General features: G+C 54.0%; 3 protein-coding genes across 5 annotated transcripts; 1 reads left to right on the top strand and 2 right to left on the bottom strand.

Moving 5' to 3' along the window:
- Nucleotides 1–5,089: 5,089 nt before the first annotated feature.
- TMEM270 (transmembrane protein 270) lies at nt 5,090–25,772 on the bottom strand (the record flags this gene model as incomplete). Its single annotated transcript, XM_082429164.1, has 5 exons — nt 5,090–8,955; nt 8,986–11,334; nt 23,533–24,599; nt 24,743–25,191; nt 25,730–25,772. 3 exons carry the CDS (start codon nt 25,770–25,772, stop codon nt 24,318–24,320), a joined length of 774 nt encoding a protein of 257 aa, XP_082285290.1. The 3' UTR covers nt 5,090–8,955; nt 8,986–11,334; nt 23,533–24,317.
- An 18,708-nt stretch (nt 25,773–44,480) lies between these two features.
- On the top strand, nt 44,481–48,734 carry METTL27 (methyltransferase like 27). Of its 3 annotated transcripts, none has more exons than XM_082432442.1 (6): nt 44,489–44,584; nt 44,898–45,024; nt 45,577–45,705; nt 45,919–46,054; nt 46,427–46,519; nt 48,323–48,734. In XM_082432442.1, the coding sequence occupies exons 2-6, from the start codon at nt 44,902–44,904 to the stop codon at nt 48,583–48,585; spliced, it is 744 nt and encodes a 247-aa protein (XP_082288568.1). In that variant the 5' UTR covers nt 44,489–44,584; nt 44,898–44,901; the 3' UTR covers nt 48,586–48,734. The 3 variants fall into 3 exon arrangements, with proteins under 3 accessions (XP_082288567.1, XP_082288568.1, XP_082288566.1); XM_082432440.1 differs by having other exon boundaries at nt 44,571–44,656; XM_082432441.1 differs by lacking the exon at nt 45,577–45,705 and having other exon boundaries at nt 44,481–44,584.
- Nucleotides 48,735–49,590: 856 nt separating this feature from the next.
- Nucleotides 49,591–51,323, bottom strand: CLDN4 (claudin 4). Its single transcript, XM_082429928.1, has one exon. The coding sequence runs from the start codon at nt 51,057–51,059 to the stop codon at nt 50,430–50,432; it is 630 nt and encodes a 209-aa protein (XP_082286054.1). The 5' UTR covers nt 51,060–51,323; the 3' UTR covers nt 49,591–50,429.
- Nucleotides 51,324–69,685: the final 18,362 nt, after the last annotated feature.

A 69,685-nucleotide genomic window follows, 5' to 3' on the forward strand; every position in this document is an offset into this window, starting at 1 on the left:
AGTTTCTTGGTACCTGCCCCTTACAGCCTCTCCCCCCTCCCAGAAGGTCCTAGGACCTCCCCCAGTGGTAATGCAAACCCCCGCCCCAAATCCAATCATATACTCCCCCCCTCGGAAGGCTACTCTTGTGTCCCTCAAATCATATCTCATCTCTGGGCAAGGGGAAAGCAGAGAATAAGACATTTTCCAAAGAATTCCATTTTAAACCATTGATCGAGCCCCTCCTGGGCCAGACCTGTGCTGGGTTCTGGGGATTCTGAGAAAACTCACAGAGTCCCTGCCCTTACGAAGTGTCCGGTCAAGCAGGGGAGACCCATGGCCATGGAGAAGCAGCAGAGTGCCTGAGAACAGTCCAGCAGAGCTTGCGTGGCAGCACGCAGGGCAGGGAGGCTGTGAGGTGGGGGCCGTGGAGAGCCAGGCCTGGTCCTGGAGAGATGCTGAGTATGAGGGAAGCCAGGAGGAGCCGGGGGCGGGGGGACTCCAGCCCACTGGTTCAGGCCCTGAGATTAATGAGCAAAGAGGCCCCTGGTCTCCATGGAGCAGCAGGGTGGGGGCCAAATTGGAGCAGACAGAGGGGTCAGGACAAGGAGAGGAAGTGGAGGTGACGAGAGCCCAGCTGCGGGGGTGGGAGAGGGACGTGACTGGCAGAGGGGAGTCCTGAGCGGGAGGTGCTGGGAAGGTGGGGAACACCAGGCAAAGGCCCTCCAGGACGCAGGGCTCAGAGCCCTCCTGGCGCAGCTAGAGCCACGTTGGGACTGTCCCTTCCCCCTCTCCAGGCCTCAGTGGTCTCATGAATCCAAAGGGGACAAAGAATGCTGGCTCCTGCAGGCCGCTGCCTCCTGGAGACCCACCAGCGACTCCTCAAATCATCACAGCACTCAAACCTGAGCACGAGGGCTTCCCTGGTGGTGCAGTGGTTAGGAATCCGCCTGCCAGTTCAGGGGACACGGGTTCGAGCCCTGGGCCGGGAAGATCCCACATGCCGCGGAGCAACTAAGCCCGTGCGCCACAACTACTGAGCCTGTACGCCGCAACTACTGAAGCCCACGCTCCTAGAGCCCCTGTTTCCCAACAAGAGAAGCCACCGTGATGAGAAGCCCGCGCACCGCAACGAAGAGTAGCCCCCGCTCATTGCAACTAGAGAAAGTCCGCACGCAGCAATGAAGACCCAACACAGCCAAAAATAAATAAATAAATAATTTTATTTATTTAAAAAAAAAAAAACTGAGCATGATTGTGGCTCAGTGAACTCAGCCTTTTCCAAAGTGTCTCGTGGCTTCATTGTTCAGCAAACATTGGCCGATGGCCGCTCTCTTCCAGGCCCATGCCAGGCTCTGTGGTATGGAAGAAAACCAAGTTTGGTCCTGGCTGAGGGAGAGGGACAGACGGAGTGTCCCGGTTGCCATGGTTGCCATCTGGGAGGAGGGATTCCCTCCACCTGGGAGGTGGGGATGCCGTGTTAAAGAGGCAAGTCTGGCATAAGGGGCAAGAGTTTGCCAGGCAGGCCTGGGTAAAGAACTGTCAAGGGCATGGAGCTGGGGAGCGGGGGGCGGTTGGGGGGTCCACAGAGGGCCCCACAGAGGGCGTGAGGCAGGCCTGAGGAGAGGGCAGAGGTGGGCAAGGTCAGAACGTCAGCACCCAGGCTTTGTCCCTGGAGGTCATGGGGGGTTATCAAAGGTTTGAAGGAGGGACGATCAATGTTGTAGAAAGATCATTCTGATGGTCTATGTGCAGGCCAGGATAAAGGCCAAATTTGGTGGCCATGAATAAGAGGGACACAAGGGGAGCTTAGTAGGTGATATCTATAGGATTTGGTAACAGCATGTAGGGAATCTAGGTGGGAGAGGAAGATGTGTCTAGGAAGTCAGGAGGATGGACCTGCCTCAGGTGGAGATGGGGACAGCAGAGGAACAGCTGATCTGATAGCGTCGCTGAGCCTCTCTTGAATCTGACAGCTTTGCAGCATCTGGGACAACTCAGTAGAGAAGACCCACAAGGGCTATCAGCACAGAGCTGGCAATGAAGGGTGAAGGGTCTTAAACAGAAGGCCAAAGAGCTCAAAATTCTCTCATAGATCAGATGGGGAGCCACCAGATGTTTTAAGCAGGGAAGTGACAGCATCAGATTTAGAAGAATCACTTGGGCAGTGGGGAGGAGGCTGGCGTGGGCAAAGAGAGATCAGAGGCAGGGAGACCTAGGATGAGGATGAAATGTCCCCCTAGAGGCCAGGGCCCCAGCAGTGGGTCCTAGAGCAGGCACTGGGAAGCCACTGACCTAGGCTTAAGGGTCACAGGTTGATCTCACTGTTTACATAAGTTCTTTTTTTTTTAATATTTATTTATTTATTTGGCTGTGCCGGGTCTTAGTTGCAGCATGTGGGATCTTCATGGCCGCGTGCAGGATCTTCGCTGTGGCATGAGGGATCTTTAGTTGCGGCATGCGAACTCTTAGTTGTGGCATGTGGGATCTAGTTCCCTGATCAGAGATCGAACCCAGGCCCCCTGCATTGGGAGCACAGAGTCTTAGCCACTGGACCACCAGGGAAGTCCCCATAAGTTCTTGACAAGTTGGGTGGTAAATGATGCTTAAGCTGATGCTATAAGTCAAATCCTATTTTAAACGACTCAATTCAAAAATGAAATTAGAAAAATAATTTCATTCACAATAGCACGAAAGAGAATAAAATGCTTAAATATATTTAACAAAAGCAGCACAAGACTTGCACACCCAAAACTACACAACATCATGGAAAGAAATTAAATATCTAAATAAATGAGCAGATATCCCATGTCTATGGATTGGAAGACTTAATATTGTTAAGATGACAATGTTTCCAAAAATAGATTCAGTGCAGTCCCTATCAAAATCCCAATGGTGTTTTTTGCAGAAATGGAAAAACTCATCTTAAATTCAAATGGAAATGCAATGAATCTCAAATAGTCAAAACAATCTTGAAAAAGAACAAAGTCAGAGGACTCGCAATTCCTGATTTCAAAACTGACTACAAAGCTATAGTAATTGAGACCTTGTAGTACTGCCATAAAGACAGACATAGAGACCAGTAGAATAGAATTGAGAAATAAACCATTATGTTTACAGTTAATTGACTTTTTAAATTATTTATTTATTTATTTATTTGGCTGCGCCGGGTTTTAGTTGCAGCACATGGGATCTTCGTTGCCTCGTGCAAGATCATTGTTGAGGCATGCGGGGTCTTTAGTTGCGGCATGCATGTGGGATCTAGTTGCCTGCCCAGGGATCAAACCCGACCCCCTGCACTGGGAGTGTGGAGTCTTAGCCACTGGACCACCAGGGAAGTCCCTACAGTTAATTGATTTTTGACATGGGTGCCAAGACCATTCAATGAGGAAAGAATAGTCTTTTCAACAAATGGTGCTGGAACAACTGGATAGCCACAGCAAAAGAATAAAGTTGGACCCCCTACCTCACACCGTATACAAAAATTAACTCAAAATAGATTGAAGACCTAAATGTAAAAGCTAAAACTATCAAACTCTTAGAAGAAAACATAGAAATAAATCTTCATGACCTTGAATTTGGCAATGGTTTCTTGGATATGAAACGAAAAGCACAAGGAAAAAATAGATAAATTGGACTTCATCATAATTAATAACTTTTGTGCTTCAGAGAATACTATCAAGAAAGTGAAAAGACAACTCATAGAATGGGAGAAAATATTTGCAAATCATATTTCAAATGACAAGAGAATATGTTGTATAAGAGACTCCTCCCTGGTGGGGGTGTGGAGGGGGAAACCCCTTCTCCAAAGGTGAGAAGTGCAGGCAACCTGCCCCGCCCTTCAGGGAGTGAGTTTGCCCAGTGGGGATCTGCCCACATAGACAATTAGAGAAATGAGAATTAGGGGAGGGTGGGAAGAAGCAGGGACCCTTGCCCTCAAGGCAGCCACAGTTCTCTGGGGACTTGCTCACAAATTCCCCGAATTCCCCCATATTAATTTTAGAACAGTCCTCGAAGAAACCCGAGGAGGCCGGGGGACGGCCCGGCGCCAGTGTGGGCAGCTTTCAGAAAAGGGACAGCGTGAGGGAGAGGCTGTCTGGCGTGGCCTCCTCCCCCAGCCAGGCCTCGTCCATGGGAAGGTCACGAGAGGCACTAACCGAGGCCAAGCCCTGTGCAGGGCGCGGGCCCAGGCAACAGGCCAGAAGGTCCCGGGGGCCCGAGGCCTCGGTTCCCACTGACATCAGTGCAAGGTGTCAGGGGGCCTGAATCATTGGCGCCGGGGCCAGCGCCGGCCCCCCGCCCCCCGGGGAGGTAGAGCATAGCAGAGGTATGAGGCAGCCCGGCTAGGCAAGCGGCCCCTGGCTGGGCTGGACACGGTGACTGTTTTATAGAATTAGTGAGTGGGACCCGCCGCAGGAGGAGGTGGAGATGTCATCGTCCTGGATTCCAACAGGCTGCCTCTCCACCCCCGCCCCTTCTGATTCACAAAATTCATTCCAACAGCGAAGAGAGAGAGGAGCCTATCGACAGGGCCAGGGGGATCATAAACACGGGGAATATTAATAGCTCCAGCCAGGCTGCTGGGGGGCTAGGGGGCCTGCCAGAGGCGCTGACTTATTTAGTCTCCTCATTAACGATGTGGAAAGAAGAGCGCTTACCCGAGCCTGGGGCGGGTGCTGACCTACATCAGGGCAGGGATTGCCCAAGCTGAGGACAGACCAAAGGGTCCCTCCAGGGATCTGTGCCCCCAGAGAGGATTCCCTTTTGTACTGCCAGGATGCCCAGGCCGCACGACCCAGCCAGGTGTGAGCTACGTACACCAGGAGTGTCCCGTAGCTAGGCGAGGATGACTCAGTCTCCTTCCTGACCTGGGGGCTCAGGAATGACTCGTGTGTGTGCGTGTGCGTGTGTGTGCACACGCACACACACACATTTGCACATTTCTGACCACAGGATCGGTCACACCGTACCTCTCTCCAGCCAGGTGGGCCCAAGTCGGGGTACGGAGCGTCCAGCCACCCAGAGGCAAGTGCTGTCCAGGAGAGGATGGACTCTTTCCTGAACTAGACCCCTGACCTCCCTAGCCCTTCCCCCCCAACCTCTTCCTGCAATGAATCAAGTCTAGGGATACTAAAAACTAGGAACTCAAAAAGACTCCATGCATGTGCAAACACACGCACGCACACACACACAAACACACACACATATACACGTGTCTTTTCACTCTGTGCACAGACTGTCCCTCTAAGGAGACCAGAAGTCCGAGCAGTGAGCTCACTCTGCCCCTCCCAAGTCCCTTAGGTCCTGAGAGCATCATTTCAAACAGACCCCCAGTATCAGGGGGTCACGGGCAAAGGAGTTTGTGAATAAGAGCAGCTGGAAAGGGTTTGTAGAGAGCCTGTTCAAGGCATGCCCAGGGCCCACGGCAGATGGCCTGGGAGAACCGCCCCCGCCCACCTTCCAGGAAGCCCCCCAGCTCCCAGCTGCACGGCTGCTGGCTGCCAGTGCTGGGACAGACACAGACGGAGTGGGAATGGCAGCAGCTGGGGCTGGGAGCCTGCCGAGTCCCAAGCTGCAACGAGGGAGAAACCTGTCCAGCAATGAGATCAAGGAGATGGCACCAATGTCTCCCCAGGGAGCCTGGCTCCGCGTCCCAGGACATTCCAAACTCTGCGAACAAAACATGGGGTGGGAGGCCAGCCAGGCTGGGCCAGTGCCAGGTGGCCCCCCCATTCCCTCCCATCGCGGGGGGGGGGGGCTGCCCAGCAGTGGGACCAGCTGGGAACAGAGCATGCACTGCCGGGAATGCTGCCCGCACAAGTCGCCTGGGGACGCAGCGTCCGGTCACCTGCCACGTTCCCTCGGCAGGGTGCCACGTGGGGATCGTCCGTCCAGCCTCTCTGAGCCGGGCCCTGGGAGGAGCCCTGTGGGCCACGGAGCCGGTGCATCCACCTGCACGGTGCTGTTCAACTCAGCAAACACCTTCAAAGCCGCGGTCGCGCTTAATTACCCTTGAAGGAAGCCAAGCCTGGCAGGTTTCCCCGTTTCTTCGGGAATGAAGGCCCAGAGTGGAATTTGCTTGAGACCACACAGTTATTGAGAGGTTGATGCAGATTCTCACCCAGGACTGCTGCCTCCCACTCCGAGTTCTTCCGGCTACACTTTGTCCTGACGGCAGGAAGCCACCAAGACCCTGGGCTCTGCGTGCCTGACCGACCCCCAGTTCCAAAGCAGAGCCTCGGAAATCAGCAAGTTCAATGCCTTCGTTCTATAAAAAAGGTAAATTGGGGTTTAAAAAAAAAAGACAAGGGCTTGCCCATGGTCAGAGGGCAACAGAGGTGAAGGTGAGATTCTGATGAGGATGCTCTCGGGTACCACGCCAGGCAGCTGATGCCAAGGCATCTGGTCAGCAGCCTGTGTCCATGGCTTGGAAGGTTGGGGAGTTGGGGGAAGGCCTCCTGGAAGAGGTGTTTTCCCCAACAGTCCAGTCCTCTGTGAAGCCCATTCAGGGGAGCCCAGGTAGAGACAACAACAGATCGACAAAAGGAAAATTGCAAAGATGAATCAGAGGGTGAGCTATACCGCCCGTGTGACCTTGGGATGGTCGCTTCCCCTCTCCAGGCCTCAGTGGTCTCATGAATACAAGGGGGCAAAGGATGCTGGCTCCTGCCAGATCACACAGTGACTCAGCAGCTCAGACACTCATGGCACAGCGCTCTGAGGACAAGCCCAGGGCTCCCAGATACCGACCACACTTAGGGGCCCTCAAGTTCTAGTGGGGCACCTGGGGAGGCAGAGGTGCAGGTTTTCCCTGCCTTAGCTGAGATGTGAGGCCTGAGGAGGGACCAGATAAAGCCTCAGCGATATGAACAGTCCTGGCAGGAGCCAGAGGAGCGATGAATGGACAGGGAATAGAAAGTATGGGTGTGGGTGGCTGACGTCAGCAGCTTGGACCATATTCCATAAATGACAGGAAACCAAGGGGATTAAGTAAGGCAAGGTCATGGTCAGGTTGACCATGGTGTGGGGGACCCTGGCCCACAGGAGTCATCGTACAGCCTGGCAGTGGCCATGAGGCTGCAGCAGAAATCGAGAAGGCTTGGAGCAAGAATCAGAGATTGAGGATTTTTCCTCTCCACATGCATCCTGGACTGTGGGCCCCTTGATGCCAAGAGAGGGGCTCTAGTGCCCAGGGCAGGCATCAGGAAGCAGGACTGGCCTGATGACCGTGTGCTGACCCTGAAAGAGCCTGGCCATCACAGCCCGCTGCCTGGAGGGGCCACCCCTGGGCTGGACTAGGTCACGCTGACCGAGGGTACAATGGCCATCTGGCTCCCTGGGCTCCTCCCAGCAGCCCCTGCTCGCAGCACAGAATGGTTCCCAGAAATCGGTGGTTCAAATGTCCACATCGAAGCGGGGCAAAGCATGAGCAAAGGCAGATTCGAGGAGGAATTTATCCATCCTGAGCCAGCAAAGGCTCACTGAGCACCTTCTGTGTCCAGGCTCAGGGCTGGTGTGGCGGAGGTCTCAGCGGGGAGGGGCACCCAGAGATCCATGAACAAGGTAGCCCCCAGGGGGACTGGGCAATGGGCCTCAGCATGGGAAGTTTCCAGAAGATCAGGGCCTTAGCCATGGAGAGGAGCTGGGAGGAAGGAGAAGGGGCAGGAGGGTCGGGGGCAGGAGCTGCTAGGGACAGCGGGAGAGCGTGGGATGCTGGGGTGTGCAAGTGAGCTGGAACAAGGGAGAGGGGTCGGGGGGGAACCTCAGAGAGGGGAAGGGGCTCACCGGTCCAGCCCAACTCTGGTCTAGGACCAGGACCCTGGAGCCCATCTTCCCCCAAACTACGCATCTTGCCAGGTTTCGGTGGAGACACAGAAGCAGGGTTATGGGCCGTTTTCACCTTTTAAAAACCACAGACATCCACACTGGGCACCGGAGTCAAATTTCTGGGAGAGAGAGAGGCCCTGTGGACGCTTCGCCTGACGTCAGTTAGGGCTTCTCTTTGTGTCTGCGGCTTTGACAGGAGGAGGCCAGATTAGGGGGCCGTGCTAAGAGAGCGAGAGAAGGAGCAGAGGCCAAGGGCAGCCTCGGTCTTCTGACCTGCCCTCCTGCGTGCAGAGGGCTTGTTGGGGTGTTCTGGGGCCCTGCTGATGAGCAGGGCAGGTGTCACTTCCTGGGCAGGTGTCAGGGCATCTGGAGTCCAGTGCCAGGATTGGGACCTCTTACTGACCCCAGTACTGAGCCCTAACATTTAAGCCACGTTTGTCATGTGGGAGGCTCCACGCCACAGAAGGAGGCCCTTTGCTTACGGAGGTGGCACCATCGGCCACTAAGGGACAATAGATGCCTCCTTGGCTGCAGACCTTCCCCCAGTGGGCTCCCAGGAAGGTTTGTCCTGCCTGCCCCTCCTCCCTCCCCTGCCCAGGACAGCCCCTCCCTCCAGGCCAGAGCTCTAGAAGTGGCCCCCACCCGCCGTCCCCCCTCCAATCCTCTTGCAGATCCACGTTTCTGCAGGCTGTGTCCCTGGGCCCAGCCCAGGCATCAGGACACATTTTGCTGAAGAAAGAGCTAAAGCGGACACCCTCTCCAGCCGCCAAGCCCAGCCCCAGGCCTCATTCTGCCTCTGGCCCTGTTATGAGGCTTCAGGAGTCAGGGAACAGCTTGAGGGGTTGGGGGGGGGGGGTCACTGGGGGCAGGGAGACAGTGGGGAGGGGCCAGGGATCACCTTTAACACACACGTGCCTCAGTCAGCTCCACACACTGAGGACCTCGTCTGATGCCAGTCCGAGCCTTGACCCCAAACCCGGAGTGCCCAACACCCACCATAGGCGAAGCCCCACCATGACCCCAGACTGAGCCTGACACCAAATTGAACCGCAGCTCCACTCTCAGACTGAACTCCAACCTGAAATATAGGCTGACACCTGAGCCCAGCCCAGGCTGAACTCTGATGTTAATCCCAATCCCAAATTAAACCTTGATCCTGACCCCGACCCCAAATTGAACCTTGAACCTGACCCCAAGGCAGAGACCTGGCCCGGCATAAACAGCTCAAGAAAGACTCCAGGGAGACCAGGACATGAGCCCCCAACCTCTCTGCTGCCAGGCTGGACAGCAGGTCCCTCTGAATGTCGGGGCCATGCAGGTATGGGGAAGAGAGAGGCAGTATAGGACTTTCAGGAATGGTGGCCTGACCCAGGGGGAGGTCCTGTTCCAGAAGGGACCATTCCCCTATGGCATTGAGCCTTCCTCCAAGGGGGACAGATCATGCCCAGCGCCAACTGGACCAGGGCCACACTCTACAGAGGGGGCTGTGCATGGGGCCCGCAATGTCTGGTCCTCACCTAACAGCAGGAAACACAAGGTTGGGGAGGAAGCGGTCCAAGTTCCCAGGGCTGGCTGGGTACTAGGGAACCTCTTCCTCCTCCCGGATGCCCTCTGGTCTCTGAGTGAGGGGCCAGGACCCCAGGGAGGCCTGCCTGAGCCTCCGTCCGCATCGCCACAGTCCCTGGCCTCTCTTCTAGCCTCACTGTGAGAACGTGTGCTTGCAGCCGCCGGGAAAAGATCAGCACGAAGGAATGTGCTGTCCAGGGTCCAGCGGACAGGATGGGCCTGCCAGAGAGAGAGTGAGAGAGGAGAGGTCGGGGAGATGGGAGCCGGGAAGGAAAACAAAGATGTGCCAGGCAGCAGGCCAGGCAGCACTGGCCCAGCCATTGTTCCCAGACATACGGGTCAGGTGCATTGGGCCTGAGGCCGAATCCCAGCCTCCGCTCTGCGTGGCCCCAGACTTCCTAGGCCTGCCTGCCTCCCTCCTGCCCCAGACCTTGACCTCCAGGGCTGGTCCAGCCAAGGAAACAGACAGACTTGTCCTCTGCGTCCCCAACCAGCCTTCTGGGTCCCTGTCTGTCTTTCGATTCGTCTCTCCTCTCCCCGTTCAGGTCGAGGTCCTTCCACAGCCTCACTCCATCCAGACCTCTCTTGTGGAAGCTTCTGGTTTCAATGGCCTGGTAAGATAGTCCATAGGTGGGCTTTTATTACTGATAATAGCTTTGACCTCTCCCCTCTTTGTGGTCCCCAGACTCGTAGCATCAACATCACCTGGAAACTTGTTAGAAATGCAAATGATCGGCCCCACCACAGACCTACTAAATCAATGGTCTGTGTTTTAATAAGCCCTGCAGGGCCCTGTGCTGCCCATTCAAGTTTGAGCACCACTGACTTAGAGTGTGATCTTGCCTGAGTCCACAAACGCTGATAGAAATAATAAGTAATTGAATGAATGAACAAGTGAGTGAATGAGTTTCAAGAGGCCTGGTCTTATCCCCAGGCTTGAGTTGAATGGTTCCTTCTTGCCTGGCTGGCGTCCAAGAAAGCTGCAGACGGGAAGAGTTCTGGGCTGAGCAGCTGCACTCCCTCTGAGGTGGCGTGAACTCTCGGACAACATCACCTGCAAAAAGCCCATCCAGTGGGCCTGGGGCCCAGGCAGATGGGAAAAGGAGCCAGAGTTGATGGGAGGAAGGGGGTCCAGCAGGTCAGTGGGATTTAGTGTCAGGAATCTGGGACCTGGGAACCAAGCAGGAGGGCACAGTTGGGGACATCCAGTAGCAGGCAAGAAGGTCCCCAGCACACAGCTGGGGTTCAGGACTCTTATGCTGGGGAAGAATTGATGAGAGAGGCCCTGGGAGCAAAGTTGAGCCTCCGTTATTAGAACCAGGACATAAGATTGGACATTGAACTTGGCTCCTTCAGAAATGTCCTAGCTGAGGTCAGGCCCGGCCCCAGAGTTTGGGGCAGAACTGAGCCTGCCAGTGGGGTCCAGGGACTCCAGCTGTCAGGAGGGGACAGGGAGCTACATGGTAAGAACCCAGCATGTCCTGAGTCCTGGTAACTCATCCCAAAATCTGCTCTTGGAATCAGATCTCTCCCGAAGCTGGGATCGCCCTTTCCAGAACTTCACACCAACTTGATGAGTGAAATGCAACTTCACAACTGCCTGGGTCTTGCCCAATCTTGGTCACAGATGACTGAATCATGACTCATATTTTCAAAATAAATTAGAGAAACGAACAAGGTCTGTCCTTACCTCCTTGTTCTGTCCACCTGCCAGCTCTTCTCCATTCAATGCCAAGGAAAAGAAGGCAAATCCTGTGGCCAGATCTCCACACTTGCTTGACACCAGGGAACCTCCATTGGCCAACTTCCTCCCATGTCAAAAGGATAATTTCCCACTCGACATGATAAAAGAAGCATCTTTACCCACAGCCACCATCTCTGCTGGGTGACTTGACATTTCAAGTCCAAGAATTCCTGAGGTGTCCTCAAAACCTGCATGGCCCAAAGTATGTCCCACTTTTCCTAGGAAAGATTTCAGGAGGAAAAATGGCACCAGTATCAAATAAGTATGGGAAACACTGCACACTGGGGCTCCTTCTTAGTAGAGCAAAGTAGACACTTAAAGGCTCTGAGAAGTCCCGCAAGAGAGAAGCCTGTCTGACTTTGTCAGATCCAGTGTTTCCCCAGCTTACTGGGTCCAGAATCTTCTTTTCTCTCCCAAAAGAACATTCCACGAAGCATCACTGGGGAAACACACTCAAAATGCAAAGCGGCATTGCCCACTGCCATCCTGACACAGAGGAGCTTCTTTCTGGAATTCCAGGGAGGAAAAGCAGAAGTCAGGGGAGCATCTTGTTAAAAAGCCCCAAGACAGAGAGAGCAGGGACCTTGGAGATCCACAGGGGCGGGTGGTCTGGGCATTGGAACCTTACGGCAGCAGAGGGCTCTGGGCTCTCCCCGTCCCAGCTACTTGCCAAGCCACAGCTTCCCCATCCGTAACTCAGGCATTTTTTGAGACCTAAATAACATACTGCATAGACATCCCTCTCTCAACCTCCTGGAGGCCCCATCTTCATAGCCACCTACCCTGGAAAAGGTGTCAAAGAGCAGAAGCCTCAGAGGAGGGGCAAGCTTAGCCGAGAGGGGAGGTCAGCTATCTGCTGCATCCGAAGAGAAAACCATGGCTGGTCTGGAAAACCCAGCCTGCAAGGAAATGACAGCATCTCCAGGCATCCCCTGGGGCAGGTGCAGCCTCATCCTTTGGCTGGACTTGAATCAAAGATCAATCCACCTGCCTCCCCAGCCCTGCCCAGCTGAGCCCCCCCCCTATTCTGTCTCCTCCTCGTTCCTCTGCATCCCCCTGGGCCTGACATGACCTCCCAAGCCCCACATGTGTGCTTTGAGGCTCCTGTCTTCTTAGGGATGGAGGGGAGAAAAATCCTGTTGCCGCTCCCTCCCTCCTGCCTAGACTTTTGGCTGCCTTCTGAAGCCGGACAATACAGGGAAATGTTTGCACCCAAACAACTCCGCTGCTTCGGGAACTGCCTGACCCTGCCCAGGAAAGCAAAATCCTGCAGCTCCACCCTGCTGCCCCCCCTCCCTCTGGGGACCAGAAACCAAAGTTAATGGGGTGGCCCAGCAGAGAGGTCACGAGAGCAAAGGGGGTCACAGGCATCCCCGATGTGGCGAGAGGAGAGTTCAGGGGTCATCTGTCTCTAGGGACTGGAGCTTTCCTTCTTGCCTAAATCAGAAAGGGAGCTTTGTCCCTGACTGCAGAATATACAAAAGCCAGATTGTCAATATTTATCTGGAGAGCCGCCGCTCTGGATAAATCTGGCCTGAAGATAATGCAAATAGCACTTTGAGGTCACTTGAGAAATGTATTAATTCATTCAACAAGCATTTGCCGCACTTGGGTTCTAGGCCAAACCCCGTACCAGGCATTGAGGATCCAGGGTGGGTCACCCCCCGCCCTGCACCTCACAGTCTAGGGGGAGAGAGAGGCACCCAAAATGGGATAAGATGGCAGTTGGGGGCCTGCTCTGTCCCAGTTGAAGCTCCTGAGAAAAGCCATTCTGGTGTCGGCTAAAATAAGGGCTTGAGGGATCAGTGCACATGTGGGTGGGGCAGGCTGGGGGATCCCATCACCAAATGCACCCTCGGACGTGGCCACCCGGCTCAGTAAGCCACAGGGGGGTCAGTGCAGTTTGTAAAAGCAGAGGTCTCCGTCCCCACATCTGATAAAGACTAAATGCCCTGGCGGAAACGCTTCCCATCCGGTCTGATTCTCCCCTCACCAACCCCAGCACAGCCCCGAGGTGCAGAACACCAGGTACAAGCGGACAAACGTGAAAAGCAACAAGGAGATAAAGCAGATGGAAATCGCCTGTGTTGTTGGCGCGGACACATCCGCGTGTGACACTGCCACGGGGTGACCTCCAGGCGTTCCTGCGCACAGACTTCGGGGCTCGTCCGGTTCCTGTTTCCAGCGCTGGCTGGGGGTGTGGGGAGGATGTCAGTGACCCCAGGCTCCCAACCTGACCTTAGTGGGGCTTGCACAGCAGCCTGCCTTTGAGGAAGCCCGGGCTGGATGGAAGGAGGCGGGAAGATGGAGGGGCCAGCCGCCTGCCGGGGGCAGCTCAGGTCAAGACACCCAGCCTGCCTGTCACAGCCCCTTACGCCCACCTCCCCCTTGTGCCAGAGACTGTGTGTTTTTGTCTTTCTCGGGAGGGGGGAGGGGTGCGGCTCAGAGCCTTGAGTGATGAGTTAAGTGACAATGAATTTGCACCACATGGAGCCCAAGCTTAAGGGGTAAGTGCTTTGGTGAAACACAGCTGGGATTTCATCAGCCCCCATCCCCCAGACAGTACAAAAATAGTCTGGGCCAGGCCAGCTCTGACCCACAGGCCTGGCCCAATTTCACTGCCCCCTGTCCTGGAGAGAGGCTTGGAGTGGCCTCTTTCCCTGAATCTGGATTTCATAATCTTTCCTTGTTGTTTTGGTCGTCTGTTTGTTGACTGACCTGGTTTGTCTGGGAGGATTCACTCCCTCACAAGCTCCCTGCTGCTTGGCCCTGAAGAGGGGGAGAGGGGAGGCAGGAAGACCTCCACCCCCCCAGCCCCACCCTCTCACTGTTGGTGACAAGGCCCACCAGCCTGGAGACTGGAAAGACTGCCACGGTCACAGCTCGGGAACTGGTCAGGGCGCCTTGTGGCCTGGACACAAGGGCGAGAGGTGAGCTTCACCCCAGCAGTAGCTGGAAGGCCACGTCAACATCTCAAGTCCAACCCCACTCCTCGGAGGGGAAAACTGAGGCCAGAAGCAGGAAGTAAGTGATCCAAGGCACCAGAACCTGTTAACAGCACAACCAGGGTTCACCCCAAGCACCTGGCACCAAGGAGGCCTCCACAGTGTTGGTGGACTGAGAGCATGGTCAAAGCCCTTCATCCCAATCCTCAGCTCAGAGGGAGGAAACAGAGGGGAAGCTGGGCCCCCGGGCCGACGGAGAAGGAGGGCAGGCCCCCACCACCCTGAACGCCTGTTCACCATAATCTCCTTCCCCCCAGATGTGAGTGGTGAGCGCTGCCCCTGAGGGCCCCTCCCAGGGCTGGGAAGGAGCAGGGCCCAGAGGACAGCAGCCCCTAGAGGGAGAGAGACGCACTTGAGGTGAGGCCAGGGGCTGTTGGGATGGGGAACAAGGCAGGGACACCCCCAGGTGAGGGGCTGGAGACAGAGCCCTCAGCCATGGCGTCCCTCAGGCCAACTGACCAGAGCTGCTGACCTGACAGTCCAGAGTCACAGATGGAAACCTGGGCTCAGCCCGGATGCCTAGACCAGGGCTGGACCCTGCCATCCTGGGGGTCAAGGTGATGGCCCTGAGTGAGCGAGGCTGCAGGTCACAGCATTCAAAGGCCACTCTGAGGACCAGTCTCCTATCCTGAGCACTCAGGTCAGGTGACCAGAGCACCGAGACTAAGAGAGACCTGGTCCTGGGGACCAGGATGGGCACAGAGCAGGTGGTCCAGGCACTGGGGCCTTGGCAAGCAGCAGCAGAAGGGCCCTGGGTTCAGAGTGACCTGTGCTCTCCCCCAAGTTAATAACATAATGGATGTCAAAGGACAGCACCCAAGGGTTTGGGGAAGGGACGAGGGGCCAGGAGGGGCCACTGGAAGACCACCTGGTGAGCCTGTGGGGAAAGCTGGGCCAGCTGGGGGGTCAAGCGAGGGCCTTCTGTGCAGCCCGAATCAGGGGCCCTGAGCCCACCTCCCCTTCTCCCAACATTCTCAGCCTGCCCGGGGGCAGAGGAGTTGCTGTCAAGGCTGAACCAGCAGCTTCCTCCTCTTGCCAAGCTCAGCCGTGCAGAGGCAAGTTAATCTGGGTCTTTCCAGGGGTCTCCTCCACTTTCTCCTCAGGCTAGGGGTCCCCCAGAGAAAGCCAAGACCCCTAAGACCACAGGATGGGACACATGTGGGTCCTTGTTGCCTTGGTCTCCCCATTCAGGGTTGGACCAGAGCACCTCAGACGCACACAGGAAGCATGGTCTGGGCACCCTGACCCCCACCGCTGCCCCCGGCCCCATGGACTCAGGGACCCAGCCTGTCCAGAACCCCCTGGCAGCCTGGCTTCCCTCCCCGCTCACTTCCAGAGGGTTTCCGCTCCCTTTCTCTCCCATTGTTTTCCTCCTTGGCCCCCGGCCAGCCCCTAAAGGCCAGGCTGAGCCTGGTTGAAGCCAGCCCAGCTAGGGAACGGGGGGCATCGGGCTGGGGCTCTGGAAAGCATGGCCCAGCCCCAGGAGTCTGGGGAATGGGGGTAGGTTTCTTCCCGGCCCTCTTGGCAGGGGTGGGAATTAGGGGCTCAGTGAAGGGTGGGGGTGTCAGACAGCCCTGGATTTGAATCACTTAGCTGTGTGGAGAAGTGATTTACCTTCTCTGAGCCTCAGTTTCTTCATCTGTAAAACGGGGGTGATAATAACACCTTCCTACCACAGTTGTGGGGATTAAGTGAGATATTCCATTATGGCCAAGTCCTCATGGTGGTGACTGGAACAAAGGAAGTACCCAGTGAGGATGGCTGCTATGTTCGTGCCTAAGACAGACAGGAGCTCTGGGTGAGAGACGTTACTAGAAGGTACCAGTGGGGACTTCCCTGGCGGTCCAGTGATTAAGACTCTGAGCTTTCACTGCCGGGCCCGGGTTCAATCCCTGGTCAGGGAACCAAGACCCGGCAAGCTGCGCAGTGCAGCCAAAAGAAAAGAAGAAGAAGAAGAAGAAGAAGAAGGTACCAGTGGAACAAGGAAGGTCCGTCTGAGCTGTCCACAGATGACGCCCATGGCCCCAGAATGCCCTCTCTTCCTTCTGTCTGCTTAGTTCCTCTGGCAGGTCAGGTGGCAGCAGAGGTGGACAGAGGGAAGCCCCCTACACACGTTCACATCCATGGAGACCGCCAGCCCCAGCCCTGGAAGCTCTGAGTGACCCTCCAGAAACTGCCCCCACCTCAGGAGCAGGTGTCCCCCCAGGACACTGGCCACAGAGCAGGTAGGCTCAGGGCTGACCCTCACAGCCCTAGCAGCCCCAGGTTCTTGCCTTCCAGGAGAGCCAGGGGAACTGGCTCCAACCCTGGCAAAGGCTGCCTCTGACTTTGGAAAGCTTGACAAGGCAGGGCTGGATGCACCCTTGGATGCCCGACACCTCATCTGAAGGCCTGGGGGACAGGACAGGATGACCCCTGTAACTGAGCTGGCCTGCTTCCCCTCCTGGGCTGGGCATGGCAGCATCCCTTCTCAGGGCCTCAGAGCCCTCAGGGCCCCACGCCCCAACCCCATCCATCTCTACATCTGCTCTCTGTCTTCCCCCCCACCCCACTTGCAGAGTGGCAGTGAGGAGCAGTGGTTAAGGACACAGACTTTGGAGGCAGACCACCGGATTTGAATCCCAGCTCTGCCACCCAATGGCTGAGTGGACCTTAAGCCTCAGGCTCCCGTCTATAAAATGGATTAATGATAACAACGGTACCCCGTTCCAGGGAGGCTGGAATGAGTTAATACAAGCAAAGGCCTCAGAACTGTATCTGGCCCCTGGTGAATACTCAGTAAATGTTTGCCCTCGTTATTTTTTATTTGTGTCTCCGTCTTGCATGTTTGTTGACTCAGATTTTCCATGAGTAAGGAGGTGCAGAAGGAGGCATGGATCTCTGTGGTCTAAACTGCGTGTTGCTCCCAGGCCCTCCAGGCTGGAGGCTACGACAGTAAAGGATTCCTTTCAGTTGGGGCCTGTGATGCTCCAGTGAAGCTTGACCACAGGACGCAGAACCGGCCGGCTGTGTGCTCGCATCCCAGGCCTCGGAGGCTGGGCCAGCACCAGAGCGGAGGCCATTCTGGGCGGGGAGGCAGCAAAGCCCTCAGCCCGAGGCCACAGGCTGGCAACACTTCTCTGCATTTCCAGTGCCTCTCTCCTCTGCTTCCCCCCACCACCCTCCATGCCAAATCTCTGGCCTCCACCCCATGGCAGTTTGTGCCTCCTGTCACAGAAGGCTCAGAGTCTCAGAATTCTAGATACTTGGAATTATAGGGTTGGAGTATAGTGATAGAAAGCTATCTAACACAGCTTTGGGCTCTTTGTGAGAATAGCCTCTGCCATTTTCCTGACGGTAAGCAGCCCTGCCAGCTTGGATCCTCCTGTGACGGGGAGCTCACTACCACAATCACTTGAGAATCCCACATTCTTTCACTCCTTAGGGTCCCATGTCCCCAGTGGGGTCAGAAGGGTCGTGTCCCCCATTGAGGAAGAACCAGTCCAGGCCACCGCTGGGCAGTGCCCATGGCGCGAAAGTTTCCTCCAACCCAGACCTGCCTTCTTCCCCCCGAGGCCCCATGCTGTGTCTCTGCCCCAGGAGCCCCTTGCCCCGAGGTGGTCTGTCCCACATACCAGCCCCAGTACCCTCAGGCCACCTGCTTTTCCAGGCTCTCTTCTCTGAGTCTGGGGCCTCTGGAAACATCTAACCCCATCCTGCCAAGCACACGTATTGGCAGAGAAGGGGGTAGAAAGGAGGTGACAGGTGGGCACATAATGTGAGGTGTACTCCATGACAGGGACCCAGTGAAGTCCCACTGTCAGCCCATGGGTGGTTCACCCTGCAGTACCCTAGGCACCCCAGGAGGGGGTGGGCAGGCAGGCCATCCTGGAGGCCCTACAGGCTCTTTCAAGCAATGCCACGTGGCTGCCGGTTGAGTTGGTGCAGAGTGGCAGCTGTCACCACTCCCATCAGGGGACATGTGTCTACATTATGTCAAAACTCAGCTATTCCTAAGGCAGCCCCCAGGAGAAGCCCTATGAGCTGTGACATCAGAAGGGAAGAGGGAGTCCTCTACACACCGGAACCCCACCTCAGGGCGGGGCACTCCAGGCAACACCAACTCCACTCCCTCTGGGCGTGGGATGAGGCGGGATGGCCACAGGGCTCCAGCCTCCAGACGTGCAGCCAGCATTCCGCTGTGGAGACAGAGCAGAGCAGCAGCCGGGGGCCAGATGGGCTGCGTTAACCTGGGAGCAGGCTCTTCGGGGCCCAGACGCTCCATGTTTAGCCGCTAGCTGGCTTTGGGCTCCAGATGTGGGCCTGGGGTGGGGGCGGGATGCAGCTCCAGTTGTGTGCAGTCGGAGCAGGAGGGCTCTGGGGCTCAGCGGCAGCACCCAGGCCCCCGGGCCCTGGGGCTTTGAGGTCTGGGCCAAAGGGCCTCCCTCCTCACACCCTCTCCAGCACCCCGAACCCTAGCCCTCAGGCCTAGGGGCCAAGAGGGATTCAGGATTCACAAAAACTTTGACCCAGGAGCCACCGCGCCCAGAGGCCCCTGCCTCATTTCATGAGCAGGGACGGAGCCCAGGGACCTGCCCAGGGTCATGCAAGTCAGGGACAGGCAGGACCCCAATGGGAACGAAGGGTCTGAAGTCCCTCAGACTACAGGCAGCTTGTTGGGGGGTGCAGTTTCCAGGGCTGGATGCCTGCCTCTCCCCACCCCTACCCAGACGCTCTCAGCCGCAGACTTAGGTGACCTAGGATTTAGCCGGGGCAGCAGTGGGAGGAGACGCTGCCCTGACCGTCGAGTCAGCGTCCCTGGGGTGCGGGGACACAGTCCAGCCCCGGGAGAACCTCAGAGGATGCAGCCTTGCTCTGGAGGCCCCGCCCCTCGGCCTCCTCCTCCTCCAAACAGTGCTGCCCCAATGGGGAGCGGAGGGGCAGGAGCCCAGCTAGGCAACAGACCCCAGACCACTGGCGCCCACCGCCCCCGACCCCAGGCACTCAGCCACCAAGCTGAAAAGAGGTGCTTCTGGGGACTTCCCTAGCGGTCCAGTGGTTAAGACTCCCCGCTTCCGACTGGTGTCAGAATGGCCATCATCAAAAAATCTAGAAACAATAAATGCTGGAGAGGGTGTGGAGAAAAGGGAACCCTCTTGCACTGCTGGTGGGAATGTAAACTGATACAGCCACTACGGAGAACAGTATGGAGGTTCCTTAAAAAACTAAAAATAGAACTACCATACGACCCAGCAATCCCACTACTGGGCATATACCCTGAGAAAACCATAATTCAAAAAGAGTCATGTACCAAAATGTTCACTGCAGCTCTATTTACAATAGCCAGGACATGGAAGCAACCTAAGTGTCCATCATCAGATGAATGGATAAAGAAGATGTGGCACATATATACAATGGAATATTACTCAGCCATAAAAAGAAACGAAATTGAGATATTTGTAGTGAGGTGGATGGACCTGGAGTCTGTCATACAGAGTGAAGTAAGTCAGGAAGAGAAAAACAAATACCATATGCTAACACATATATATGGAATCTAAGAAAAAAAAAAAAGGTCATGAAGAACCTAGGGGTAAGATGGGAATAAAGACACAGACCTACTAGAGAATGGACTTGAGGATGTGGGGAGGGGGAAGGGTAAGCTGTGACAAAGTGAGAGAGTGGCATGGACATATATACACTACCAAATGTAAAATAGATAGCTGGTGGGAAGCAACCGCATAGCACAGGGAAATTAGCTCGGTGTTTTGTGACCACCTAGAGGGGTGGGACAGGGAGGGTGGGAGGGAGGGAGACACAAGAGGGAAGAGATATGGGAACATATGTATATGTATAGCTGATTCACTTTGTTATAAAGCAGAAACTAACACACCATTGTAAAGCAATTATACTCCAATAAAGATGTTAAAAAAAAAAAAAAATGACTCCCTGCTTCCACTGCAGGGGGTATGGGTTCGATCCCTGGTCCGGGAACTAAGGATCCTGCAAGCCATGTGGCAGCGGCCGAAAAAAAAAAAAAGAGGTGCTTCTGCTCACTGAGCACCAGTGTACGCAAGCCGTACGTGAACTCCTTACCTGCCACGTAGGTTCCCCACGGCTCCTGTGTGGGTGCGGTGCCCCCATCTCAGAGATGGGAGCTCCCAGAGGAGCCCGGGCCGGGCCAGGCAGGGCTGGAGGAGCACCAGGGACCAGCCCCTGGCCCGGGCTTGGGGCTCTGCAGGCTGGGGGAGCAACACAGTGTCTGAGGAAAGCCTTCCTAAGGGAGCCCCGAGGGGGTACCGTCCCTGGGCCTGACCCTCCTCTCCCCACATAGCGCATCTGTCCTTATGATGGGACAGCCTAGAGGAGCCCAGAGGCCCCTGTGGCAGCCCCTCCTCCATGTCCGGAGCCGCCCTCCACCACGCCTTCCAGCAGACCCTAGCAGTGTGGCTGAGAGGGCAAGGCTGGAGGCCAAGGGCAGGCCCCCAGGAAGCCCCTCATCCTCTTCAAGCTTCAGTCCCCACGTCTGCACAGTGGCCCCAGCTCTGGACTCTGAACCAGGAGGGCATGGCGGCCACAGTGGGCAGAGGTTGGAGGTCAGGCCCACCTGACCACAGCAACTGCTGGGAACCCCAGCCTAGAGGAGGCCGCTGGGCCCGACCGAGGAGAGGGGTGGGCAGGCCCGGCTGCCCCGTGGGGCGCTGGGCCTCCCGCAGATGCCTTCTAACCCTGCCCTGGTGAAGCAGCCCAGAGGGGGTCAGCAGGACCAGCACAGTCTGGCCTGGGCGGGCTGGGGGGTGGCCGAGGCAAGATGTGCTAATAGGTTATGTCAGGCGAGTGCTCTGGAGAGGGGGCCGCGCCTCTCAGCTCTGGCAGCCCCACCTGGGGCCGGCGCCCAAGAGCTGGGGCCTGGAGAGAGATGCTGGCTTGATTCTGCGAGCAGTGTGAGAGCCGAGGAGGGGGCTGCCGGGCCCTGAGTGGAGAAGCCTCATTTAGCCATGGCAGCCCAGAAGGCAAGACACGGGTGAGCCCCACCCCCTGTCAGACCCCTGTTGGGTGGTAAACACAGACACACCCTCCGTGGGCTGCAGGGTCTGTCCAAGCCTACATGGAGCTCCGCTTGGTGGGGAGCAGAGCCCGGGGATGACCCCCAAGCTTCAAGAGGGTCCTCTCACATCCCCTCACTTCCTGCTCTGCCCAGACCCACACCCCGGGACTCCAGGATCCCATCCCCTGACTTCTCATCCCATACTCTCGCTGTCCTGCCTGGGGTCTAGCCCAGTACTCCCCCATCCTCCGAGATGCACCTTGACACCACTGGCCCTCCTGGGGTTCGGATGGGCTCAGGAGCTGGAGGACAGGGACAGACCTGAAATGAGCCCCGCTCCGAGGGCTGTGGGCTCAGGGGGTGACTAGGCTCCCAAGGAAGTAGATGGGCGCTCAATGCAAAGGGGGGGTTGGGGGTCAATGAAAGGCCAGGGACTTAGGCCTGGGGCTGAGGAGGAGGCCCCTCACAATCGTGGCTGGGCGTCCCGGGCCCTGTGTGTCTTGGCCGAGCGGGACCCCTGGGCCGCCAGGTATGTAACAATTCCAGCCATTTCCTGCCCTATTAATGAGAAAGGGGTTGATATAAATACACGCTCAGCATAAATAAATACAGGCCAGGCCTGGGACTGCATAGCAGACAGATTGCGTGGAGCTGCTGGCCAGCCCTGCAGCCAGCCCGCCCCCCCTGCTGCCCGCACCTCCCCCCCACCGTCCCCCACTTGTTTTCCTCCATCAGGCCAGGGCCCCTCCACACTCTCAGGCCTGAGACAGATGGACTGATCACCCGCCCTCTCGACCTCAGAACAAGGTCCCCGTGGCCCCTGGGAAGGCCGCATGCCCAGGAGAGGGAGCTGCGGTTCCTAGCGTCTCCCACACCAGACCTGGCACAGTTCATGCTCAGGCCCAGCACAGCCCAGTGAGGCCCAAGGCTATGGTTGTACCTGTTCCCAGGTGGGGAAACTGAAGCTTACGTGGTTAAGGACTTGCCCAAAGTCACACAGACAGGAGGTGGTGGGTCCGGGATTCAAGTCTGAGGCTGCCTGACCCCAAGAGGCCTCTGATCTTCCCACTGCCTGTGAGGAAAAGCCAAGCGCAGATTTGCACCTTCCTCCGTTCTTCCCAAGCCCTGGTCCGGTGATGCCAGGGCCCCGGGAAGGCCCGGGAAGGCCCGGGAGGACTTATGTTCAGGGCCTGGAAGTGTAAGCTTCATGCAGCCAGATCTCAGCTCGTGTAAGAGCCCAATGGAGCTGCACAGGCCGATCCCTGCTGTACAGCTGGCGACCAACTAACTCCCAGCTGGGGCGTCCAGGATATTGAGGTCCCTTGAACGCTGGCTGTCTCATCGGGGATCACCAGGTCACCGACATTGCACAGACATGGAAACTGAGGCCCAGAGGGGAGGCCTAACGATATGTACAGTGTGATTGGATCCCTATCAGTACAATCTATGGGTGCATTGTGTGCCTGCACGCAGGCTTGCATCTATATTGTGACTGGAAAGATATTCCACACACAGGTGACCCTGTTTCTCAGAAGTTTAGAACCAGAGAAAAGGAGACAGTTTTACCTTAACATCTCTGTACTTCAGGTAATTAAAACAACAACAACAACTTTTTTTAGTAGAAGGAAAAAATACCCCCCCTCCCCTCACCTCCCATGACCCTCCACCCCCGTCCACTGCCAAGGGCTGCCCGAGCCTCAACACTGGTGCCCAGCTCCATCCTAGACCTTGTCCTGTCTCCCCAGGTGGCACAGGTACTTGCCACCTCCCTCCATTCTTGGCCTTTGAGGCCCCTCTCCACCTGCTCCCTGCCTCCCAGCTCCCCAGCCCCCCACCCCACCCCCAGGCCACAGCCCTGTCAAGCACCATCTTGGTCCCTGGCAGCTCAAAGGCCGTTCAGCTCCGCAGGCCTGCTCTGCGGCCTCCTTCCCATCCCCCCGTCCCCACCTTCAGCTGTGGGCCAATGTCACACGCTTCTGCCCTCAGCTTCCCTGCGTGCTGTGTGTGGGTTCTGGAATCCCAGTTTGCTGACCCCTTCACCAGGACCCTGTAGGGCCTTCCCCAGCAGGTGTTCTGCCTGGTCGGCCAGCTGGGAGCCCTTCAGAGTCTCCCCACAGGGGCAGGCCGGGCCTGCCCCCTCAGACTCAGAAGAAGGGCCTGGAAGTTCACCCCACACCCACCCTGGGCCATCTGCAGGTTTACATGAGAGGCAGGGCAGGAATCCAGCCCTAACTTCCCTGGGAACCAGAATGGAGAAGGAGAAAGCAGGGCAGAGCTCTCTAGAATGTCTTCCCACACTCACACCGCCCTCAGGCTTGGGGATGAGTAAGCGGTGATCACTAACTCCCAAGAAACCGTCCCTCCCCTCCTCTCACAGAATCACTCACCTAAGAGTGCCGTCAGGGGGATCTGACCCACTGCAGCCTGAGCTTGCATTGGCTACATCAGCACCCCTTCAGTGGGACCTGAGCAGCTAGGGCTGAGTGCTGAGATATCGGGTGTTTCCCCCTCCCTGGAGGAGATGGATCTGTGGATGGATTTGTGGGTGAGTGGGTGGATGGATGGGTAGGTGTGTGGGTGGGTGGACGGATGGATGGATGGATGAGTGGGAAAATGAGAGGCCAAGTGTGTGAGTGGATGCATGGGCTAGTTGCAGACTGGCCCAGGAGTAACTACTCCTCAAAGGAATTTTCTAAATCTCTGAAATGTGAGGCCCTGGCACCCCCCAGAGGCCAGAGTCTCTAACTACCCATCATCCCTAAAGCCTTGGGCACCCAGTCTTGAGAAGCAGGGACATGGACCTCGATAAAGTTAGGGGTTCTAGGAAATGAAAAAACCTAGGGTCCAGTGCTGGCTCTTCCCCTGACTTACTCAGGGACCTTGGGAAGGTTCAGCCTTCTGAGGCTCAATTTTCTCATCTGGATGCCTGTGCTGGTAAGTGGTTTAAACAGAATTATGTGTGGAAAGTGTCTGCAAGGGTTACCTGGCACATATCAGGTGCTCACAGGAGGTAATTTCCTTCCCAGAGGTGGCCCTAGGACGCGCGTGCACCCACACACATGCCCGAGCGCACACGCACACACATACACACACACCCCCAGCCCAGGTCGGAAGAGGGACAGAGAGTGAGACCCTAGGCCAGATCGGACAGGAGAGGCAGATGGGGACACATTCATTCTACAGGAGTTCCAGGCTCTGGCAGAACTGGCCCCACCTCGGGGGCCGGGGGCTCAGGGAGCGGGGACTCAGACAAGAGCCCCGAGGCCTTCTGGGCCTGGGCCAGCTGGGCTGCGTGCTCAAAGGCAGCCTGCAGCAGGTGGGAGGCGAGGCAGGTGGTCCAGGTGACAAGGTAGGCCAGGTGCCAGGAGGTGAGTGCTGCCGTGCTCTCCACCCCCCAGTGCAGACGCTTCAGCAGCGCCAGTGTCCCCAGCACCGCGCGGTTCTCCAGCAGAGCCTGGGGGGGGGCAGGTGGATGGGCAGGTGACAGCCAGCAGCTCACACGCTGTACTACCTGCTGCCAGGCTCCACCCCCCCCAAGACCAGGCCCAGTGCCCCAGGCCTGCCCTCCCCAGCCTGTCCCACACCCACCCCACCCACCTTCCTGGGCAGCCGGCCCAGGCTGCAGCAGTGGGTTTTCTGGCACAGTCTCCAGGTCAGCAATAGTGGCAGCCCGGCAGCCAGCATCAGGCTGTGCAGACATGACAAGAGCAGGTCTGTCCAGGTGGCCGCAGACAGGCCCAGCTGCTCCCAGGCACCCAGCCGCTTCGGGGCCGGGCCCGAGGCCTGGGCACAGCCCAGCACGCCTGCCCACACCAGCCTGGGCGCCCGCTGCACCAGCCATACTGGGACTTCTATCAGTGTCAGCCCAGCCTGTAGAACCCGGCCCACGGGGCAGGCTGAGATCTTGGCGGGTGGGTGGGACCCCTGGGCCTCCTGGGTCAGCCCTGACAGCCAGCAGTTAAAGTGCGTGATCTTGAGGAGCAGGAAATTGTAGAGGGGGGCCCGGTCCTGGGCCAGCTGCAGGAGGAGGAGGAGACAATCTTCATCTGTTGCCACTCACTTGGGGCAGGAGCCCTACCTGTCCCAAGTTTTATTGTGGGGGTGGGGATGCCAGGCAGCCCTGGGCTGGGCCCTCCCCCCTCAATTTCCCAACCCCCAGGAATGATCTTTATCTGTCACTTGGAAGGACTCCATTCTCAGGAGGGAGCTTTAGAGGTGCTTCATATTATATTTGATTTTCTTTCCTTTGGGTTGTTTTTGTTTGTTTGTTTTGTGTTTTCTGTTTTCTTTTTGTAGCACTAGGCGGCTTGCGGGATCTTAGTTCCCTGATCAGGGATCGAACCCAGGCTGATGACAGTGAAAGTGCTGAGTCCTAACAACTGGACCACCGAGGAATTCCCTTTTCTTTGGGTTTAAATGGTTATTTACAAACCTCCAGACTGAAGGAGGTTGATTTATCATCATCATCATCATCATCATTATTATATAAGGAATGGCGATCCCCCTCAGCCCTCTAATCCTGCAGGATTTGAACCCAGGGCATTTCCTTCTCCCAAGCACCTGGGATTCCTTCTTATCAGTTACCTCTTGGTGTCATGAGGGCAGCTGGGGGCAAAGGCAGTGCCATTAGGGGTAGACAGATGTGAGGCACAGGGACAGTGACAGAATGAATGACTGACCTACTGTGAGGGGTGAGGGGGGCGGGAACCCAAGAAGATGTCCAGATTCCTGTCCTGGGTGACAAGGTAGATGTGATGCCTTCCATCCACTGGGAGAAAGAGTGGGCCTGGATGGGGAAAGGTGGGCCTGGATGGGGAAAGAGTGGGCCTGGATGGGGAAAGAGTGGGCCTGGATGGGGAAACAGGCTGGAAATGAGACTCACTTGAGTCCTGGAGCTGAACAGCCCCTCATCAGAGCCCTCAAGCCTCTAGCCCCGAAGCATCGCCAGCCCACCAACCCGGATCCCCATGTGCCCCGGTCCAGAGGACCACCTGGAGCCCTAGGGGACAGTGTGGAAGGCAGTCACCTGGGGTTGGCTGTGTGCCCCACTGTGGGCGGGCTCAGCAGAGCCAAGGGGGTGGAGCAATGCTGAGAAAGGAAGGAGGTTCAGGGGTCCAGCTAGGAGAGGAATTAAGATGGAAACAGGAAACAGGAGCTGCACCTCCACCACTCAGCTCGTGATGTAGAAACCAGGAAGGAGAGAAACCTGTTATATCCCACATGATCCTGTAAGATAGGCTACAGGAGAGAAAACAGAGGCTCAAAGAGTGGAGCAATTTGCTCCAAGTCACACAGCTGAAGAGTAGAGTAGCTGAGATTCCAATCCAACCATGTCTGTCTCTCTGCTGCCCTGTGTAATCCTCCCTTTCTCTGCCACAGGAGCAGACCCAGGGGACCCTTTTCTGATAACTCAACCCACTGAGGAGTTGTGATTTGGAGACGTGACCCCACTGGTCAGCATTTGCATGTTTGAAAAAGACAGATGGGAAGGGCAATGCTTAACCCACAGGAGTGACCCTCTATAGAGAAAATTCCAGCACTGTGGCTTGCAGGTGGGGCTTCTGAGAACTGTCGGGTTACTCCAGGAGAGAGGCAGTCACCTTGTTTCACCTGCGGAGTCCAGCAGCTCTGAGGCGGCCCCCGCCCCCTGCCCCCCAAACCCCACCCACCAGTGCGGAGAGCTTCACCACCAGCAGCAGAGTCCCCAAGAGGCTGGATCTGACCGGAGGGACGGCCTCCATGTCTGTCCCTCCTACTCCTCCTCCAGGTGGGAGAGGCAGGGTGACCTCACAGATACTGCAGGGTGGGGGCCAAGTTACCATGGGGACCCAGCTGCCGCAAAAGGCTCTCCTTTACCTGCCCCCGTCCCATTGCTGAACGGAAACTGGGGTATTTGTCTTCTGCATCCTGTTGACTTCCTAATTGGAGACTGCTCCCGGGGACATCAACTTCACGAACCTCCCGTCCACCCAGCACGGGAGGCCAAGGCAGCGTAAGGGCACTGTGCCTTCCCACGTCCTTCCAAATCCCGAAGGAGCAAAGGCCTGGGATATAGAAATCTTCACCCCCAGGGCCTCAGGTGACAAAATGTTTGGAGGCAGATGGAAGCCTCAGCCACCCAAATCTGAAATCTCCTACCTAACCCTCCCCCCATCCATCCTTCTTGCATTTTGCGAAAGGTTGGTCCCCAGTCACAGAAGCAGAGAAATGCGGCTGCGACCTTTATTCTACGATGTTAGTGATGTGTCAGTGGGTTCTGAGATTCAGTTAGAGGAGGCCAGGAGAGAGAAAATGTGCCCACAAAAGGCCTCAGAGGGTCCTGGAAAGAGGCATTCTCAGAGGGAAAGGGGGCACTTGGCTGAGTGAAACCCCTCAGGGCCACAGGCGGCCTGGAGCATCTCAGAGACGTTTCTGGAGCCATGGATCAGAGTCAAAGGCTTAGAAATCTGGGAGAATCCAGAACCTTGATCACAGCGTTTCCTGCATTGTTTTCCTGTCTGGGTCCCAGCAGATGCCCCATGATGCTGCAAGATGAGGCTCTCACACCTTTTAGAAATGTTTTAAAGACGCCCTCTGGTGGCAGGGTCCTGTGAGTGCAGGGCACTGTGAGCAGAGGGCCCCTCCGCCCTGGCGCACAGCGTGATTTCAGTCTCACTACCCTCCTCGGCGAGGACCCTCGTGCAGGATACGACCCGCCCAGCTGTACATGGCAACCTGCCATAATGAGCCCCTGGAAGGTCAAAGACAGCCTTTGCCCAGGGCAAGTCCTGTTCACCCATTTGTTTCCTCCCCACGGGGCAATAGCAGGGGTCCAGAGGGAAGAGCGTGCAAAGTCCCTCCACTCTGTCCTCTGCCTTTGCCCCCTCCCCTACTCACCCTCTATATCTCCAACACTGTGTCCCTGAGGGGTTGCTGAGGCTTCAGAAAGGCCACCTTGAGCTAAGTTTTGAAGGATGGGTAGGAGTTTTCCAGAGAAGAAAGTATGAAGGATGGTCCAGGCAGAGGGAACAGCATGATTCCAACAATTCAGTATTACTAGAGCATAAAGTAGGAGGTGGGGAGGAGCACGAGGTAAATGGTGAGGTCAGCAAGGACCACATGGGTCATAGAATATTCTGTCAGACAGATGATAGGAGCCATCGAAGAGCCAAGGCAGCAAGGCACTGGACATCAATGGGGGCTTTACAACGGTCCCTCCAGCTGCATGAGGAGTCTAGACTAGGGCAGAGAAGCGTTCTTGGGGGGAAAGGGGGAGATCTGATAGGAACCCACAACAATAAGCCCTCCAGGCACGAGATGATGGCAGCCAGGACGGGGGCTGAAGTGGACAGATGCCAGAAACGTGTGGAAGGTGGAACTGACAGAGTTAGAAGCTGTCAAGAATGGTGAAAGGTCCAAGATGGTACCCTACTTGCAAGCTACCAGTCAGCCTGCTGGGGTTTCTTGGATGCTGGTAGAAGGCACAAGACTCATGGGTCAGAGAGGATGGACAGTGTATTACAGCACTAGCAGTAAACTGGAGTATAAGTATTTTGCTTTGGCTCTTTGAGTCCCAAATCCCACAGGGTGACATGAAAAGGGGCAGATGGTACCTGTACACTGAGTGGGTGAATTATAGAAGAGAAACCCTGAGCTTAGGGAACCTCAATCTTTTCTGATGGGCAGTAAGCAAGCCTGCCCTTTGCCCCTGAGAGACACATTATCTTTATCATGCTGGACCATGCCTGTGCTTTGGGAAGAAGCTACATATTCCAAGGCATCCTGGAAAAGATCACCCAGAACAAAAAGCAACCAATTCCTCTGCAGAAACACAGGAGACCTGTGGGGAATTGTTTCCCAACAGAAGTTTGAGGAAAGAGAGGTAAAGCAAGGCAGGGGGCAGGGGTTCCTCCTCAGAAGGCTTGGGCAAAGGGTAGATGGAGGTACTGCCCACTAAGGTGGGGGTTGGAGGAGGAGTGGGTTTTGGGAAGAGCCTGATTGCAATTTGTTTTCCATCCTGTCTCTCCTCCCCTCTTTGGCTTGCCCCCCACCATGACCCCTGTTAAAAAGAAATAACAGGCCCCAAATGGAGTCACTTGTGCTAAGCCCCTCCAGGACTTAATATTTAACCTAATTGCAATTTCAGCCCCCAGGAGTGTAATTTTAAGCCAAGCCATCTGGAATTTCCTGGTCAGCACTAATGAGGTAATCTGCCTAAGACCCCCTGCCTTCCTCTATGGGAAGGTGACCTGGCTCGAAATAATCCACCTTCTTAATTTCCTTGTCCCGCCCTCCTTCTGCCTATAAAAGCCTTCCATTTTGTATAGCTCCTCAGAGCACTTTTCTACTTGCTAGATGGGATGCTGACTGTTCATGAATTATTGAATAAAGCCAATTAGATCTTCAAATGTACTCAGTTGAATTTTGGCTTTTAACAGATTTGGTGGCAGTGGTGGGATCCGAAGTGAACTTCTCATGGCTTTCGGGGACAATGAGAAAGACAAGTGTGGTACCCGCACACCCGTTTTTGAGTTCACTGTCTTTCTCACCATTTCTGAAGCCAGGGGGAGTTCCTCATGACTGTGAACGCTGCTCTCTTTGCATCAAGCTCCTGGTCTAATTGGCTTTCCAGTTAGTTCCCCATTTATTTGGAAACCCCAGCCTTTGATTCTGTCCCCAGATTCCATGTTGAGAACTGCTGGTGATTTAGTCTGCAGTTTCCCATTTGTTTGGAATCTTTCCCCAGATTCCACATTGGGAACTGCCATGGCTACAGTAGTTCCCCATTTGTTTGGAATCAGGCTGCTGTCTTCATTTGCTGAGGTCTGCTGGTTCAGTGCTTTCCCCCAGTCCAAAGTTCCCCAGGAATTGTTGGTGGCTACCAGCTGGAGTCGGACTGGGTCCAACTTGAGCTGGACTGGGTCCAGTAAAGACTATTGCTAACAGGAATCTCAGAAGCCAAAAAGTTGCAAAAATTGGTGGGTCCTGTGCAAACACTGGAGACATCCAAATCAAATTGGCTAGGAAGAGAAGTAGCTAACATCAAAGTAGACTGTTTCCACTCAGGACACTGAATCAAGATTTTATACTTTAACTAAACATGAAACTCTCTCTTCTTCCTCTCCTTTACCCTGGCATTGGCCTGGAAAGATAATGTCATCACCCATATCTCCCAGGCCATTGCTAGGGGGGCAAGCTCTGGAATTTAGAACATTTTTTTATTTCAGCCTAGAAGATTCTCACCCCATATGCACTAAAAACCTGAATGACCCCTGGCTTAGGAGTAAATACAATGGGAGTATGATCAGAAACCTCTCCTTAACTCTTGAAACATTGCCGATTCCGTTGCTAAGACACAAGCTACCCAGCAAAAATCCTTAGACTCTCTGGCCAAAGTCGTTCTTTATAACAGGATTATCTTTTAGCCAAGCCGTTCTGTGGCCAACACCACCTGCTGTACCTAGAATGAACACTTCTGGGGAAGCTGAAACTCAATTACATAAGATCACTGAGCAAACCATTTGGCTTAAAAAGGTGACTCCTTCAATGGGGTCTTTCTTTGATTAATTTGATTTTGATTGGTTTGGGTCTTGGAGACCCATGGCTCCCAAATGCACTCTTAACATTGGGAATTATCCCGCTTAGAGTTATAATAATATCCCTGGTGCATTTCATTCTCTCTAAAGCTTTAAATGCATATTTACAGCTGCTAATCACCAAGAAAATCTCCCCAAGACTGGACCTCAAAAAAGGAACGAAGAGAATGATTGACTAAAAAATTGTGAGTCTGGAGGTGTGCAACCTGTGAATGCTACACAGATTCAGCAACAAAGCAGCATCAACGAAAACTGAGAACTACAGAGCAGTAGGTGAGTGGTACTAACGCTTAAAATTTTGATCACATCTCTCAGTTAGGCTGAGAGTTTGATCAAAGAGGGGGAGTTGTTAGAAAGAAACAACAGGCCCAAAATGGAGTCACTTGTGCTAAGCCCCACCAAGACTTAATACCTAACCTAATTGCAATTTCAGCCTCTCTCAGGAGTGGTGTTTTAAACCAATTAGTCTGGAATTACCTGGTCAGCACCAGTGAGGTAATCTGCCTAAGACCCCCTGCCTTCCCCTAAGGGAAGATGACCCTGCCTAAATTAATCCACCGTCTTTACTTTCTTGCCCCGCCCTCCTTCTTCCTGTAAAAGCCTTCCATTTTGTACAGCTCCTCAGAGCACCTTTCTACTTGCTAGATGGGATGCTGCCCTACTCATGAATTTTTGAATAAAGCCAATTAGATCTTCAAATTGACTTAGTTGACTTTTGGTTTTTTAACACTTGGCATCACCATACCCAGAATTCCACTGTCACTAAGGCTGAGTTGATCATCCTTTACATCATCTTGACCAAACTCCCTGGACCATGTGGTCCAGGCAGGAGCTGGAGACCTCATTCTGCCCCACTGCCCTCAGGGCTGCCCCTCGAGGTACCTCTCAAGCTCCTTTAGGATGCCAGGCCCGGGTCTCAGTCTCAGCTCCAATCAACGGTCCCCCACCCTCACCAGGGCCCTCATCTTGGTCCCCAAGCTAGATTATAGCAAGGCTTCTCTGAGGCTCTCAAACCACAGGAGGGAGGAACACAGAGGGCTGGAAATCTAGTAACAGAGGTCAGAGATCGCCCCTGGAATGTGAAACCAACACAGGACCTCCTCCTAACCTAGCTCAGGGGAGGGCAGTCCCAGCCATGCCGTGCCACGGGCCAGAAACCCCAGAGTCAGAGTCACCCCATCACCTTCCCTCCTGACCTTCATGTCAAACCACCTCTGAAGGCCGGGACCATGAATCTTGTTCACTACTGTGCCCTATGCCTAGAACAGCGCCGGGTGCATAGCAGGAACTCCATACATATTTGTTGAATTAATAAATGAATGAATGAGTAATGACCTCGGAGATCCCCCCCTGCCAGACTGCAATGAGAGCAGCAGGAGCTGCTGCAGAAAAAGCGCCCCCCCCCCCGACTTGGATCCTTCAGTAGGGAGCCCTCCACTCCTGTCTCTTTCCTACTCAATACTTAGGTTCAAGGCCATCCATGTACTATTGTGCTATGTGGTGTCGGGCAATACCTCCACTCCCTAATGGGATGGACCAGGTGGGATAACCGAATTATCAGTGGCCGCTGCCTTGCCTAACGCCAGGGGGCGCCATTCCCCAGCCCCTGCCCGTCTCCGCGGAGATTTTCCTCCGCGGCCCAGGACCGGGGCCGAGAGAGGCAGGAAGCCCGCCTTCGACTTCCTCGCAGTCCCAGGGGCTCTCAGGAGCGCTCCCTGCAGGTGCAGGACGGCGGCGCGACCGCACGGGGGCAGCAAACACCAGGGGCGCCGGAGCCGCCGAACCCGAGGGCGCTGCGCAAATTGATGCAAAGTTTTCCTTTGCTGATTTTGTCCCTTCTCAGCCTGCGACAACAACCTTGCGTCATTCCGAGGAGCTCGCCCGGTGCAGGTCCCGTCCTGCCTGGGTTGCTGGAGGCGAAACCACCGAGAAATGTTCAGGACATTCTCCTTTCTTTCTCGTTCCAATATTACAACTTCACTTTATTTCAAATCTTCATTTTTTTCCCCCAGAAGTATGCAAAAATGATAAAATATGCCTTCAAACTTATTGGAACTTGTTTGTTTGTTTTTTTTTCTTTCTAAAGATCGCTTGATTGAAACCACTTAAATGCAAAAAAATGATCATTAAAAACGGATGAAACCTGGAGGACTTATCCTGATTTAAGGGAAAAGGTTTCGGAGTCAGACAGACTTGGAATCGAACTGACCTCTGCCGCTTAATCACAAGTCTATGCTCCCGCCCCAAATTTCTTTATCTGTAAAACTGGGATATAGTTTACATATAGAATCTGCCAGGTGAGGTCATGGGGAGGAGTCGATGAAATAGTGTCTGTAAAGTGCTTTGTGCAGTACCTGACCGCACACCAGTGCTTGGGGGTTGGTGGGTGAGTGAAGTCAGCGTCAGCAGATGAGAAGGAACGCAAGAATTTTTAAAAAACAAAATAAGCTCCAAATTAGACAAAATTGCTTTCAAATATGTGCAAATTTCTAAAAAGAAATCACCCCCAGGAGCATGCATTTTGTTAATTCATAAACCAATATGCGGAAATATTCATTGCAACCAAACCACTTTCAGGCAATTCACCTGGAACCCAAGACAAGATCGTGAAATTCCAAAAAAAATCCCGACCATAGAAAAAAGGGTCACTGTTACCTTAAAAGTAATTCAAAAATTTTTTTCACACAAAAATGAATGAAAATGCTTTAAAGAGTGTTCTTTAAAAGGATACAAAGTTGCCAAACCATCCCATTGTTCAAAAACATTCACCCCCCCCCAAAAAAAAAGTTTGGATAAATGGGAAAAAAAATGTCAACACCCGCAACAGATGGCAAAGTCACACCCGCGTGGTACAAAAATCAACATGTGAAAAACAACCATGGCAAATAATTTTCACCAATTCATTTATTGATCAGTTTGTTCAGAACCAATGTGTTTCATGCATTTGTTTTCTGCGAGCTCACTTAGACCTCCCTCTGGGATCTTCCACACACCCACACCCATCCTCAACTACTCCTCTCCCTGCTTGTGCCTTGTGTCCTAAAGAAAATGTTCCTCCATCCATCAAAGGGCATTTAGGGTGTTTCATATCTTGGCTACTGTGAATAATGCTGCAGTGAACATGGGAGTGCCAATATCTCTTCAAGATACTGATTTCAATTCCTTTGAATATATACCCAGAAGTGGGCTTGCTGGATCCTAAGGTAGTTCTATTTGTAATTTTTTGAGGAACTTCCACCCTGTTTTCCATAATGGCTGTACTAATTTACATTCCCACATGTGAGATGTAACAACATGGATGGAGCTGGAGGACATTAGGCTCAGTGGAATAAGCAAAACACAGAAAGAGAAATACTACATGACCTCAGTTATATGTGGAATCTAAAAAAAAGCTGAACTCTTAGAAACAGAAAGTGGTACGGTGGTGGCCAGAGGCTCAGGAAATGGGGTGATATTGATCAAAGGGTACAAAGTTTCAGTTATACAGGATGAATAAGGTGTAAAGATCTAATGTACAGCATGGTGATGACAGCTGACAGTGCTGCATTGTATACTTGAAATATGCTAAGAGGATAGGTTTTATTAAATCTTCTCAACACACACACACACACACACACGGTAACTATGTAGAGGTGACAGAAATGTTGTTTAACTGGTTTGTGGCGATCATTTCACAATGTATATGTGTATCAAAACATCAAGTTGTACGCTTTAAACGTATACAACTTGGGGAGTTCCCTGGTGGTCTAGTGGTTAGGATTTGGCACTTTCACTGCCGTGGCTGGGGTTCAATCCCTGTTTGGGGAACTGAGATCCCCCAAGCCGCAAGGTACAGCCCAAAAAAATGTATACAATTTTTATTAAAAGAAAAAAAAATATTCCTCAATGCCCCCTCACTTGACCATTTAAACGATATTGTTGAAAGAAGTTGTGCAGTCACCATGCACTGACCATACAGCTTCAGCCCCTGCCTCCCCACTTCCATGGCCACTGCCCTGGCCCAAGTCACCGGTAAACTCCTTGTTGCTGAATCTGGTGTAGAGACAGCAGGAGAAGCCAAAAGGTAGTGACAGCCTGGAAAAAATGTATGCAACCCGTGAAACAGTCCAAGGACCAGTAGCCAGAATACACAGAGTATCTAAGCAACACCTACAAATCAATAAGGTAAAATCAAATGACTCAGTACAACACATAGGCAAAGGCACTTCACAGAAGAGAAAAACCAAAGAGCCAATGAACGTAGGAAAGGATGTTCAACTTCGTTAGTAAGCAAGGGAAATGCAAATTAAAACCACAATGAGATACTATCTCATACTCATTTGCAAAAACAAAAGAAGTCTAACGCTTCACCGTATGTGGATGACTTCATGGGCGACCAGAGCATCAGACACTGCCCATCCCCTGACCCAGCACTTCTTACTGTGGGTGGCTCTCAGAGTTGGTTTTCAGACTCTGAGAGCCACCCACGGTAAGGAGTGTGCTGTACAAAGCCGCCCACTACTCAGACATGTGAAACTGAAACACGAAGTTAACAAAACAGTAATTACCCTTATTACGTGCAATGTGCGCCTTTATTTTCTATCCATTTTATTTCACAACTGATTGAATTGTTTTCACTACCCCCTAATGGGTTGCAAACCCCAGTCTGAAAAGCACTCCTTCCAGAGGCATCCACCTGTGAATGAAAAAACATGTGCAAGACTACGTGTGGTAGCATTTTTCCATCAATTGGGAAATGAATAAATAAACTGGGTGTATCTGTCTCAGGGATGACTAAGCAGTGGTTAAAATGAATGCGATCTGTGTGCATCAATGTGGACAGATCTCAAAAACACGGTGTTACGTGACAAGGGAAAGTTACAGAGTAATAGCTGTGAAATGATAGCATTTGTGTAATTTTTTCAAGCCCATTAAGCAATATTATATGTTGTTCTGAACACATATATAGTGAAAATCTTTTTTAAAATACAAGACCTAGAAGGTCCCTGCCCATTTGTGATGGTAGCTGGTTCCCTGGAGGAGCAGATGGAGGAGGGAGAAAGTCAGAGAGAATGTCAGCATCATCTGTCATGCTTTTTCCTTTTTTCTACGTTCAAAGATTCAGAAGCCATCATGGCAAAATGTTAACATTTGTTCATTCTAAATGGTGGATACCTCAAGGTTGAGAACAAGCCAGTCAAGCAAAGATCTGAAAGAAGTGATCCAGGCCATTAAAAAACAGCAGTGCAAAGGCCCTGAGATCACCATGGCATATTCCAGGATCAGCAGAGGCCAGGATGCCAGAGTGAGGAGGAGAGAGGTTAAGGATGAGGTTGGTAAGGAACTGGATTTTATGTTGTAAGCAGGAGGGTAAACTCTCCAAACTTATACTGTAAAGACATCATTCTGGTTGGGCATGTTTTATTAACAACTAAAATTGAGTGATAAACAAACACTAAGATTATTGTACTAATCTCTTCTTTTGTGTGTGCTTGAAATTTCCCATAAGAAGTTTAAAAAAAAATAATATGATCTCTGGCTTCTGTGAGGGAAACGGACTGGGTGTGGGGACAATGTGGGAGGCAGGGAGGCCAGTTTGGGGGCCTCCACAGGGGTCTGGGCGAGAGGGGAAGGTGAGAGGGACCAGAGTGGCAGGGGTGGAGTGGAGCAGCCACGGCATTTGCCCACGGACAGAACGAGGGACGGGGGAAAATTAGTTTGGGCTGAGTCTCTGGATGCCTAGTGGTTCAGAGGACTGCGGAGACGGGAAAGGGTTTGGGAGTGGCCTCCAAGGGGAGATGTCAGGCGAACAAGTCCAGCGTTCAGGGAAGAATCAGGGCTAGTCACCCATTTGGGAATCACTGGCATATAAATAGCGTTTAAAACCACGGGACTGGATGAGATCACCTAGGAGGTGGGTGTTGATGGAGAAGAAAGAGGATCCAGGACTGAGCCCGGCGGCCCGCCTTTGGGTACAGGTGGAGGAGAGGAGAGGAGAAGGAGGCAGCAAAGGAGATCAGAAGGAACAGCTCCTGGGGCAGCAGGAAGCTCAGCAGAAGGGAAGTTGCTCTCTCCTCATCCCCCAAAACGCCACAGCCTATTAACCCCATGGCAGCCCCTGACACTGCTCAGGACTCCAGCTCTTGCCTAAATAACTGCAACAGGCTCTGCCCTTGCAGTCCACCGGGTCCACTCTCACCATCTTTGTAAAATGCAGATCTGACGCTGTAACTCCCCGTAGCTCATTCAAGGTAAGAAGCCAAGTCCAGAGCCTGGTGACCGCACTCCCTGTGGCCCGGGTCCTGCCCAAGGCAGCAGCTCCCACCCTTCTGTACACATCTGCACACGTCTGCACCCACCAAGGAGCAGGTGCTGCAGCTTGTACCAACAGCCATTCGCCTCTCCCTCCTTCCTGGAGACCACGCTCACCTCCCACACCTGAGCCTGGAAGTACCAGACCTCGCTTTCCCAGCCTCTGGGGCTTCCGGGAAAATATCCTCCATCCCCAAAGGAAAAGAGAGAGACCAGGAGACAAGGCCAACCCTAGCGTGCCTTGGGGCTTTGTCTGTGAGGACACATGATTGCCTGAGCTGCTGTCACCATCTTCTGACCAGAAGGGGCCAACAGAGCAAACGTACAGCATGGCAAACCAGAGAATAGAGTTTGGGTCCTTAGTGAAATCAGTAGGCTCAGCCTTGGTTCTGGTGACCGCCGGACTTCCTGTAAGAGGAAATAGCAAACCCCTACTGTTAACACCGCTTCCAGTGGGTTTGGGTTTCTGACACTTGCATTCAGAAAACATCCCAACCGACCCCCATATACTCACACATGCGCACACCCCACCCTCGCAGGCCTGATGCCCTGAAAGTCGTGCCTCCCGCCAGAACTCATGCCCGTTGGCGTTGCCAGGTCTTGCCCCCGTCATGCCCTCGCCGTTGTCCACTCCTTCTGGCCATAGGATGACTCCGGCCTCTCCTTCACCACCGGCAACCCTTGGCCTTTTTACATCTGAGATCCGACAATAGCTTTGAAACATGAACAGCTGCTATGACTGAGGCAGGAGATAGACGGGCCCCAGGCTGAGCTGCTGGAGTTTCTCCCCTGTAGACAGATCCTCCAAAATAGCAGGAGCGAGAGGAGAGCTGGGCCCCGCCCAGATAAAAGACAGAGACCACATACTTCTCATTCTCGAGGTCAAGGAGACCTTCCCGACTACATGTGCAGAAAGGCTCCTCAGAGGTCAAAAGGGAGGGGGCATCACCTCATAATAAGTGATGTCAACCTACCCATAAGCCTCTCCGCTGGAATCCATCTTGGCTAAGAAATGTGTGTGCACACAGGGGAGGACCCTGAGATATACCAAATATGGACTCAGAACCAGGCAAAGCAAGATGATTGGCCAAAGGAAACCCAGAAAAAATGCCCTGTAAGAGTGATTCAAACTGCCACGAGTGTGTGACTCGCTCTCTGAGCCCACCCGTGTGTCTATCCACATGTACCCTATTTCCTCCTAATAAACACTTTACTTGTTTCACTACTTTCCATCTCTATGTGGAAATTCATCTCTACGCAGCTGACGGGCCAGGGCCTTGTCACTGGTCCCTGGTCCCTGTTCCCTGCTGGTCTAGTGGCTTGGATTCAGCTTTCTCACTGCCGTGGCCAGACCTCAATCTCTGGCCAGGAACCGAAACCCTGCTTCAAGCCGCTGCAGGCCGAGGCCACCCGAGATCACTACGACCCCTTCCTCACCCCAAAACTATTTTCTGTTACCTGACCCTTTCCCCCATTTTGACAGCTTCGGGACCCAGTGTTATCCACTGCCCGGGGGGAAGATGGTTTTTTGCAAAAGTTACAGAAACTTGAGAAGACTGACTTAGAGGAGACAGAAATGTGATAGGTCAGAGAAAGGCCTCTCACCCCGAGGCTGGAACAGCTTCCTGGGCTCCGGAGGGGAAGGAATGTAGTGGGTTGTGGAGAGAGAAGTCTGCGGGGCCTGGGGTCCATGCCTGGGGGGAGCAAAGCGGTGTCCAGAGGCCACCAGCACCCCTACCAGTGTCTTACATGGCAAGTCTCATCCTCCAGCAGGAGCCTTAGCTACAGGTGCCCACACACCTTGCAGGCCCTGGTCGGTGAGCAGGACACCACTGAGGGCCTACGAGGACAGATCAGATAGGCAGGTCCCCCCGGGACCCTCCCCCCAACCAGGGCCTCTCCTGGGACAACCCAAGCCACCCTCAGATGGTCCAACAGGACTGCCTTTACTGGGGCATCCACCTTACTTGAAGGGTCACTCCCCACAGTGACATGCCTCAACATCATAGCACCCGTCCAGCCCCACCCCAGACAAAGCAGTGGTCCTGGATGTGGAGGGTGTGGGTGACCAGAGCCTGGACAGGAGAAGACACCCTAGCCTCACCTCCTCCACTAGAACAGGGTGGAGTGGGGGCTACTTCTGATTCATCTCTATGACTGCCTCCAGTGCCCTGCACAGGACCTGGCAAACAGAAGGTGCACAATAAATATTTATTGACCTAAATGGAACATGAGGCTGCAGAGATGGGGCCCAGACGTCAGCTGGTTGAGCTAGCCCCCATCTCCAGCCCTCCTTCCCACTCACCTTCCAGCGATGATTCAGGGGTGGCCATGTGACCCAGTCTGGCCAATAAGATGATGCAGAAGTCATGGGGAGGGGCTTCCAATAAAGCTTTCGTTTATTGGAATAAACAGATTAAGCTCAGCTGGCCTAGCTTTTTGCCCTTTCTCCTTTGTCCTACTGGGAGGTGTAGCAGCTGTGACAAGGTGACAGACATGAGGACAAAGGTCTCCATGCAAAAGGTGGCAGAAGAGGAAAGAGGATAAGAGCCTGGGTCCCTGATGGCATAACTGAGCCCCAGACCATGCTGCCCAGTCTCAGCTTCCTGTCTGAGACCTGTAAATCCCTCTCTGTTTAAGCCACAGCTATATAGGTGTTCTGTTATTTGCAGCTGAACACAACGGGTTCACAGCATGTTCTTGGTACAGCTTTAGACTAAGATAGACTGGGGTTTGGATCTTGGCTGGTGTCAGGGTGTTAGACCTTGGGTTTGCTCTTCCATGTGAAGCAAAGCCAATTTACTGACAAGGGGTTGTGGTCAAGGAAAGTACAGCGTGTATTGCAGAGTCCAGCAAGGAGAATGGGTGGCTTGTGCTCAAAAGACCTGAACTTCCCAACGGTCCTCAGGGAAGGGTTTTTAAAGGCAACACTTGGGGTGAGGGCTGCAGAGTGCATGATTTTCTTCTGGCTGGTTGGTAGTGAGGTAACAGAATGGTGTTCCAGGAACATCATCAACCTTCTGGTTCTGACCAACTGGTTTGGGATCTACTGATTATACTCAGCATGTAGTCACCATCCTCCACCTTGGTGAGGGCCTTAGTTCCTGCAGAACAATGCCAAGTGATGTGTCAGATGGTTGTGTCAATATATCCCTTGAAGAGGAACTAGGACTCTGTTTTATCACTGAATTATTGTCATTATCTCACTTAACTGCTTTTTCTTTGTTTCAGCATTCCCTCACTTCCCTAATAAGTAATGCTTGTGCTTGCTCTTTGGAACTCAGGGAAGGCCTAAGAGACAAAAGCCATTTTCTATAAACAGGAAATGGGCAACACAGAGAGGCTTTTGTACTCGGGAGGGTTTCATTCCCTCCTTTTCTTTGATACTCCTCAATCCTGAGGGGAACAGGTACAGGACAAGAAAGAGAATAACGTTTTGGATAGAGGTTAATCATAAACTTGGCGGGGGAGCTCGGTTTCAGGGGGATTCGGTTTCAGGGGAGGAAGAAATTTTCCTCTACCCTTCTAGGTTCTCCTGGCTGACCTAAGAATTAAATTGACATGAGACAGATTAACAGGAGAAAACCAAACAAAATGTAATAACATGTATGCATGGAAGAGACCCAGGAAAACTGATTAACTTGCTAAAATGGCAGAAACACTCACCTTAAATATCACCTTCAGCTAAAGACAAAGGAGGAGGTTAGGGTGGGGGGTTGGAATTTCAGAAAGGCAGTTGACACAGATAGAAAAGTAAATGTTTGGTAAACAAATGTTCCGCTGAACCAAGCAGAGACAATGGGATACAGAGTGGACTTTGATCTCTAGACCTCTCCTAGAATTTCCTCCCACCACACCTAGCCCACATTCTTTGCAGATACCTCTGGTGATAGCTCTATTCCAGGAACAGTCCCTCTATCTAAATGACAGGCAGTTAGGGGGAAGGTCAAATTTCTTTCTGAGTCAATGAAACTGTGCATCTCGGATTGGGACTTGAACCCACGTGCCGGGACTCAAAACCCAGCCTAAACCCAGATTGGAACTTGAACCCATGGGCTGGGAGTCTAACCCAGCCAGAACCCACTGTCTTTTAACTGAGATCACACACCTGGTTTCAGGACTTAATGAAGCTCAGGTTCTTGATGTCTCATCACAGAAAGAATTCAGTGAGAGACAAAGTGATAGGTAAGAAGTAGGTTTATTTAGAGAGAAACACACTCCATAGACAGAGTGGGGGCCCTCTCAGAAGGCTAGAGCCCCGAAATACGGGGTGCTTAGTTTTTATGGGATGGGCAATTTCACAGGCTAATGAGTGGGAGGATTATTCCAACTATTTTGGAGAAGGGGCGGAGATTTCCAGGAACTGGGCCCCACTCACTTTTGGCCTTTTATGGTTGGCCTCAGAACTGTCATGGTGCCTGTGGATGTGTCATTTAGCATATGCTAATGAATTACAATGAGTATATAGTGAGGCTCAAGTTCTACTGGTAGTCAAATCTTCTGCCATCTTGAACCTAGTTGGTTCTAACCAGTTTGTGTCATATCCTCAATGGCTATGTCATTCTTTTAAAGGTTGTGCCCTGCCCCCTTCCCTCCTGCTTCATTAAGGGAAAGACAAATACCATATGACATCACTTATATGTGGAATCTAAAATATGACACAAATGAACTTATCTACAAAACAGAAACAGACTCACAGACATAGAGAACAGACTTGTGGTTGCCAAGGCGGAGGGGGGGAGGGGAGGAATGTGTTGGGAGTTTGGGATTTGCAGATGTAAACTATTATATATAGAATGGATAAACAACAAGATCCTTGGAGCCCACTCCATAGAGGATCTTATAGAAGGTGTTTATGGTCCAGGTCTGTAAATGGAGCACTTCGCCACCACCCACAGTCTATTGGCCTGAATTCGGCCACTCGGCCACACCTACAGGTAAGGGAAGCTGGGATGTGTAGTCTAACTCAGGGAGAAGAGGCAAACTTGGCAACTAGTGTGCACTATCAGGGTCTACCTCAGCCACCAAAGGTCTCCATGTCCCTACATCCAGTGCTCAATTCTTCAGCCTCATTTTACACCACCTACCAGCACATTGGGCAATGTTGGCCATCCCCCATCTTTTTGTTTTGCAGATTTTTTTTTTTTTTTTTGACAACACCATGTGGCATGTGGGATCTTAGTTCGTTGACCAGGGATCGAACCTGTGCTCCCTGCATTGGGAGCGCCGAGTCTTAACCACTGGACCACCAGGAAAGTCCTTTTTCTTTTTTTTTTTCCCCCATCTTTTTGAAACACTCTGTTCTTGGCATCCTTACTTTCTCGGGGTTTTCTTCAACACTGCTAGGTGCTCCTCTTGTTACCTGAAAACTGGGTTCGCCTCTTGGTGGGTGTTGAGACAAAAGACACAACCAAGCCAAAGATAGGAAGAAGGAAGGATTCATTACCTGCAGCAAGTAAAGAGGACACCCGGGATCTTTCCCAAAGCAGCGTCTCCCTGAACGGCAAAATTGGGGAAGTTTTAAGCTAACGGTATATGCATATTCATGAAGGGGCCTGAGCAGAGGAGAATTCAGCATAGAATTGGAGCAAAGGCCCACAAAGTCCAAGCTTTAGTTGATTGAAGTCAGGAGGATCAACATCATCCTGTCCTCCACCTGGGTGGGGGCCTTAGTTCCCAAAGAACTCAAAGATATATTATTATGTATATCCTTTGAGGATGAACTAGGACTCGGCTTTATCACTGCACTATTGTCTGACTGCCTTTTCTCTGTTCCTGCATTCCTTTGTTCCTTTAAGATCACTGGTTACTGAGACCTGTTCAAGGGCAAGCATTGTGGCCAGGCTTAGATCACAAAATGGCTTAGGCCAAAATGGCTTCTCTTCTGTCAAGAAAACCATTCCTGGTTCTCGTTCTCTGGGGTCCCCCTAACCGATCTGCTTACACTCTGCCACACTGAAGCGTTGGAGGTCCTCAAGCTGGATCCTGAGGCCTCTCCCCTCCCCTTTCTCTTCTCTGAGCAATCTCACCTGTGCCAGATGCTTCAATCACCACAGGTTGTCCTCATGACCTTGAATCTGTCTCCAGCCTGGCTTCTCTCCTGAGCTCAAGACTCTGGCATCAAGTAGACATCTTCAAGTCCACATCTCAAACTCAACATTCCCAAACTGTTAGTATCCTCTTCACCCCAAACCTACTCCTCTTCCTGGGTTCCCCCACTATGAATGGCACCATCAACCCTGGACATCAACCTCCTGCCTGGCTAACTGCAACAGTCTCCCAAACTGCCTGCCCACACTTCGATCCCCTACAAGGGTTCTCTAGGCTAGTGCTTCTGAAAATTCAGCTGCATAGAAATCACCCGGAGAGTTTGTTAAAAAGCAGATCCCTGGGCCCTACTACCACCCCATCCCCCCACAATCAGATTCAGATTCGATAGGCCTGGGATAAGACTCAAGAATTTACATTTCTAACAAATTTGCATTTCTAACAATTGCATTTCCCCTAAGGTCCTCCCCTGGAGCAACCCAAGCTAATGATGCTGACGCAGGTGCTGCAAGTCTGTGGACCATACTCTGAGTAGCAAGGTTCCCTGCGCTGTCTAACTCAGAGGACACTAGCCACAGTGGCCTCTGTTTAACTTATTTAAATAAATTTTAAAATTTATTCCTCAGTGCTGAGACAGGAAGGAAGGGGGCAGGGCACAACCATTAAATCCCCACCCCTTCTCCAAGATAGTTAGAATATTCCCCCCACTCATTAGCGTATGAAATTATCCAGCCCATAAAAACTAACCTCCCCATATTTCAGGGCAACCTGTCACTTTCTGAGAAGGCCCACAATCTGTCTATGGAGTATCACTCAATAAATCTACTTTTTACCTATCACTTTGCCTCTTGCTGAATTCCTTCCGCAGCAACACATAAAGAACCTGAGCTTCATTAAGTCCTGAGACCAGGTATGCGATTTCACCAGGGAGACTGTGGGTTCAAGTCCCCTCCTAAGCCAGAGAGTGTGGGTTCAAGTCCCATCTGAAGTGCGACTGGCTTCAAGTCCCAACCTATAGTGTTTGTTTTCAGCAGCACTAGACACATTTCAAGTGCTCAACAGCCACTTGAACAGCGTGTATTTATAAAACATTTCCATCACCAAAGACGCTTCTACTGGACAGCCTTGCATGGATCTTGGTGACTGTTCTAAAAATGAAGGCTGATCCTAGGTCCCTCTTTGGCCTGCAAGAATTCTGAGGCTCCTACTGCCTAAAAGCTCATGCTTTGGAGAAGCATAAAGGACGTCAGGAGTCGGGAGGGCACACAGAACATTACTCAACCGAGATACCTTCCAAACTTCTCACAAGATTCTGGGATCTTCCCGGACTGAAGGCGGGCCAAGAACTTTGAGCTCATTGGCTGGTGGTGGAGGGGGGGCGAGTTGCCAGCGCTTTCCTCTGATTGGGCATTTTCTCTTAGCAGAAAACCAATCATCGAGGGAGGTGGGGTCGCGGCCAGGCTCGCCTACAGGACCTTCCCCGAGTTCCAGCGCCCACCCACGCCCCTGGAGGGTCAGATTTGTGGTGAGTTCTGAACCCCTACCGCCTAAGGGGCCCTTCCGCCCTGGAATCCCGCTCGCTGTGGCCGACAAGGAGGTGGGGGCAGGTCCTCCCTCCCGCCGCGGGGAACACCCCTTCCAGCAGCCCTGAGCCCCCAGGTGTCCAGCCTCGCCCTCCCTGCGCTCAGTGTTCCCACCCCCACCCCCAGTGAAATGGGATTGCATTGTGCCGGTGGCCGGGAGAGGCCCCCTCCTGACAGCCTCCTCTTCTGGGCATGATGGGTGGGAGGGAGGTGAGTCTGAGGTGGGCCTCAGGACATGGAAGCCGCGTCCCACAGGAGGATGGCTCTGGAAGAGGGCCGGAGCCTGCCCGAGGTGCGGGCGCGAGTGGCGGCTTCGCATGGCATCACCGACCTGGCCCACAAGCTTCACTTCTATGACCAATGGGCTCCGGACTATGACCAGGTAGACCGGTCGGGTCCTCACCTCTGCTTCCATCTGCTCGCCCGGCCTCAGTTTTCGTGTCTGAAAAGCCGGAATAGTGAGCCTTGCATCATCCCAGGGCAACGAATGCGAGAGGGAAGGAAGACCTGGGTGCAGCCCTGCAGTCCTGTCTCTTCTGGGACTGGCTCCTCTTCAGCGCATCCACAGTGGCCCTGCCCTCTCACCAGCCCCATCTTCCAGATTGGCAGACCCTAGAGATCAGGGGCCAAGACGTCCCCACCCTGGGACTGCAGTCCAGGCAGAGGTGCCACTGAGGGGTCACTATGAACTAAGCAGAGAGCCATGCCAAGGTCCACAGAAAAGACCCCAGCAGTGGGCTGAGGGCTACTCTCCAGTCCCCGCCCCTTGACAGAGGAAAGCACCTTATACCTGGTTCTCCCCTCACTGTAGTCCCAGCAGGCCCTGGGCCCCCAACACACACAGCTTGGCCGGGCTGACTCCTAGACCACCCAAAAGGAGGTCCCCCAAACACTGGGGCACGGGGTGGCAGTTGGTGCTGCACTCTATCCCCAGGACGTGGCCGGCCTGCAGTACCGCGCTCCCCGGCTCGCAGTGGACTGCCTCACCCAAGCCCTTCCAGGTCCATCCCACGCTGCCCTGATCCTGGACGTGGCCTGTGGTACTGGCCTAGTGGCTGCAGAGGTGAGACCACCCTAGATCCCCTGCCCTCCCTTCAGCCCCCACTTGCTCAAAATTCCTACTACCCCAGGCCCCAGATCCCCGCCTCCCTGCTCAGATTCACTGGTTCCAAACACTTGGGCTACATCCACTGCGGGGACCACTGTCCTCCCCGAGGTGCAGGGACCTAACTGGGAGGTGGCAGGTATGAATTGTGACTGGGTCCCCCCACCCCAGCTGCAGGCTCGGGGCTTCCTCCAGCTGCATGGGGTGGATGGGAGCCCAGGAATGCTGGAACAGGCCCGGGCCCGTGGCCTCTACCAGCACCTCAGCCTCTGCACCCTGGGTCAGGAGCCTCTACCCAGCTCTGAAGGTACTCCCCCTCCCCCTTCAGCACCCCAAGGCACACCCTCTGACCAAGCCCACTTGATGGAGCCCCTTTCTTTTGCCAAGACTCCATCCCCCTTGCCTAGCCCTCCACAAGCCCCCTCCCACACTGAGTCCTATTCTCTTTTCGAGCCCCCCAATCCCTCACTGAGACGCTTCCTCTGAAACTTCCGTCCCATGATCTGACCTCAGTCCAGGACTGGGCCACATCTGCCATATCCCCCACGGAATCTGGGTCCCACAGACACCAGTGGCAGGCCTGGTCCCTCCCCAGGCCCCATCATGCACACCATCCTCCAGGGTGGTCTGAGGCCACACTGAAAACAAACCACCACACCACATCCGCACCTCCACACAGGGACCTACGACGCGGTGCTGACGGTGGGCGCCCTCAGTGACGGCCATGTGCCCTGCAGTGCCGTACCCGAGCTCCTGCGAGTTACCAAGCCAGGTGAGAAGCAGCCCATCCAACCACACACAGGCACCTTCCCTTCTCCACACCCACAGACACAAGCCTCAGAAAGCCTCAGGCCAAGCGAGAGTAGGGTTATGCCCAGGGTCACACAGCCTAGCATCGCAGTCACAGCTGCCGTCACAGGCTCGGCCTCAGCTGCCACCATCAACGGGCCCAGGCAAACAGGCAGGGCAGGCAGGTTGCCAGCGTGCCTCTTATCCACTGGGAAACCGGAAACAACTCCACTCTCCTCTCCAGCCTCTATTTCCTCATCAATAAGCAGAGTGGCACAGTCCCTTCCCCATAGGATTGCAGTGAGAATTGGGTCAAGTAGTGTCTGTAAGGCCTGTGTTTCAGTCCTGGCACATAGTAGGGGCTCCGTTTAGTTCCCTCATCTTCCAGCTTCCCCACTAACTTAGGGGGAGTCTCTTTCGTGACCTCAGTTTCCTCATCTGTGAAATGGGGCTGCTCAGGTGAGATGATAGATGTGAGTGCTTTTCTGTAAACTCCACAAGTGGGGCTGATGTGCAGGTGAGGGTTGTGTTTACTGTGCTGCTACTGTGTGCCTTGCCCCGTGCTTGCTTCTGCCCTGGGGAGAAGGTACACACTCAACCCACATGCCCCAGGAAGGGGCCAGGGGAAAAAGACCAAGCCCGAGGTGGGCCCACAGGGCTGTGGGTGCTCAATGCCCTGCGAATTCAGAGAAGAGAGGCATTTGGGACAGCTGGGATGGGGAGTGAGGGGCAGTCCACGCAGGAACACAGCCTAAGCGAAGTCCCAGGCAGAAAGGAGAGTGGTAGAGTGTGCGGATCATGAGGCTCGGACCTGGCTGCAGGACAGGATCTGGAAGCCCCGAAGGTGCCCCATCACAGCAAGATTGCATCTGCTCCCTGCCCCTTCACCCCTGCTGGGCTCAGCAGGGGCCTTGGCTAAGTCAAGGCAGGTCTAGGCAGGCCTCATCCTCAGGGAACCACAGAGGCTGACAGATGCAGGGACATTGGTGGCATCAGAGAGAGAGGTAGTGATCAGGCTCAGGAGGACAGGAAACTCCCATCACCTGAACCAGTAAGGACCAGACCTCCTCGCCCAGCCTGTGCTTGCCAGTCCCCTCAGCCGGCCAGACTGCCTGCCCACATGTCACAGCCTCCCTTGCTTCAGAGCCTTTCCTCTCACGAAGCCCCTCTCCGCCAGTAGCACCCTGCTTCTCCTTACCTCCTCTTCCAGGAGGCCTTCCAGACTCCTGTCTCTCCTGAGTATATCTGAGCCTGCACTGGGCATACGGTAGGTGCCTGGAGAAGACCTGGAGTGACAAGGTCATTCATTCATTCTTTCAGCCAGTGCTTGCTGACTGTGCTGGCCTTCCTGTGAGACAGGGTAACATCCCAGCAAGCTGGGAAACTGAGGCTCCAAGAGGTGAAGGGAGTTGCCCAAGGTCCAAAGCCCATAAGCATTCAGACACAGCCGTATCCTCCAGCAGAGGGGCTGGGTGAACAGTGAGAAGGGAGCCCCCTCTGTCAAGGGGATTCAGCCAAAAATTCCCAGCATAAAGGACACTCGGGCCTTGAAAGGTGTGTAGGAGGCCTTGAAAGGTGTGTAGGAGGCCGTTAAGCTGAGGAAGCAGAGGGAATTCCTGGGGGAGGGATCAGTGAGCACCAGGGGCTTGGAGATGGGAAAGGCTGGCCCGGGGACAAAGCTAGGAGAACTTCCTCCCTTGAGGATGTGAGAAGGAAGGGGACAACCTTCCTGTCCCTGGCTCCTGCCCTTCCCCCACTCACCTGCTCCTTCCCCACCCCTCCCCAGGTGGGCTGCTGTGTCTGACCACCAGGACCAACCCATCCAACCTGCGTTACAAAGAGGCGCTGGAGGCCACCCTGGCCAGGCTGGAGCAGGCCAGGGCTTGGGAACGCCTGGTGGCCTGGCCTGTGGACCAGTGGGAACTGGCCACCTCCGAGCTCGAGCTGGGGCCTGGCGCCTCTGACAGCGACGGCTTCATCTCCGGCATCGTCTACCTGTACCGAAAGCAGGAGGCAGCCCAGGCCGAGGGAGTGAGGCCCGGTGCCTAGCCCCCAGCTGGCCTCCGACCCTCCACGAGGCCTCGGCCAGGCTCATCGCTGGGCCTCCTCTGCTTTGCCTGTAAAACGAGGCCGCTGCACCAACCCTGCCCCTCAGGAGAGCTATGCCTATTAAATGAGTCCCAGAAGCGGCAGCAGAACTCTGGCTCGGTGGTTTTCTCACCCCTGCAAAGAGTGACATCTGTCCCTATGGAGGACAGAAGAGAAGAAACAGGACAGAGAGGGACCCCATCCCTGGCTGTCCCTGTGCCAGGCACGATAGGGCCACAGATGTGACTCTGACCCCTCCCGGGGTGGAGGGCCCTCTCCCTCTAACTCACAGACCAGGAACCCGTGCTCACGCATCTGGGCCTTGGCCAAACACTTTCACGTGTCCAGGATTCGGTTTCCTCATCTCTAAAGGGATCGGAATGCGGAGCTGAGGAGCTCAGGGCGTAGCTTGGAGGCTGCCCCAGAGCTGGGCAGGTGAAAAGGCCTCGGTGACTGTCAGCACCAGCACCAGGTGGGGATGTGAACAGGGCTGATGATAACGCCTGCAAACAGGAGCCAGGGGAGGGCTTCATGGAGGAGGAGGCGCAGAGCTGAGCCTTCGGGACTAGAACTCAGAAGGGTGGAGAAAGGGAAAAGGACATTCCAGGCTGAGGGCAGAGACAGCCTGAGCAAAGGCTGGGAGAAGGGACCCGGGGGGTGAGCAGACCAGCCTGGAGGCCCAGACAAAGCTGGAACAAAAGGAGGGGAGGGCAGGTGGCCCATCCTAGAGTCCCCAGCACTTCCCTAAGGTCCTGGGCTTTACGCTCTGACAAATGGAGGGCTTGAGCAAGGTGACTCCAAAGGTCGGGGCCAGTTTCGATGTCTCACAATTCCCCAAAACCAGTTTTGTAAGTCTTCTGGTCCTGGCCACCACACGGCGGTCCTGCCCCTCACCACCCCCCTGCCCAGGCTTCCAACCCTGCCCTCCCCTTCACCTCCACAGCTGAAATCAGAAACGATACAGTCTTCCTGTGCACAGGTCCCGTTTATTGTAGAAAATAATAGCAATTACTGTGACAAATAGTTTAAATTACAAAACAGAAACCTCGTAGCAGGCAGGGGAAAGCCCCAGGACTTCCTGGGGTTAGGGCCAGTGAAAGAGCATTCCCCCTGCCTCTCCAGCCTCTCCAATGACCTTGGCACGGGTGAGGATCCAGAGGTAGCCAGTCTCAAGGGGCCCGGGGTCCTTCTTCGGAGGCCGCAGGGCAGGGGCGGGAAGGGGTGTGGGCAGCCTGGGCCGCCTCCATAGCCCCCTCCCCCGCCACTACCCAAACCAGTTCGTAGCACCTCCGCCCCTCCCCTCTAAACCTGTCCGTCCACTCTTCGCTCGGCAACTATGCTCCAAGGGCAGGTGGGTGAGCAAGGCAGCCGTTCTCGTGGCCACAGGTTTCCATGGGCAAGGCACAGCCCCAGTGCTCGCTGACCCACCCAGCGGATGCTGGCAGAGGGAGTGGGGAGGATCAAAGAAGGGGACAGCGGTCAGCACGGACGTGGTGCCATGGTCCGCTGAGCACACACTCAGAGGCAGAGCCCAAGCAAAGTCAGGGCTGAGCCGTCCGGGCCAGCAGGAGCCAGCCCCCTGTATCCTCAGCCATTCCGAGGAGGGTGGTACGGGAGTCTCTTTCCATCCATCCTTGCTAGTGTTGGAGGTGACCTTGAGAAAATGTCCGAGAGGGCCAGAAGGGGCTGAGGGCTGCTGGCCAACGGCCTGGCTCAGTCCCTACTTGGCAGGGCCATCCTGGGGTCACAGTAAGCTCAGTCCAGGGAGAAACAAAGCCGAAAGGAAAAGAGTCAACGATAGCGCCTTACACGTAGTTGCTGGCTGGGGCGGAGCGGGCGGCAGAGTACCTGGCCGAGTAGGGCTTGTCGGTACGGGGCGGGCAGTTGCAGCAAAGCAAGGCCCCACCGAGCATCAGCAGGCCAGAGGCGGCCCAGCCAATGTAGAGCGAGGCACCCATCTCCCGCTTCTGGCCCGAGGCCACCAGTGGGTTATAAAAGTCGCGGATGATATTGTGGGCCGTCCAGGACACGGGCACCATCACCAGCAAGCCGGCCAGCAGGAACACCACGCCGGCCACGATCATGGTCTTGGCCTTGGCGCTCTCATCCTCCACGCAGTTGGTGCACTTGCCGCCCACCACCGAGAGCAGCACACCGAGCACGGCCAAGATGATGCAGACGACGATGAGGGCACGGGCCGCCTGCAGGTCCTGCGGCAGCGCCAGCAGCGAGTCGTACACCTTGCACTGCATCTGGCCCGTGCTCTGCACCACGCAGTTCATCCATAGGCCCTCCCAGATGGTCTGGGATGTGACGATGTTGCTGCCGATGAAGGCCGTCACGCGCCACATGGGCAGCGCGCAGCTCAGTATGGCGCCCAGCCAGCCCAGCACGGCCAGAGCGATACCCATCACCTGCAGCCCCATGGAAGCCATAGCTTAGCGTCTGCTGGGGTCTAGGACCTGGAAGCCTGTGGGGATCCGGCCCTGGATGCTGTAGGAGTCCAAGTGCCGAGGATGAACACTCAGCGTTCGCAGGGAGGTCTTTCACAGCAAGTCCAGAGGAAAAGCCAGTTGGAGCAGCTCTGGGTGTCTCTCCTGAGAGTCAGCGGCACAAACCCAGCGAGCGTAAGAGTGTAACAGAACCAGTTCCTCCCTGCCAACAGCTGCCGCAAGCTCTCAGGCTAAAGACTGGAGCAGTTATATGGCTCCGCGGGAGGGGCGGGGGCCGAGGGAGGGGTTTCAGTCCCTGGAGCCGCCCCCTGACCAGTTTCTCTAGATTCCTGAGCCTGCCAACAAAGGAACTTTCAGGCCCCAGCCCTTGGCCCCTGAGTCACCACCCTGGAGAGCCAGTCTCAGAGGAAACTGCTCTTTCCCCCTGCCCCCAGACCCATGCTGAGGTCATCCGGGAGATAGACACTGAGTCACAGCCTATAAACACCTGGACCTACCTGGGGGGCCGGAGCGGGGAGCCAGGCCCAGCCAGGTTTGGGGCCTGAAGACCAGGGTCCCCACACCCCAGGGCTCCCTCATTCCAGGCTTGGGTGGTTGGATGGAAGGTGGCGACCTTCAGGGAGAGGGTCTGAGGATAGAGTCCTGGGAACGTCACAGAGCAGCCCCACCATGATTACAGTCGTCAGCGTCCTCAGCAGCTGCATCACTGGCCTGATAATTACTATTAAGAGTCTCGCCAACCATGCATCCACCGCGTCTGGACATTGGCCTGATGTAGTCCAGTTTTAAGGACCAAGGAGCTGGGGGGCCCGGACTCCTGGGTCCATCACGTGCCCTCCCCATCTCTCACCACCATCACCTGGCTTCCCAGCCCTGCCGGAGGAGGGGTCTTGGAGGTGATGCCCTTTTGGCCAAAGAGAGAAGGAAGCCTGCCCCCCACCTCAGAAGTTTCAGCCAGTTTCTGCTGAGGCTAAGCCGGCTTGGCCAGAATTAGGTCGGGGAGGTCACCAAGAGAAAACCATGGGCCAGACCCTGGGGACATCAGTCCAGCAAACAGGTGTTTACTTAGTGAAGATACACAGAACGGTCCTCCGGTAAAGCCAGAATGGGAGCAAAGTCCCATGAGACTTGGAAGGGGAGGTAAAACTCAGCCGGGGTGTAGGGGGTGGTGCCTGGGAGGGGGCCTGACAGGGAGGAGGAGTTGCCTGGCATAACTCCAGCGGGCACTGAATTCTTGGGTTGTGCTGCAGAGGGCACTGATGACAGAAATCACCATGGACGGGACCCTCTGGAGTTGGGCAAGGCAGCAGGACTAGGTGAAGGAGAACTTCAGGGAGAGGGAACAGCGAGGGCCAAGGTGCCCAAGGTGGGGAAATGCAGCTAGTTCTGGGAACCAGAACAGATTCAGAGGAATCCAGTCTGACCAGAGACGGGGTAGTGGGGGAGGGGCCAGAGGAAAAGAGCCAGAAATCTCTGCCTCAGGCATCACGGAGCCCTGGGCTGTGCACAGAGGCTGTGAGACCAGCAAGGGCATTGGATGCCAGGCTGAGAAAGGGGTCTCTGGAAACAGGATGGAGGTGAAAGCCAGGCAGAGGGCGAGGATCAGGAAGGGCCTGATTCAGGGCAGGGGGCTTTGGGAACCTAAAGGAAGGAGTCATTGTGGCGGGGAGAGAGAATGGCCAGGCTCATCCTGGCTGGATCAAGGGAACCCCACCCCCTTTCTTCCCCACGTGCTGGGGAGCTCATCCCAGGCGCCAGGGCTCCAATGAGTCCCTGAGCCCCCAGCATTGTCCAGCCCCGTGCCTGGTGCCCTGGGGCAGCTGGGTGTCTAATCTGACCCTTTCAGTGGTCCCTGAGCTTCCCGAGAAAGAGAGCTATCCTGCGTGCGTGATTTGGGTAGAAGCCTTCTGTGAGCTATTTAAAGCGTGCTGACAGCCTGTGGAACCATAGGGCTGGCAGGGATAATCTAGCGCGATGGGGAAACTGAGGTCTTTGTACCGTGGCTGACTGTAAACACTTCGGTCTCCCCTACGAGGCTGGGGGCTCCTGAAGGATAGGTGTTCAGCCTCAATGCTCAGCGCAGGGGTTGACACGAACTAGGTGCTCAATAAGGCAGGAGGCACCATCCCGGGTCCCAGCTGCCCTCCCCCACTCCCCCTCACCCCCAGGCACGCACACCAACACAAACAGGGATAGTTTCTGCCAGGACCACGCCTCCCTGGCGTTCTCCTTACGAGGCTTTGAAGAACAGCACGCAAACAGGCCTGTGGACTGAGCAACGGAGATACTATCCTTCCAGAGGAACGATAAGCGATTCCCTGCAGTGACCCCATCACATCCTGCCTATCAGTAAGCAGGGCAAGCACTCTTACTGCCTTTGCACAGGTGGGTAAACTGAGGCCCAGGGAGGGCCGGGGGGCTTGCCCAGAACGGGGTGTGCTGGTCATTCCAGCCCTGCAGTAAGGTTTCTGCCTACAGAAGTGAATTGGCCGGACGGCCAGACCCTCACTCACCCCCTACACGCCCCCCCCCCCCCCGCAACTTCCTGCTCTTGTTCTGGGACACAGCCGACTGGCACTTGGAGATGCAGGAGCGGGGGAGGGGGAGCACACAGGCCCTAGAACTTTCCACCTGTGGCCCAACAGAAGTGACTAAGAAGCTGTCCTTCCCTGCCCAGCTCAGCCAAGCACTTCAGAGGCAGGGGAGGGGCTGAAAGCTAGGGGGAGGACAGGTGCAGGAGGGCCCAAGGCAAAGGGCAGGCCCAGGGCAGGGGAGGTCTGCAGGGAGCTCAGGCGGAGCTCGAGGTGCTCAGGTGTGAAAGAGAAACAGGAGTCAGTCCTGGGGGAGCCGTGAGCCCTCTGCACATGAGTGGAGCTGGAGAAATATTTGTTGAGGCTTCATTTACGCCAGGAGACAGTGGCTGGGTCCCACACACCTGCTGCAGGAAAAACACCGGCAAAGCCAGAACAATTTTCCTACACCCACTCTGGCTCCCTGGGCCTGGTCCTCCCAACAGCTTAGACAACCTTTCACTGTGACACTTTACTAATGTGTCTGCCATTCATTACTTTTGCTTTTGGGGCTGAGAGGGCAGGGTTAGCACTTATTTCTTTTTCTTTCTCCCAACATACACTGTCTAATTTTACGCCAAAAAATTGTATCTTACACGCTGGTTTTTATCAAGGACAGCGCTCTCCCCAACCAGATCAGCTCACTCATCTCTGCCCATAACCCTCTCGCCAGCCCTGTGACCTCGGGGAAGCCAGCTCCATCTCTGGGCCTTGACTTCTCTCTGTAAATTGAAGACATTAGCACTTTTCCCCAATCTAAGACAGATGTGAAATGAGGATGTGAAAATGCTTTGCGAGCTGAAAAGCTTGGGACCGTGAGGAGGAAAGAGCCAAGTTCATGTCACAAAGCATCAGGCCCTCAGCTCTGGTTCTACTCACACCGAAGGGGAGCTAGGACTTCTCAGACCCTGGTCCCCAGGGCCCCAGGGGCTCAGCCAAGTCTTTGATCACAACACACACATACACACACACACAGCCTTGTGCCCAGCTCCCTGCATGTCCCTGGGAAAGTGGCAGATAAAGTCTCCCATCCAACTCTGAGGCACCTTGCTGCCATCTGAGCCTTCTTTGTCCTTCTCTGGTCTGTGCGGGTCCACCAGACCGCTGCCGAGGTGGCCAGAGGAATCTCTGAGGGCTGGGTGGACCTGGGTCCCGGGACCCTTCACTCGTCTCCGCTGGGACCGGGAACTCTAAGGCCAGGTGTCAACTTAAAATTATTCTTCCCCACCAAACATACGTTTTGATCTGTATAAAACCAAATGGCTTTTCTGAAGGAAAAAAAAAAAAGAAGAAGCCTCACTCTCAGCTCAGAAATCAGTCTAGCCGGAAGTTGGTTCAAAACGATTTATTTTTGCAGGAGTTCACTAACTTCTCTGCCCACAGACACAAGTTAAGATCCTGTTCTTTTTTAACCAGAGACAATGTCATTAAGTTAAAAATTTGTTTAAATTTTAGTAAATAATCTGCAATGGGGTGTCATAATTCTCTGTGAGTGTAAAGATTGTGTCTCTGAGTCACTTCAGAGCCATCGCCCTGGATGGTCCCAGAAGGAGGATCTCCTGGATGCTTCCAGCAAACAGGCGGTCACTTCCAGACCCCGGGCCGGTATGCGCTGGCCGCCTCCTGATGGCTCTGGCAACACTGGGGATTTCACTAGGGCAGGCCCAGCCCTGGCTGGGAGGGCTGGGCCCCAGGCTGGGACTTGCAGAATCTGGGGCAGAATGTGGTGGCCCTTTTATGGCTCTCATCTGAGATGACCCCAGCCCTCCCTGGGTTGAGTCCCAGCTCTGTCACTACCAATTCTGTGACACTGGGCAATAGAATTAAACTCTCTCAACCAATTTCCTCATCCGGGGAAGGAGGACAACAACTTCTCCCTCTGAGGCGCTGGGAGGCTCCGTGAAAACACCGAATCAAGGCCCACTCAGTCCACTGAGATTCTTCTCGCCGCCTTGACGCGGGTCCGGCGGGCCCAGCCCAGGCCCTAGAAAGCCACGGGCCCTGGGCTCAGAAGTGGAGGCCCTGGGCTGAGTGGGTAGCCCCCCGCCTGTAGCCTGACAGCCCACGCCGGTGGCCACCCTCCCCACTTGGCCCAGGACGGGGTAATGACAGGCCTGGTTGCACAGGAGGCCTGGCTACCCAGCCTGGCTGAGCCGGCGCTGCCCCCAGGCTGGACCCCACATACACGGAGGGAGAAGGTGGGGTGGGGTGGCATCTCCAAGGAAAAGCAAGGCCACGCTGCTGGCTGCAGCCCCACGGCCCAGGCACTTTTGGGAACGGGATGGAGGGATGGCGGGGATGGAGATGGGTTCAGAGAGAGGGAGGAGCTGAGTGGGGGGGATGTGGGTGCTCTGAATGGGCTTGGTTAGAGAGAGGGGCTCAGAGCGGGGAAGGGCTCTGTGAAGGGGGGGAAACTTAAAGACAGGATGGGACTGAGTGAGTTTTTAATTACTTTCCATAAAATTAGTGCTTCTGAGTCCAGCTTCTGCCTGGCAGTTTCAAAGAGCCCATATTTATGCAAGACTGGAGCCATCCTCACCCTCCCACGCTGCTGTCCACCATTCACAAGCCACTCCCCTGCTTCTCAGAGGGGTCCATCCCAGAGACAGGAGAACTCCTTCCCAGCCCCCCATCCCTCCCTCCTGCTCCCCCTACCTCACTTCAGAGCAGCCCCTGTCTCTTGATTGTAAGATACATCCATTTTCCAGAGGCAGAGGAAGAAGAGGACTTAAAGGCCAGGGGATCCCCGAGGACCTTCTAATCTTTTGGAGGGATCAGTCCTGCCCAGCCCACACCCCCCAGCCAGGGAAGTCTCCTTCCACCAGCCCTTTCCTCCCACTGGTCAGCAGGAGCTGGGCCAGACAGCAGGCTAGGTGCCTTAGTATTATGAGAAATCATTTTTTCTCACTACAAAACCATGCAGGGCACCATCGTCCCATCCTAGAGATGAGAAAACTAAGCCTCGGAGAACTGATGTGACATTCCAGGGCCATGAGAATCATGAGAACAGTGGGAATTGGGCCAGTGCCTGCCCTCGAGACCCCCTGATCTAAACAGACAACTCCCTAGACCAGAGAAGGCAGCTCTGTGTGGGCTCTGGAGGAAAGGGTCAGCAGCATCCTGGGCCCAAGGCGGGCTTCCTGGAGGAGGGAGAGGGAAGGAGAACTGTGAAAGGTGAGTAAAAGCTTAGAAGCCTATGGAAAGGAGAGAGTTCTCTAAAAAGGGGAGCGGCAAGGGGCAGAGACTAGGGGCCTTTCGGGGGCCTTGCGGGGTCTGGAGCTGGGCAGGTGGTGGAGCTGGGCTGGAAGGCAAGTTGGGCACATCAGGAAAAGCCTCAAGTACCCAGCTCAAGAACGGGGGTGCCCAGGGGAGCCATGGACAGGCTTTGAGCAAGGGTAGGCCCAGCCAGCTGTTACTTGGGCCATCGTGGTAGGTTAATTGGATGGGGGAGAGCCAGGAGGGCTGCCCTGCTCTGGGGTGGATGGAGCCTTGGGATATTAGGGGGACATCTTGACCCAGGACCAGCTAGACCCCCAGACCAGCCTGCTTCCCCCGGGCCAAGACAGACCTTGTCTCCAGTGGGTAGAGCCAGGGGCTGGCGTCATCCCTACTTGCTTCCTGCCTGCCCCCCCAATGTGGACCCCAGGGGATCCTGGAACCCAGCACCTTTTCCCTCCCAGCAGCCTGGGCAGGTTACACCTGATGACGACAGCTTACAGAGAAGCTGTCTCTACTTCCATGACATACCAAGAGGGAGAGAGAAACTAACAGGCCAACCAGGGGACTCCCAGGTAGGCAGCCAGTGAGTCAGCAGTGAGAGACCAGGGGCAAAACCAACAGTCTAGGGATCATAAGTGGCATCTCACCCCAGCCCCAGGTGACTCAGAGATCATATTACCCTTCCCTCCGGGCCTGGTCGTCAGCCGCCTCCAGCCTTTCTCCTATGGGAGTGCCTCCAGGCATGGATTGGGTAGACGCCACCCACAGATCCTGACCCCTGGCCTTCTTGGGGCCCAGTTCAACTGCCAGGTCTTTGTCCTACCGCCCGCCCGGTTCACCCACTGACCCAGCCCTCATTCTCTGCTGGCTCCCAGCTCTGGATCAGATCAGTCTAGCCCTGAGGAAGGGTACAGCCGGCCCTGACCTGCCCCCCACGGGCTGGGGAGCAGGAGGTGGGGACCAGCTGGGAGCAGCCACACCTGTGTTTAGTGTGAACTTTTTTTTCTTTTTCAATGTTCTTTTTATAGCAGGGCTTAACCTACATAATTTGAACTTTTTTTTAAAAAATTATTTATTTATTTATTTATTTATTTATGGCTGTGTTGGGTCTTCGTTTCTGTGCGAGGGCTTTCTCTAGTTGCAGCAACTGAGGGCCACTCTTCATCGCGGTGCGCGGGCCTCTCATTATCGTGGCCTCTCTTGTTGCGGAGCACAGACTCCAGATGCTCAGGCTCAGTAGCTGTGGCTCACAGGCCCAGTTGCTCCGCGGCATGTGGGACCAGGGCTCAAACCCGTGTCCCCTGCATTGGCAGGCAGATTCTCAACCACTGCGCCACCAGGGAAGCCCTGATTTGAACTTTTGACCAGGGCCTGAGAGCTCACCCACAGCCCTCGGTCACACCCTCCCTTCCCCCTCCATACACTCCCTGCTTCTCTCCAGTGAGGCTGGGGGACTGCAGGTGCCCAGGGGGCTGGCCAGGCGCCAATGGTTTAGTGTCACTGCCCCTCAGCATCACTCCACAGCTGTTCAGCCCCACATCAGCATGAAGCTGCCACCACACACCTGGGCATGCACCAAGGGTCCCGCGTGTTTCTTTATTTTCTTTTATTCCACTTCATTCCAGTTCTTTGCCACCTCAGCGGGCTGGCAGGGCTCTCAGCCTCAGAACTTCCTGCAGCTCCGTCTCTGACCAGGGATATTCGACATCCCAGGACATCGGGAAATCCTTCCTTGAACCATCAGCCATTGCCAAGCCCTGGGTGCCGTGGAAACCTCCAGGCTCCAGTCTGCGTGGCCCCCTCAGGGTCTGGGGCTCAGTGGCCTCCCAGCAACACCGAGGAATCAGAAATCACTGGCCTCGGGACTTCCCTGGCGGTCCAGTGGTTAAGACTCCACGCTTCCACTGCAGGGGGGCACGGGTTCGATCTCTGGTCGGGGAACTAAGATCCCGCAGGCCACGTGGCGCGGCCAAAAAAAGAAAAGAAAGAAATCACTGTCCAGGAACCATATAATCATCAACTAAAAGGTATCACCTTTCATTCCTGTGAATAGTGCCTGGCGCATAGTAGGAGCACATAGTAGGAACCTTCCCACATGCCACACACTCTCAAGTCACCCACCCCCCCACATCATTGCTTTCCAATAGAAGAATCTCTCTGCTATCCCTTCCTCCTGTCCCCACTCCAGAACACCAAACCCCAGCTCTTCTTGACCTTGGCCTTTACCTCAAAGTCAAGCCCAGGGAGAGCTTCTGCCTCAGCCTTGGCTCTCTTTCCACCCCACCCCAGTCCCAAGCCTGACCAGTTGCTGCTGGGAACGGGGAAGGGGAGAGAGCAGAGGCAAACCGATATGGCAATAACCACCCCCCCCCCCACCCACACACACACACCAGTCATGGTTTCCTCAGCGTCCTTGCTGGCCTCCCACCGGCCTCACCCTCCACACCCACTCACCCCCAAGCCCAACTCACCCACAGAAGTCTTCCCCAGGCGCCACCACCCCTACCCACCCCCTACTAAAGTCGGCCGTGATCTGGCCCAGTCGTCCTCTCCTGCTTCATATCCTGAATCATATCCGTACACACTGGGCTTCCCTGCTGATAGGGAGGTGGATCCCCCATCCCATGCAACTCTGTGACCCGGGCCTCCCTTTGGGATGAACCTGGTACAAAACAGCCCTCCCGGCTTTTTCCCTTCTTTGTGCTCTGGACAGTCTGGGGCACTCAGGCCTAGTTATCGTGGAAGACAAGGGCAGTGACATTAATAATAATAGCTACCTGAATGTTCATAGCAGCACAATTCCAACAGTCAAAAGGGAAACAACACAAGTGGCCATCAGAGGATGAACTGATCAACTATGTGGGCTATATTCATACACCGGAATTATTTTTCAGCCATAAAAAGGAATGAAGCGCTGATCCGTGCTACAACACAGGTGAACCTTGAAAACACGCTAAATGCAAGCGTCAGACAAAAAGGTCACATATCGTATGATTCTGTTTACATGAAATGTCTAGAACAGGCAAATCTATAGAGACAGAAAGTAGATGAGTGGCTTAGGGCTGGAGGGGACATGGCATAGGGTGGTAGAGGGTATAGGGTTTCTCTTTGGTGTAATGAAAATGTTCTAAAATTGGCTGTGATGATGGATGCATACTCTGAATAGACTAAAAAACACTTTGTTATACAATTTAAATGGGTGAATTGCATGGTATGTGAATTATAGCTCAACAGAGCTGCTTTGAAAAGAATAATAATTAGCACTTGTCAAATGCCTATCAGGTGCTAGGCAGGCCCCACACAGCCTCTGTTACCCCTCAGGACCTTGTGATGGATAATAGGAGTGGATTTCTGCCCCCAAAGAAACTGCATTCATGTGAGGGTTTTTTTTTTAATTAATTAATTAATTTTTAAAATTAGAGTATAATTGCTTTACAATGTTGTGTTAGTTTCTGCTGTAGAACAAAGTGAATCAGCTCTATGTATACATATTTCCCCTCCCTCTTGAGCCTCCCTCCCATCCTCCCTTTCCCACCCCTCTGGGTCATCACAGAGCACCAAGCTGAGCTCCCTGTGCTATGCAGCAGGTTCCCACTAGCCATCTATTTTATACATGGTCGTGCGAGTTTTTTTTAAAAATTCAACTTAATTGGCTATTCCAAAGATTTTTCTTTTCTATTTTTGACAATTGGAGCCCTTAAGATGCACAATGGAATTGCACTTTGCATTTTTATTTTTATTTATTTATTTGGTAAAAGGAGCAAAGCAAGGACCTGGAGATATATACTGGAACAATCTCCTTAGAAGAATTCAGCAAAGTAGAAGATAAATATTTAAAGAGGAAAGGTGTGTGTGTGTGGGGGGTTAAAATAGTGAATCAGTAAGTCACTTCTAAATTAAACAAAACTGGAGTTGAAGAATAAATAGGTTTCCAACTGGCTGTTGCTGTTTTCCTTTGAAAAAAATAAACATTAAAAAAAAAGGGCTGTGACATTGAGATTTACTGAAATAGCCAATTGGCCTGTTGTTTCAACTATTGTGCAGTAAGCCTAAAAGTTAGTAGAGAATAGCTTCCTGCTAGCAGGAAATCTTCATTTTGAGGAACTTACCCAGGCTCAAGGTGTCCTCTGAGGGTAACCAGGATTGAAGTTTTTTATTTCTCAGGAAGAGCTCTTCTGCGTGGCAAGGGCTCAGTTGTACGAAGTAAAATGACAGTTCCTTTAGTGCTACAGAATATTCACTATAACTTATTGAGAGACCACCCCAGTTCTTTCTGTTTTGTTTTCTTGGTTTCTTTTGCCTTTGTAGGAATCAGACACCTTGTGTAGAAAAAATGGTTTATGCCAGGTAGAGGTGACTTTAGGCGGCAGCTCCCAGGCAATTTTGAAACCCATGCCGAAGTCCCTCCCCTTGTTACAGATGGCATAGAAGTCACAAGTCTGTTAACTGGACTGTTTCTTCTCCTGCCTGTTGTTCCTGCTTTCTCTACTTCTGTCTGGATAGTCAGGAAAAGATTTAACGTTTAATATTTAAACAAAATATTTAATGTCTACACAGTAAAATTATTCAAACTTCAAACCAGTATTGAAACCAGTTGGAAACCAGCTGATAGTTTCTTAATTTCAGATTTAGAGATGAATGTAAACTGTATTCTGTTGAAACTTGCAAGTGTTTGATTCACGCCGTTTAAAAAACTCCTGCCTCTAGGTCATTGTTAATGGGACCAACTTGTAAAGTTTGTAGCCTTAAAGAAATCTCCATGCATTTGTTCTGCTATAGCTCAAAAACATGAAGTGACTGCCTGGAATTTGGGGTTAGTCCCAGTGTTCAGGTGAAAGAGAGGTGACAGCTTTCCAAAGAAGGACCCAAACACACTAACACTGTCTTCTATAGGGATTGTTGGGCAGGCCTGGGATCCAGGTCTGTACAGTGAACAGGAGGAAGGGAGAGCTCTGAAACAAGGCTCTGATACCATGGGTATATGTAGGAGAGAACTAATAAGATTCTGTTAATTAAGATCCAAAAAAAAAAGGGCTATCATCCCAGTCTACTAATGTAGATACCAAAGCTCAGAGCATTTAAGTGACTTCCCCGAGGTCACACAGCTTGTGGAGCCAGGATTTGAACCCAGAACTGTCTGAAACCACAGCCAGTGTGTAACCACCACACCAAACATCAAGTCTACTCAAGTCTGTTTTCAAGACAGCCGGGAGCTTGCTCGAGCTGGGGAGAAACTCAGAAACCCTCAGGCCCTGTCTTCAAGGGTTGCTGGTCGGGCTGTGGACACGCAGGAGCGGTCAGACCTGCCCGAGATGGTGTGGGGCTGGGATAAAGGGCGCGGGGACCTAGCAGTGTGGTGGAAATTCAGGGTGCCTGTCCTAGGCAACGTCCCCTCTCCCCTGCTACAACCCCTTGTCCAGAATGAGCTGGGACGCCCAGCAAGGAGACAGAGGCCCCGGCAGTGACGCTGCATCCCGGCGTACAATGGCTGCGTGTCCGTCTCCCCTCCAAGGCTGGGCCCGCCCGGCCCTCTCAGGTGTCGCCCCCGTGTGTTGGCTTATGGTCACTGCAGCCTCCGCCGTGTACTCCAGCCCGTGGATGGGAATTTCGAAAATCGCTCCTGCTAAAGGCGGGTGGAGGAGTGAACAGGGAGTGTTGTTGACCGTCAGAAAAGTGATGGGGCCGCCCAAGGTACCCCTAAGGTGGGGTTCAGCGAAGGGAGGGGGTTCAGGGTAAATGGTGAACCATAGGGTGTACAGATTTTTTTCATCATGATGAAAATTAAAGGCTGACCAGTGCTGTGTGCATGGCAGATGCCGTCCTCCCCAGGGTGGGTCCAGCGGGGCAGGCCTGAGGTGGGCTCCCTTGGATGTCTGCGGAGGGCACAGCCAGTGTGGCCGAGGCCCTGATGCACAGGCGGAGGATGTGGGCATCCGGGCAGGACTGTGAGGTCCACGGGAAGGGAGTAACCCATGGGGTTGGGGTGGCTGTGGTCCCAGCAGTAGAGGAGCGCCCCCAGTGGAGGCGAGCGTCACTGCAGCCCTCCTCTAAGTCCCCCCGAGGAAAGCCCTGACACCTCATCTTGGGTTTGTCGGGTCGGATGGGGTGAGGGCGCCTAGACCAAGGGCTCCGACCTGAGAACCAAGAGCCTAGGAATGAGGAGGGGGACTTCTCCTGGGCCCTCACGGAGGTGGGTGGTGAGGAGGGTAGGCAGATGAGTGTGCGCCTGTGTGAGGAGAGAGAAGGAAGGGGAGCAGAGGTAGGGGCTGTCCAGGAGCCCCTGGGGTGACTCAGTTCCAGAGTCACAGCCCCCTACTCCTCCCTCCTCCACATCGTGCCCCTGGGCCTGGGAAGATGGCAGGAACCCTGGCCCCCATGTTCCGGATGAAATGGAAAGCCAGCCAGGCCAAAGGCAGGCTGGCTCAGACGCAGCCCGACCCTGCCCTGGGCCTCCTCCCCTCGGCATCAGCCCGCTCACCCGGTCGCGCTTCCGACCTCATGCCCTCCCGTGCCCCCGCCCCCAGAAAAGCTTAATGAAGAGACTCAGAGAGCGGAAGGGGACTCAAAGAGGGGTCCTCAGTGAGGGGAGGGGGGCTCAGTGAGGGGAGGGGGCTCGGTGAGGGGAGGGGGGCTCAGTGAGGGGAGGGGGCTCAGTGAGGGAGGGGGCTCGGTGAGGGGAGGGGGGCTCAGTGAGGGGAGGGGGCTCAGTGAGGGGAGGGGGGCTCAGTGAGGGGAGGGGGCTCAGTGAGGGGAGGGGGGCTCGGTGAGGGGAGGGGGCTCAGTGAGGGGAGGGGGGATCAGTGAGGGGAGGGGGCTCAGTGAGGGAGGGGGCTCAGTGAGGGGAGGGGGGCTCAGTGAGGGGAGGCGGGATCAGTGAGGGGAGGGGGCTCAGTGAGGGGAGGGGGGCTCAGTGAGGGGAGGCGGGATCAGTGAGGGGAGGGGGCTCAGTGAGGGAGGGGCTCAGTGAGGGGAGGGGGGCTCAGTGAGGAGAAAAGGGCTCAGTGAGGGGAGGGGGGCTCAGTGAGGGGAGGGGGGATCGGTGAGGGGAGGGGGGCTCAGTGAGGGGAGGGGGGATCGGTGAGGGGAGGGGGCTCAGTGAGGGGAGGGGGCTCAGTGAGGGAGGGGGCTCAGTGAGGGAGGGGCTCAGCAATGGGAGGGGCCATGGGAGGAGCGGCTCTGAGCTGGCAGAATATTCAGCACACAGAATAGACCAGGGAAAGCCCTGAGGGGTGGGTCCAGGCCGCCTGGTGCCATCTGGGCAGCGCTTGGCTCCGAGGCAGCCCCCGGGCTGGGTTTCGCCCGCCTGAAAGCGGAAGAGGCTTGGGCAGGGCCTCTTTATGGCTCCTGGCGAAACCTGGCCCCCGGGACAGGGAATAAGTTTCTGGTGGGGGAGGAGGGAGTGACTCATTCCCCCTCCCAGGCTCATGACACCCCAGAGCCTGGGAATTACTCCCAAACAGCCAACCAGGCCAGGCCGAGAGAAAACAGCTCCACCCCACGCCGGCTACTCTCACCTCAGGCCTCCCACCGTCACCCACAGGGACGGACAGACCATGCCCGGAACAGTGGACACCCTGGAGGAGAAACACACCCTCTCACACAAACACAAACTCACGCAGACACACACCCACAGGCTAAACCCAATCCCAAACCTCCCCACCCAGAAACAAACACCTGCCATCCGCTGACAGCCCCCAGAGCCCCCAGAGGACAGCCCACCGAGAAGCCCACCGTCACTCACTCACAGCAAAGCACAGCACCCAGTGAGCCCGAAGACCAGCTCACGGACTCAGCCAGACCCAGGTGTGGGCCCTCTCTGCTGGCCCAGAACCAATCTGGCTTCTCAGTCAGCCAGTTTAAGAGGCCCATGAGGGAAAGAGAGGGAAGGAGATGGGGCAACGAGGTGGAGGGAATGCCAAATCGGGGTGGAGGGGACCCCAGCCTCCTGATGAGGAGAGACAGCACACACTGGGTTTTAACCACCCCAGGGCCAAGCACTGTCTTATCGCAAGAATCTGAGGTGGCCCCCCGCCCCGCCTTCACTGCCTCCTGTCCCCCACCTTAGGCTCCATCTCAGAGAACACACATAATCTTGATGTCTCAGCACAGGTGTCCATGTAACAAGAGCCGGCTGCAAAATCACCTCTCCAAGGAGTCCCTGGAATCCCCAGCACCTGAGCACATTGGCCATTTCTGTCCCCAGCTGCAGCATCTGCTCCCAGTATATGTGATTACCCACCTCAGACTGAGACTTCCCAGGGCAGGGCCTGTCTCTTCTCGGCAATGTCTCCCCAGAGGCAAGGCCATGTCTCTCCAATCAGACCAGGGCCTCAGTGTTAGAGACAGCAGGTGTGCCAGACATGATTATTTTTATTGATAGTTACAAAAACTGCCAGTGTTTACTCTAAGTCCCAAAAAAAAGGTATGGGAATTGGAGGGAATAGTTACAGGATGAATACGGAGGTTTCTCTCCAGAGCAAAATGAGTCACCAAATTCCAGAAAAGGCACAAGGTGGAACAGCATGGGGATCAGCATATAAATATATAAACTCTGAGACTTCCCTGGTGGTCCAGTGGTTAAGAATCTGCCTTCCAATGCTAGGGACACGGGTTCAATCCCTGGTCAGGGAACTAAGATCCCACATGCCGCAGGGCAACTAAGCCCGTGAGCCACAACTACTGAGCCCATGTGCCACAACTACTGAGCCCATGTGACACAACTACTGAAGCCTGCGTGCCTAGAGCCCGTGCTCTGCAACAAGAAAACCCACCGCAATGAGAAGCCCATGCACCACAATGAAGAGCAGCCCCTGCTCGCCGCAACTATAGAAAGCCCGTGCACAGCAATGAAGACCCAATGCAGCCAAAAATTAATTAATTAATTAATTAATTAATTATTTTAAAAAAGAAACTCCAACATGCTGGAAGAAGTGTTGGTTAGTACAACAATTTTAGAGAATCATTTTGCAATATCTGGTAAGGTGGTTGACGTATATACCTTATGACCCAGCATTTCCACTTCTAGAGAAACTCTCAGGTATGTGTACCTGGAGGACAAGGACGTGTGTCACATCTTGTTTGTAATAGAAAAACAATTGGAAGCCATTCAAATGCTCACAAGAGAAGAATGGATAGGAATTGTGACATAGTCACACAATGGAATGCTCTACAACAATGAAAAAAGAATAAACTACTGACATGCACAACAACATGAGTGGACCTCAAACACATTGTATTGAGTGAAACCAGGTACAGATGAGTATACACTGTGATTCCACTTATACAAAGGTCAAAAATAAGCAAAAGTAATCAATGGTGACAGGAGTTAGAAAGTGGCCACCTCTGGGGAGAAGGATGGGGGCGGGACACCAGGAAACCTTCTGGGGTTATAGAAATGCTCTGTATCTTGATTTGGGTGGTGGGTGCATGATGTGTTCAAATGTAAAAATTTCAAGCTGTACCTTTAAGATTTGTGCATTTCAAGGACCTCACTGAATGTATTTTATGCCTCAAAAAAAGAAACTGTGGACTTCCTTGGTGGTCCAGTGGTTAAGAATCTGCCCTCCAATGCAGGGGACGTGGGTTCGATCTCTGGTCGGGGAACTAAGATCCCACATGCCGCGGGGCAACTAAGCCTGCATACCGCAACTACTGAGCCCTCATGCCACAACTAGAGAGAAGCCTGTGCACCACAACACAGAGCGTGCGTGCTGCAACTGAGACCTGACGCAGCCACAACTAAATAGATAAGTATTTTTTAAAAATAAGCAGGATTATAATTTTTAAAAAAAATAATGAGATGCAACTTGACACCCACGGAATGACAAAAAGTCTGACGCTACCAAGTGTTGGCAGAGATGTGTAGCAATAGGAACTCTCTAATGTGCTGGAAGGAGTGTATAATACTAACAGGCAACAATTTTCGGGAATCATTTGGCAAGATCTGGTAAGGTGGAAGGTGCATATACTCTATGATTCAGCAATTCCACTTCCAGAGAAACTCTCACGGATATGCATCTGGAGGCATTTACAAGGATGTATGTCACATCTTTGTAATAGCAAAACAGATGGAAATAATCCAGATGCTCATCAAGAGGAGAATGGATATAAACTGTGACATACTCACACCATGGAATATACACAGCAGTTACAATGAATGAACTAAACCTTCCTGTATACGTTTCAAAGACATAACACCATTGAATAAAGCAAATTGCAGAATGATGTGTACAATACAAGACCATCCATGTAAAAATGTTTAATATGCAAGAAGTTCTATGTATTGTGGATGGGTATATACTTAAGTAGCAAAACTATACAAATCTGAACAGGAAGATGCCATGTCAACTTCCGTTACCCAGAAGAAGAGAAGTGAGTGGGATAGGGAAGGGGTACAAAGGGTCTCCGGCAGAATGTAACAACTTGCTAACTCTGAGTGGTGGGGTCCCATGGGTATTTTTTATATTATTCTTTGTACTTTCCAGGTTTTTTTTGTTTTTTGGGGGGGTTTTTTGGCCACACTGCACAGCTTGTGGGACAGTTCCCCAGGCAGGGGTTGAACCTGGGCCATGGCAGTAAAAGCGTCAAATCCTAACCACTAGACCACCAGGGAATTCCCCTCGTAATTTTAAAAAATATATTCAGAGGGAAGAGGGCAATTTTACAGTCTGGCTGCAAGCTGGTGGGCTGCCATCTTGGTTTCTGCAGCTGATCCCGGACTGTGCCGTCCCTCCTTCACTCCACATTTCAGCTTTGGCAGCCCCAGCTGGGCCAGCATTCTTCTCCCACAGAGATGACCAGCCCTTGGCGGTCCTGCCTGGGGTGGTGGTGGTCTTCTGTGAACATTTATCACTGGTGATAGCAGAATGCAGACACCCAGGAGGGTCCCTGAGCTCTACACAAATTGCCCATGCTCCCCTCCAGTAACTGTGAGTTGATTTACCCTCCGTGGTCAGAGTCAATCATCTCAGCCATTGTAGTGATTCCCTTTTGCCTGTTCTTGTAGGGGCACAAGGAACACAAAACGGTCAGGGGGCTTCCTCCCTTCCAGCGCAGCGGGCCTGTTATCATGCAACACCCCAGGGGAACATCCCTCCTTCCCCAGAGTTCAGGAAACAAAACTCTTGACAGTGGGTCACTGGGTGTACTTCAGGGTGATGCCTCCCCCATTTCCGCCCCTCAGCTCCTGGATCCTCAAATAACACTGAGATCCTGGAGATTTAATGCCACCCAGGCTTGGTGTCACATTTACAAAGCATGATCTAGAAGTACATAGGAACCCCCTAACCCCCACCCCACTGCTGACTTTTTTTTAACATATTTTAAAATTCTTATTTATTTATCAATTTATTTATTTTTGGCTGCATTTGGGTCTTTGTTGCTGCGCGCGGGCTTTTCTCTAGTTGCAGTGAGCAGGGGCTACTCTTCGTTGCAGTGCGTGGGCTTCTCATTGTGGTGGCTTCTCTTGTTGTGGAGCACGGGCTCTAGAGCGCAGGCTTCAGTAGTTGTGGCACGTGGTCTTAGTAGTTGTGGCGCACGGGCTTAGTTGCTCCGTGGCATGTGGGATCTTCCCGGACCAGGGCTCGAACCCGTATCCCCTGCATTGGCAGGCGGATTCTTAACTCCTGCACCACCAGGGAAATCCCCACCATTGACTTTTGAAAGATGTCAAAGTTATCAAAATATGTGGTCTACCACAACTCAGGTGAAAACCACCTTCCCTCTCCTCTCCTCACACCCCACAATTGGTCCTAAGCAAATCTTCCAGAAGCTGCACCCCACAAACCACTCTTTCGCTCCCAGTCTAAGGAGCTCCATTCCTCCCCTGCCCATCGCAACACTTTATTATATGTATCTGCATCGCCTTTCCTCCAGCAAGCAACTCTTCCTCCTTATGTTCAATAAGGTGGGAGGGGGTGGGGCAAACTTGGTGCAATTACTGAATCCTCTTTAGCAGGCCAGGGGAGGAGGAAGTCTGAATACACACGTGTTCTGTCGGCAGGAGAAACAGCACGAGGTGTAAGAGCATTTGCAAGATGGCCGTCCGAGCTGCCACGCTGTTGTCTCCCAGGTGGAACCACAGCTGTCTTCAAAGGGCCATTTCATCCCCCCTGCAAGGCCAGATGCTTCTAGATCGTGGGGTTCATGATAAGAGCAGGACCCCCAGGACATCACCCCATACTTCTTTTGCTGTAAGGCAGCTTCTAGATCAGAAGCAATATTGCAAGATTCACTAGAACAGCAAATGAGGCGTGAGTAAGTTCATGAATAGTAGTACTGGCAGAAGCATGATGCTCAAGTAAAACAAATCCAGATCCCAAATGGGCATCTATCGATGTATAGACACACTGCTGATATCCTCACAACAGGAGTCTGGAGTGATGGCAGTTGCGTTAGGTTGGCTGGCCCCTAAGGAAGGACAGTGCCATATTGGATTCAGGATTGGTGCTACTTTGCGGCCAGAGGCCACTGGGGTCGGCCTTGGTGAGAGAAAGCCCTGCGTGGACTCCCTCCCTGCCACAGTGGCCGCCGTAGTCGCAAGGCCATTGAGCAGGGACTGGGCTGTCTGGGGAAGAGGCTGCCTGGTACCCATAGGGCTGCTCATCAGCCAGCAAAGATATTTGAGCTCCTTCAGCAGCAAGAGTCTCCTTTCCGTTGGAGCTCAGAGTCGGGGCACAGAGTGCCACGGGACTGCCCTGGCTGGGGAACGTGGCCTCTGTCAGTGATAACACGGGAGGCACTAAGGGTTGAGTAACCTCTGATAGAGCCCTATCTTAAATCAACTACGCTCTCCTTGGGCCTCAAAAGCTGCTTTGTTTA

This window comes from Balaenoptera physalus (assembly GCF_965194825.1).
Source record: "Balaenoptera physalus genome assembly, chromosome: 16".
Lineage (NCBI taxonomy): Eukaryota > Metazoa > Chordata > Mammalia > Artiodactyla > Balaenopteridae > Balaenoptera > Balaenoptera physalus.

What these genes read in the sequence shown, in the direction of transcription:
- METTL27 (XM_082432442.1), top strand. Translation starts at nt 44,902, where the DNA reads ATGGCTCTGGAAGAGGGCCGGAGCCTGCCCGAGGTGCGGGCGCGAGTG. An exon ending in CTGGCCTAGTGGCTGCAGAG is followed by an intron (nt 45,706 to 45,918) that starts GTGAGACCACCC and finishes CCCCCACCCCAG; the next exon opens with CTGCAGGCTCGGGGCTTCCT. An exon ending in CCTGCGAGTTACCAAGCCAG is followed by an intron (nt 46,520 to 48,322) that starts GTGAGAAGCAGC and finishes ACCCCTCCCCAG; the next exon opens with GTGGGCTGCTGTGTCTGACC.
- CLDN4 (XM_082429928.1), bottom strand. Translation starts at nt 51,059, where the DNA reads ATGGCTTCCATGGGGCTGCAGGTGATGGGTATCGCTCTGGCCGTGCTG.